The 72,089-nt window shown below is 39.1% G+C and overlaps 1 protein-coding gene across 2 annotated transcripts; it reads right to left on the reverse strand.

Moving 5' to 3' along the window:
- Positions 1-14,002: 14,002 nt before the first annotated feature.
- zgc:153383 (uncharacterized protein LOC751751 homolog) lies at positions 14,003-17,829 on the reverse strand. Of its 2 annotated transcripts, none has more exons than XM_051655267.1 (5): positions 17,701-17,829; positions 16,760-16,942; positions 16,581-16,611; positions 15,670-15,767; positions 14,003-15,261 (listed from the first exon to the last, which is right to left on the reverse strand). In XM_051655267.1, the coding sequence occupies exons 1-5, from the start codon at positions 17,767-17,769 to the stop codon at positions 15,064-15,066; spliced, it is 579 nt and encodes a 192-aa protein (XP_051511227.1). In that variant the 5' UTR covers positions 17,770-17,829; the 3' UTR covers positions 14,003-15,063. The 2 variants fall into 2 exon arrangements, with proteins under 2 accessions (XP_051511227.1, XP_051511226.1); XM_051655266.1 differs by having other exon boundaries at positions 14,007-15,261; positions 16,581-16,647.
- Between the last annotated feature and the right edge of the window lie 54,260 nt (positions 17,830-72,089).

Raw genomic sequence — 72,089 nt, forward strand, 5'->3', positions numbered from 1 at the left:
GATCGCTCAGTTTGGCCAGGCAACCAGCTCTAGGAAGAGTCCTGGTGGTTCCAAACTTCTTCCATTTACGGATGATGGAGGCCACTGTACTCATTGGGACCTTCAATGCTGCAGACATTTTTCTGTACCCTTCCCCAGATCTGTGCCTCGATACAATCCTGTCTCAGAGGTCTACAGACAATTCCTTGGACTTCATGGCTTGGTTTGTGCTCTGACATGCACTGTTAACTGTGGGACCTTATATAGACAGGTGTGTGCCTTTCCAAATCATGTCCAGTTAACTGAATTTACCACAGGTGGACTCCAATCAAGTTGTATAAACATCTCAAGGATGATCAGTGGAAACAGGATGCACCTGAGCTCAATTTTGAGTGTCATGGCAAAGGCTGTGAATACTTATGTACATGTGATTTTTTTCGTTTTTTATTTTTAATAAATTTGCAAATATTTCAAACAAACTTCTTTCATGTTGTCATTATGTGGTATTGTTTGTTGAATTTTGAGGAAAATAATGAATTTAATCCATTTTGGAATAAGGCTATAACATAACAAAATGTGGAAAAAGTGAAGCGCTGTGAATACTTTCCGGATGCACTGTATCTATCTGTATTAATGGTGCCCTCACAGATGTGCGAGTTAACCATGCCATGGGCACTGATGCACCCTTGGCCTATACAGACACTGGCTTTTGGACCTGAGGCTGATAACAGCTTGGATGGTCCTTTTCCGCTTTGGCCCGGAGAACACGACGGCTGTGTTTTTCAAAAACTATTTGAAATGTGGATTCATTGGACCAAAAACATGGTTCCACTGTTCTATTTTCCATCTAAGTTCAGACCGAGCTCAGAGAAGTCAGCAGCGCTTCTTGACTGTGTTGATGTAGGGCTTCTGCTTTGCATAGTAAAGTCTTAACTTGCATCTGTGGATACAGCGGCGAGTGGTGTTGACTAACAAAGGTTTACTAAAGTAATCCCAAGCCCCATTTCATGATATCCATTACAGATGAATGATGTTTTTTAAGACCGTGACATCTGAAGGATCAGAGATCACATGCATTCAGAAGTGGTTTTCGTGTTGCTCTTTACGCACCGAGATTTGACCATATTCCTTGAATCTTTTAACAATGTTGTGCACTGTAGAGGGTGAAATGCCCCAAATCCTTCCAATTTGTCTTTGGGGAACATTGTTCTCAAAGTGCTGGATTATTTGTTGAAGCATCTGTTGGCAGATTGACAAGTCTCGAATGATCCTTGCTCTTGAAGGACTAAGCTGTTTTTGGAGGCTCCTTATATACTATGACACAATTGCCTCACCTGCTTAACATCTCCTGTTTCACATCACTTTGTTATTTTAACTCGTCAGTTTGTTATTAGTCTTAAATTGCTCCTGTCTCAACATTTTTGGAGCATGTTGCAATCATTTGATTAGAAATGACTGTACATTTTCCAAAAAACAATGAAATTCACAAGGTGTAAATCATCATAAAATGTGTTGTTGTAGTGTTTTCAATATAGCAAAGGGTGAATATAATTTACATATCACTACTTTTTGTTTTTATTAGCATTTTTCACACTGTCCCAACTTTTTTGTAATTGGGGTTTAATTTATGACCAGTAATTAACCAAGGTCAAAAACTATTTGGTGACATTGAATGTGTTTGTGTTTTACCTAAGAACTTAAGCTTTTATTTGCACCTACTTGTGGAATCTTAATGTTTTTTCCAACAGAGATATTCAACAAAGTATGAAAAAATGTTTTGCCTTCACTAGTGTATTTTAAATGATTCTGCTGTGACAAAATAATGTATAATATATATATTGTCAACCACCCAAATGCACTTTGATTTTCATGTAAACAGCCTGTTGTTTGTTCATATATTTACTCCAGCCAGTAAATGTAACTGTTTTTTTCTGATAGTATAAAACAATAAACTGCAAAATTCTTTAAACAAAATGCTGTAATGTTTGAAATATGGATTAGTGAGATTATTCTTCAAATGATTTTTGGTTACATGTTAAAAAAAAAAAAGTATGTTGTTTTCTTCTTAAAACCAAACTAAAACAGTGATCAAATTATTTTATTTTCAGGTAAAACAAAATAAAGCCTAGATACTGCATTGTTTATGGTAAAATTGAAACAAAAATGGCAACATTTATTGAAAACTGCTATATTGTTTCATATACAGGTTAGAAAGTGGCATGATATGGATTTGGAAGTGGAGAAGGCAAGGACGTGGAAGGAGGTTTAAATTAGTTTTGCAATATCCATAAAATTGGATATGGAAGTGGAGGAGCGCGGGAGATGGAAGGAGTCTTAAATTAGTCTTACAATATCCATAAAATTGGATATGGATGTGGAGCAGGCTAGGAAGTGGAAAGAATCTTAACCCTTGTGCGACCTTAGGGACATTTTTGTCTTTTCAATCATTTTGACTGTGTTAATGCCAAAGGCATACATTTTGCCAAAGATGTGTATTTTTGGAGGAATTTTGATATTTCAACCTCAGTTTCTATAATACTTTTATAATACACTGTGTACACAAAATAGTTACACTCAGGACCTTCAGGACAAAAATGTCCCCATTGAAACCCATTAAAACTGCAATATTTGATCTCAGTTCCATTTAAGCATAAAATCATGAATTCTATGATATTATGCTTTCATTCTGGAGTCCTGGTTTCAAAAATGATTAATATATATATATATATATATATATATATATATATATATATATACACAGGTGCATCTCAATAAATTAGAATGTCGTGGAAAAGTTCATTTATTTCAGTAATTCAACTCAAATTGTGAAACTTGTGTATTAAATAAATTCAATGCACACAGACTGAAGTAGTTTAAGTCTTTGGTTCTTTTAATTGTGATGATTTTGGCTCACATTTAACAAAAACCCACCAATTCACTATCTCAAAAAATTAGAATATGGTGACATGCCAATCAGCTAATCAACTCAAAACACCTGCAAAGGTTTCCTGAGCCTTCAAAATGGTCTCTCAGTTTGGTTCACTAGGCTACACAATCATGGGGAAGACTGCTGATCTGACAGTTGTCCAGAAGACAATCATTGACACCCTTCACAAGGAGGGTAAACAACAAACATTCATTGCCAAAGAAGCTGGCTGTTCACAGAGTGCTGTATCCAAGCATGTTAACAGAAAGTTGAGTGGAAGGAAAAAGTGTGGAAGAAAAAGATGCACAACCAACCGAGAGAACCGCAGCCTTATGAGGATTGTCAAGCAAAATCGATTCAAGAAATTGGGTGAACTTCACAAGGAATGGACTGAGGCTGGGGTCAAGGCATCAAGAGCCACCACATACAGACGTGTCAAGGAATTTGGCTACAGTTGTCGTATTCCTCTTGTAAAGCCACTCCTGAACCACAGACAATGTCAGAGGCGTCTTACCTGGGCTAAGGAGAAGAGGAACTGGAGTTTGTATTTCATTTGGAAACCAAGGTCCTAGAGTCTGGAGGAAGGGTGGAGAAGCTCATAGCCCAAGTTGCTTGAAGTCCAGTGTTAAGTTTCCACAGTCTGTGATGATTTGGGGTGCAATGTCATCTGCTGGTGTTGGTCCATTGTGTTTTTTGAAAACCAAAGTCACTGCACCTGTTTACCAAGAAATTTTGGAGCACTTCATGCTTCCTTCTGCTGACCAGCTTTTTAAAGATGCTGATTTCATTTTCCAGCAGGATTTGGCACCTGCCCACACTGCCAAAAGCACCAAAAGTTGGTTAAATGACCATGGTGTTGGTGTGCTTGACTGGCCAGCAAACTCACCAGACCTGAACCCCATAGAGAATCTATGGGGTATTGTCAAGAGGAAAATGAGAAACAAGAGACCAAAAAATGCAGATGAGCTGAAGGCCACTGTCAAAGAAACCTGGGCTTCCATACCACCTCAGCAGTGCCACAAACTGATCACCTCCATGTCACGCCGAATTGAGGCAGTAATTAAAGCAAAAGGAGCCCCTACCAAGTATTGAGTACATATACAGTAAATGAACATACTTTCCAGAAGGCCAACAATTCACTAAAAATGTTTTTTTTTATTGGTCTTATGATGTATTTAAATTTTTTGAGATAGTGAATTGGTGGGTTTTTGTTAAATGTGAGCAAAATCATCACAATTAAAAGAACCAAAGACTTAAACTACTTCAGTCTGTGTGCATTGAATTTATTTAATACACAAGTTTCACAATTTGAGTTGAATTACTGAAATAAATGAACTTTTCCACGACATTCTAATTTATTGAGATGCACCTGTATGTATATATATATGTATATATATCATCATAAAATGTGCCATAATATTATTATTATTTTATTTTATTTTTTTCACCAGATGGTGCAATTTTTTTCATGTTTAGCCTATGGAGCAAATACATGCTTTTTTTCCTATTTTCTGTTTGCAGTATTATAGAGCACTGCAAGACAATTGAATAAATGATGCAGCTAAAATTGTGTGGGTGTGTTAGTATGGATGTCAGAGTGTGTTTTGTGTGTGTGTATTGAGAGGTGTGTGTGTGTGTGTGTATGCGGGTATTTAACACTTAGTGGGGACCAAATGTCCCCATAAGGTTAGTAAAACCCGAAATTTTTGATGTTGTTGGTCCCCATGAGGAAAACAGCTTATAAATCACACTGAACTATGCTTTTTTGAAAATGTAAAAATGCAAAAAGGTTTTTGTGAGGGTTAGGTTTAGGGGTAGGGTTAGGGGATAGAATCTATAGTTTGTACAACGTAAAAACCATTATGTCTATGTAAAGTCCCCATAAAACATGGAAACAAGTGTGTGTAAGTGTGTGTGTGTGTGTCTGTGAAAAACAACAGCGGCATTTTGTAAACATTTTAAAGGGTTAAAATCCTGAAAATGAATGAATATTTGGTAGTTATGATCAGGACTGATGTTGGTTAAAACATCTGTCAGTGAAAGTGGAAAATAATATTTATATATAATATTTTTATGGCAGTTTTTTGACATGGACATGTTTGTCCTCTAAGGTCCTGAGTGTGTTTTTTCTTTAATCTGACACTGCACAAAAAATAATAATGCAACAAAATCAATGTTGTTGCTAATCATTGACATATCCCAGACTGTGATAATCCCCCAAAATGTTTCCCCTTAGCATTTAGTATATGGAAAATAATATGACGCTGACATTTTTGTTCTCTAAGGACCTCTGAGTAACTTTTTTTTATTGATGCATTAATTAATATATTGTTTGATGTTTAGGTTAGAAAGTGGCATGAGGTGGATTTGGAAGTGGAGGAGCCCAGGGCATGGATGGAGGCTTAAATCAGTCTTGGAATGAATTTATTTTTCAGGTAAAAATATAGACATTGTGTTGTTTGTTGCAGTCTTGAAAAAACAAACAAACAAAACAAAACAAATGCAACCTTTATCGAAAATTACTACATTGTTTGGAGTACAGGCTAGAAAGTGGCATGACGTGGATTTGGAAGTGGAGGAGCCCAGGACATGGAAGCAGTCTTGGAATGAATTTATTTTCCATGTAATAACATAGACATTGCGTTGTTTGTTGCAGACATAAAAAAGGCAATGATTATCTAAAAGTGCTATATTGTTTGATGTTCAGGTTAGAAAGTGGCATGAGGTGGATTTGAAAGTGGAGGATGCCAGCCAGGATGTGAAATGAGGCTTAAATCAGTCTTGGAATTAATTTATTTTTCAGGTAAAAAATTAGACATTGTATTGTTTGTTGTAGACTTTAAAAGAAATTCAACATTTATCGAAAATTTCTGTATTGTTTGACGTTCAGGTTAGAAAGTGGTTGATATGGAAGTGGAGGAGCGCAGAAAGTTAAAGGAGTCTTAAATTAGTCTTGCAAGATCCATAAAATTAAATATGGAATTTGAGGAAGCGGGAAATGGAAGGAGGTTTAACTTAGTCTTGAAAAATACAGCAAAATGGATATGGAAGTAGAAGTAGGACAGGAGATGGAAGGAGTCTTAATAAGTCTTGGAATTATTTTCATTTTCTGGTGAAAATAAAGCCATATATAGCAATATAGGTGTTGTAGACATGAAACTAAAATGCAACATTTATAGAAAAGTGTTATATTGTTTGAAATACAGGTTAGAAAGTGGAATTAAGTGTTAATGGAAGTGAAGGTGGCCAGAAGGTTTAAGGAGGCTTAAATCAGTCTTGAAATTATTTTAATTTTAAAGTACATACAAATAATTTAACATAACACAATGTGCACACTATCTGCCCTAAATAGTATATGAGATAAGAATGAGTATGTTTCAAATGGTAGTATGTTTAGAAAAAGGATTCCAAAGTAGCCCGGATGGTCTATTATTTCAGGTAGAATTGCGAAGTGCATGCTTTTTTGACTAATACTGCCCACAATCCCTTGCTCAACGGAAGAGGAGTTTGATGGTTCGCTTCAGAACTACAGCTGTGAAACTTGAAAAACTACAAACATGGCAGTGACGATGGCGCTTCATCAGTTCTTAAATGTTTTCACATCTTAAGCGTCACGTAAGTTTAATGGTTAAACGCTGTGAAAAGAAACTGCTTTGACTCTGTAGGACGACGATGCTTCTCGTTAAATTGTGAACGATCGGCTGCTCCATTTACACAATGAACAAAAAATGATTTGAGTGATTAAAAATCATAATATTACCTACAAGCTTTTATGTCCATCTATTATATTTGTATTGCTTATGGATACACTTGTGTTTTTAAGAGCTTTCTTTCTTGAAAAGAATCATTAAGTAAAAGTGTCAGCACTATGTGGATTAAAAATGGAAACATTGATCAGATTAACACAATTGTATGGTCTCATTTTATTTTTCCCATTTATTGTATAACACTGAAATAGTGGAGATCAGATTCCCTTTCAATGGACTGTTGAATGATGTAAACGTGTGTGATGCTTCAAAAGACAAAAACAATGAATACATTTATCCAGCACAGTGTTATGCAATTATTCTGTCTTTCTGAATTGTTTATGACATTCAAGACATGTTAGATAAAAGTAATGGTAGTATGTTTTTTTTTTTAACTTTAGTTGATTATGAATAAGATCACATTAACTTGTTCAAAAATATTTAATTCATGTTTTACTTATTAGATTTAATCTGCAACACAATGTGAACTTCACACATTCAGTGGAGATAATGATAGCAAAATATATCATTTTGGCTTACAATAAACACACTTTATTACATATGCATCATACAGTATGTACTGTAAAACATCAGTGGATCTCCATAAGTTCCGCGATCTTCAACGCCACGCTGCTGCTTCTCTCCAATACAGTAGGAATCACTGTGGGGTAGTGTAAATGAAATGAAATGATGAATGAATGATAGTAAAAATGAAACGAGGAACGTGTATGTCATGACAACTGTGACAGGATGATTGACAGGTCGGAGTTAATAATTTGTGTTTTTGTGTATATGACTCTGTTATGTTGCATAAATAGGACAGATCTTTTTAAACGCATGGAACATGATTAACATCAAGATGGCGAGCCTCCCATAGAGCCACTATTGAAGATAAAGATTGAATCATCACATACGAACACCTACCACCTCAAACACTTTTCCCTGAAACTTTCAACTGATAAAACCATACAGACTGTGTTTTATATTCACTTCCCTTACAAAAATTCACTGCAAAGAGTTCACTGCAAATGTGCCGCAAATTCGCCACAGATAATATTCACATGCAATTGAGCTTTGTGGCAAACTTGTGGCAAATTGTCCACTTCACCACTAGCAGTGAAGAGCTGCAAACTTCTGGCATACATTTGCGGCAAATCACAAGCTCATTTGCATGTGACAATAATAAGCAGCAAGTTTGCGTCTAGTTTAGATTTTTTTAAGGGTTTACTGGAAACTGCAGTTGGATTTGCAGAAGAAAAAAGCTGATTGGATCAAAATTTGTTACTGTCGCATATTTTGAAGAGTGAAATCGAACAATTGATTTGTATTTTGTGTACATTTTAAATTGTGTATAACTGAGTTTTGGTGAAATTTGAATTAATCAAAAAAGGGGTAATCTTAAAACCAGACCACTAGTGAGAGACGAAAAGTGAAAGTAAACAAGAAACCAAAATCAAAATAAATGGCCCTAAATACAAAAAAAAAAAAAAAAAAAAAAAAAAAATTATCTAAATAGATTTAAGCTTAAAAGACCAACAAGTTAAATAAATTAGGCAGGGGGAGTTGTGTGACACCATGCAAGGTTTGGACGTGTGAACGGTGAGCTCTGCGCACTTTGCTAGTTTTTAATTATTTTTGTGTCATAAACCGGTATGATTTGATACACTCTGTTTCATAACTGTTCTATGAAGACAGTATGTCAAAGAATTCAAAATCCTCAGGCTCTGGAGACATTAAAAGACACTTACTTGCTAACTTGCAACTGGCGAGCATGTCTGTGATGCTGACGAAGGTCATTGCGGACTTGGAGGATCACTGCGTAGGAGGTGAAATTCTCTGAGTTGGTTAAAAGAATCGGGAACGTCGAGAAACGGATTGATTATCTGGAGTCATCGGAGAGGGAATTAGCTGCTAATCCGCTAGCGACCAAGGCAGATTTGCAATGCATCTGGGAAAAGTTGGAAGACTTTGAGAATTGTAATCGGCAAAACAATGTCCGAATTGTTGGAATTCCTGAGAACGGAAAGCAGAGATATGGTGAAATTCCTAGACAAGCTCTTCCCGAGTCTGCTCGACATAACAGGCCATAAACTGGAAAACGAGTGAGCTCACAGGGTCCCAGCTCAGAGATCGGCTGAGGGAGACAGGCCCTGATCAATTCTGGCCAAATTTCTGAGATCATCTGATAAAGATCTTGTGTTACGTGAGGCGAGGAGTAAAGAAAGGCTTTCTTGGAAGAACCACAGCAAGAGAGAAACGTGATCGATTCAAGGAATGCAAGAAACTCTTACATCAATGGAAGAACACTTTTGCACTGATGTTTCCGGACAAACTGAGAATAGATTCTAAGGATGGCCGTAAATTATTTACATGCCCACAACAAGCGATGTCTTTCATAAAATCAATGGAATGAGTAAGCCATTTGGTGATTTTCATGTTGTTCCCAAGTGAGCTTGACTCACTGAACATTCACTTGACTGTCCGAGGAAGCTGGGCACCTTTTTTGTTTCTTTTTGTGATGGTTCCGCCTAGCAGCTGGAGTTTGTTTTTTGGAAAAACACTTCTTTGGGACAGTTGTGGATGAATCTGCTCGTTCTTTGTGCTTATGCCTCCTATTGGATAGAGTTTGTTTTGAGGAATATTTTTTTGCAGGACATTGGAAGGATTAGGTCATCTGCTACACTTATGAAACAGCCGGCTCACTGAACATTCGTTTGACTGCTCGAGGAAACTGAAAGGTTTTTTAAATATATATATATATATATATATATATATATATATATATATATATATATATATATATATATATATTATGTGTTGGTTCCGCTAGAGGCTGGAGCTTGTTTTGGGGAGGAATACACCTTCAGGACAGTATGTGGATGAATCTACATGTTCTTTGTGTTTGTTCTGCCTATTGGCTAGAGTTTGTTTTATAGATTTTATTCTGTTATGTATTAGAAGCACCAGACTTGAGCAATCTGATGGCAAAGTTGTTGCGATTGTCTCTCTCCACGTGGAATGTGAATGGGTTGGGGCACCCCATAAAAAGAAGGAAAGTTATTTCTCTTCTTAAGCGTAAGAAATATGATACAGTGTTTCTTCAAGAAATGCATCTTTCCCTGCAGGAAGCTGAAAAATTTTTGGGGTGGACATATTTTCTTTAGTGCTGGCTCAAGTAATAGCAGGGGAGTCATTACATTGATAAATAAGCATCTACAATTCAAATGTCTCAAACAGATTAAAGATAAATTAGGAAGAGTCATTATTATTTTAGCAGAAATTCAGAGGCAAAGGTCGATTTTTTTTAATAATATTTACGCAACTAACGTTGATGATCAGGGCTTTTTTATAGATCTTGAAGGGATGTTGCAAGCCGCTGGCACCCCTCATGACATAATATTGGGAGGAGACTTTAATCTTTTGATGGACTCAGTCCTTTATCATAGTGAAGCAAAAGTGTAAAAAGCAAAAGCCCCCCAGAGCAACACTGATGCTTCACAGGATGAGTAAAAATCTTGGTCTTACAGATATTTGGAGACTTTTGAACCCATCTGGTAGGGACTATAAATTTTTTTCATCAGTCCATAGGATCTATTCTAAAATAGATTTTTTTTTTAAATATCTAAGTCCCTCATTTCATCTGTTGTGGATTGCTCAATTGGAAACATTTTAGTCTCAGATCACACCCTGGTGAATTTAGAGGTGTTGCCACATATGGAGAAAATGAAATCATGTAGTTGGCGCTTTAATGTATCCCTATTGCAAAATTTTGAATTCCAACAAATGTTAAAGGCTGAAAATAATGTGAATATGGAGACCAACTGGTCCTCAATATCCTCTGTGGGCATGGCTTGGGAGGCACTTAAAACGGTTCTTAGGGGTCGGATCATACAGTGTGCCTCATTCATCAAAAAGTCCAAAGCACGAGAACTTGTGGAGTTGGAAGGGAATATTAAAAGTGCAGAGGCAGAGCTGAAGCGCCGAATGTCATCTGATGGCCTCAGAGAATTAACCCGATTGAAATACAGATATAAATGAATATACTATTTTGTCATGAAAGGTGGAGTTTTGGCTATTCAGGGCAAGACAGTCATACTTTGAGTCGGGGGACAAAGCAGGGAAGCTTTTGGCTAGATATATAAAGCAGAGAGAGTCTTTATCTACCATTCCCTCAGTGAAATCTGCTAGTGGTGAAATTTTAACCTTGGCCATTGATATTAATAATGCTTTTAAAGAATTCTATTTTGAGCTTTATAGTTCCACATCTTCGTCTACTGATGAAGACATTAGAAACATTGTGGAACCATTAGAACTCCCTAAACTGACGACTGGGCAAAAAAATTCTCTTGATTCTGAGATAACCTTGGAGGAGCTTGGAGAGGTAATTAAGGCCTTGCCTACAGGCAAGGCTCCGGGGCCAGATGGCTTTGCCACTGAATTTTTTAGATCTTATGCTACAGAATTGGCTCCACTTTTGCTAGAAGTTTATGTGGAATCATTAAAGTATATAAAGCTTCCACCAACCATGACACAAGCCCGGATCAGTCTGATATTAAAAACAGACAAAGATCCAAGCAAGTGTAAGAGTTACCGTCCAATTTCCCTGAACCAGCTAGATGTTAAAATATTGTCAAAAATTCTGGCTATCTGATTGAGTAAAGTTATGACATCTCTTATACATATAGATCAGGTGGGGTTTATTCTGGGACGCAGCTCTTCTGATAACATTAGGCGTTTCATCAATATCATGTGGTCAGTGGTGAATGATCAGACTCTGTTCGCTGCCATCTCACTTGATGCCAAAAGGGTGTTTGATATGGTAGAATGGTATTATCTTTTTAAGATTTTGGAAATATACGGGTTCGGGAATACTTTTATTGGATGGATTAAGTTACTTTATAGACACTCGGTAGCAGCGGTACAAGGAAATGGATTAATTTCAGATTATTTTACTCTGGATAGGGGCACCCGGCAGGGTTGCCCTCTTTCCCCATTATTGTTCTGTCTTGCCCTGGAACCATTAGCAGCCGTGATAAGAAGGGAAGATGATTTTCCAGAGGTGGTGGCGGGAGGTGTGGCACATAAGCTTTTGCTTTATGCTGATGATATTTTATTATTATTCGTCTCTGACCCCACTAGATCTATGCCTTGCCTCCACAGAATTATTGATTCCTTTTCTAAGTTCTCAGGATACAGAGTCAATTGGTGTAAATCCGAAACTTTGGCTCTGACAGCATAATGCCCAGTAACAGCTTTTCAGCCAGGTGCCTTTCAGTGGTCCAAATGGGGCATTAAGTATTTGGGCATTTTATTCCCAGCAAATTTGTCTGATTTAGTTAAGAGTTAATTTTGACCCCTTAATAAAAAGTTTTTCAAGCGATGTGAGCAGGTAGGCTTCATTACATTTATCTATGATTGGGAAAGTTAATGTTATTAAAGTGAATTGTATTCCAAAATTTAACTACCTGTTACAATCTCTCTCTGTAGATGTCCCCCTCTCTTATTTCAAGCAATTTGATACCATTGCGAAGTCCTTCATTTGGAATGGTAAACATCCCAGATTACATTTCAATAAGTTACATAGGCCGAATGAAAAAGGTGGGCTAGGCCTACCCAAGATTTTGTTTTATTATTATGCATTCAGTCTCAGACATTTGGCTCATTGGTCTCTTCCACCTGAGAGAGCCCCTGCCTGGTTCTGTATAGTACACTAGTCAGGGCTTCCTGCAACATGTAAACTGTCCCTACATTTATGCAAAATAACGTGGGAGTCAGTCCTACTCAAATGTGTGGATGGATATACTGTATGTGTCAGCACGGTAATGCCAAGAGAGATGCTCACCTGTGTCAGGGATGTTCACCTGTGTCTGCTTGACTTAGCTCCCTGTCCTGATAACATGTCCTCTGCATTTAGTTCAGCTTCGACTGTCTCTGCAATGGTATCAGTTGGCCAATGTTTTTTACAAGTTGTGGTGGTGAGAAACAATGAAGACAGTGGTAATTACAATAAACAGTGATGGTTCATTCATTCTGTATTATCCACAAGGAAAGAAGGATTAGACACTTGTGCACATACGGCGAGGCCAAGTCCACAACAAACACAAGGCCAACAGACAACACCATTGTGAATGGCACAGGAGCAAACTCCTTAATAGTCCTAGGTAAGTGATGTCATCTGGGTAAGTGATGTCATTTGGGCTCCACCTGTTAGTCGCCGTCCCTAACCATGTTACTAAACCACTTCCTAACAGTAAAGCTGTTTTTGTGCTGGCTTGGCTATCTTTAAAATAGCAAAAGTGCATGTGTCTTACTGACTTAAAGAACTTTCTGTCCTGAAGAAGGTAGATTAAACCAAGATGAGGGTGGTATGCAATGTGACTACTACAGAATTGATCAGAGTATGAGCCAAGTATGAAACCAGCAAAACAGAACACCTTTTAAAGCAGGGTTTCTCAATAGGGTTCACAAACCATCAAGGGATTTATGATGTAACTGAAGGTTTGAGAGTTTGATGTGAAATTGTGAAATGCCAATGCAAAACTGTGAGGGTCAAAAATTACCTGGGCATCCATTTATATGAATATACAGTATATATAACCTTTTTCCAAAACTCTTAACTTAAATTCGGCAATTTATACCATGTTAGCATATAGAAAGCACCAATATTCAAAAGCTTCATTCACATCGCTACTCACATGTGACGCAGATCTGTTAATTGGATGACCTCGTGGACAGCCAAAGTGCTTTGAATCAGACTTTTTCCAAATCCAGTCTGTGCCACTTTCATATGAGGAAATAAATCGGATGCTTATCTGTGCCTTCAGTTTGAACAGCCAGGTCAGATTTAATGTGATTTTTACATCAATCTAACTCAACATTCGTCATTTATGCACTTGATTTTCGGCATTTATAGGCCTGTTATGGTTAAAAACTTGTAATTGCGAGTCGTATCAACTCTAGTTAATGCATTTATTTATTTTTTAAGGAAAGGAAATAAAATTAAAGGCTCAACAGTTGAGTTCAGCAAATCATTTTGACTGGATGTAGTAAAATATGCTTATGAAAAGAGATGCAATATTGATTTGCGTTGAAATTATGTAATTTGAGAAGAAATTGCTGAACAGCTGTAATCAACCTCCGGTTTGCGTCAGAGTTCTGTAGGTGTTTATTTTGTGAAAATGACCGTCTGACTCCTCATTATTCAGCCTATTACAAGACTACTTGCCAAATTAAATAAATGCACATGAAACATTGATTTGAGTTTAAATAATTTTATTAGCTTACTTGTAGAGATTGCACAGTGAGCTGAGATGCAGGAGAGACAGCTCTCAGAACCTGGATGAGCGGTGTGATATGTCATAATCCCTGGATGTGCGGTGGATACAGAGTAATATCTGACTGCTGGATGGCACCATTGGCCAATCAGAATAGAGTATTCCAGAGAGCCGTGTAATTAATATATATATATGAAATGTTGTGACATTACTTTTAATATAAATAAGGTAAATCATAAGGGTTCAATGGTCAAAGAGAAGGTTGGGAACCCCCTTGAAATCATCCCTACCACAGTAAACTCATGACAGACCTAGAGGTTTCTTCCAAGAGGTGATTTTATATTCTACATCATCTAGTGCGATTTTGGAACACAACATAATGAATGCTTCTGTCTAGATGAAAACAACCATACTCATATAAGCAGGGTTACACTGAGGACAAGCTCAACTGTCCTTTAGTACCACACAGACATTGAGACCTTTGTTGCAAAAGACAAAACAGCATCTACAAGGGGGAGAGCACACTAGCACAGAATCAACCCACACAAGACAACTGAAAGCAACTCAACTTAACACAGAGACATTTAACTATTAGTATTTTATTAATTCAAAACACAAAATAGTAAAAAATAACAATTCCAACTGAAAACATTTAAATGATTCAGTACAGTGACAAGACATAAATATCAAGCATTAACATTACAGCATATTAAATACAAAAGAATTCAATACAAGTGTGAGGCCCATTTTTAGACAGGTTTGTAGATCTGTATTGATGGAGGGTATATCCATCAAATGCTACATAAATTGCAAAGCAAATAAATAATAATAAATAGTTGACAAAGTCAATAAAAAAACAAACAAACAGATATTGTAATCATTGTAATGTAGTGGCATTTTGAGCCATTTAACTTTTGGTCTGTGGGTGAGGAAATGGCACATCTCCTCATTAGCACCATGATCAGTATCATTTTACTGGCATTGGATAAGTATATTAAGGCAATCAGAAAACAAACAAGTTAACAGAGATATACAAAATGTATAACAGAGTCTGATTAAATCCCTGACGTAAGTGCTTTAAATGATAGAGACTTGCTTTTTACCCTCAATTAAATGACCAAAAACCTACTTTTAGTTGTTAAGGGCTAGTAACGAGTGCAGGAATGTGGACTGTATTGGGCACCAAGGAAGAGTGAAGGTCCAGCTCATTGGTCACATTTCTTTGAGTGCTCTTGGTCTTGGGCTGGTTGGTCTTCGGCTCCTCATCTTCTTCATTCTGCTCCACAAACAGGTGCTCGGCCTCCTCAGAGAGTTGCGTATCTTCATCTTTATCCTCCTGTGAAAGAGAGAAACAATGAAAATAAGTTATAGAGTAAATGATGAGAGAATTTTCATTTTTGGGTGAACTATTCCTTTAAAAGAAGTAGCTAACTACACTCAGCATTATTTTCTGACTCAACAATAATGAGGGTTTTTGAACAAATTAATCTTGACAGGCCCGGCTCCACAGTGGACCCACCACCTATCGGGCTTCATCAGAAAGACCATGCTGGTCAACCAGCTTCACCACCCTGGTTTTGTTTGTAAAGAGCATCGACCAGCCTAGACCAGCATGGAAATTGCATGCTGGTTAAGCTGGTCTTTTCAGCAGAGAAAAGCTACACTATTATCAAAATAGCTGGAATGATATTTAGTTAGTAGCTCCCCAGTATTCACGTACAATTAATATTATGGATTGTCATACCTCCTTCTTTGCCCTGCTGTATTCATCAATGGCATACTGGTACTTAGCTGTGGTGATGCCAAAAAGTGATGCCATTCGTTCTCCGAGGTAGTCACAAGCTGAAAGATGAGAAGGGCAGAATTTGGCATGGTTATGAGACTAGTGTAAAGATAATCCAGAAAATTAATGGTTGACACACTGACTGTCCTAAATGTGCCATAACAAAGAGTTAAATTATATTTTTTGTTTGTTTGTTTGTTTTTGCTTTACTCTTAATGGATTATTATTATTTTTTTAAATTTCTTAATCTGATTCACAAGGAGGCGTACTTACCCCCAATTTCTGGTCTAAAAATCATATACTGTGCTGCTTTAAGAAACAAGAACAAAATAAACTAGAAAGTAAACAAAAATAATGATGTATTCCCAACTTGAAAATGTTTCTCCTGATTTGCATATTTGAATAAAACATCAAAACCACTTTGTCATAAACATTCATCATCATCCACAGTGGCCTGAGGATGATTCTTTCATTTCTAATCACATGGACTTCAATGATAAAACCATTTTTAATACCCTGGCATGGTTACTTGTCCAAATTCCTGTCATTTTGCCTGTACATAAAATATCAATTAGATTTGCTATGGTTTATGTACTGTTTAAGACATATTATGCATACACTTGATGAATGATTTCTTAATTCTTTGTGTGACTAAAGAATGTGTAGCATGAGTAAACAAAACATTTACATGTCCAGTTTCAATCTTCTTAATCTGGAACACTTTACAAAATTACTCCAATTCCATAGATCAGATCCAATTTAATTGAAAGATTAATGGGTTAACACATGAACACAAGCTCATCAGCACAAAAGTAAATCTGTAAATCCAATTCTGTAGCCTGTAAATGATTTTTTTTCTGTCTCTGACTTACCAGACATAGTGGATGCAGCTGCTTTCCACATCTGAAACCAGACATATGGGCCCCAAGTCAGCTTGGACTTCAAAACAAGGATACAAATACATTTTTTTCCTTCATTATCTTCCTATTTAATTCAGAAAATGTTAACAGAACTTCTTCATTACAAACTCACAACTGGTCAACACACATACTGTGTCTTTGGAGGACAGAAGGTCTTTCTTTGTGTTTTCTTTTTTGTTCTCCTCCTCATCATCTGTGCTGTACTCTTCCATGATTTCACCACTGGAGAAATGAATAATTCGCCGTGGGGTCTTCTCTTTTCTCTCTAGATCACCAAGTTCCACGCACTCATATTCCTTCTCTTTCCCAGAGCTCTGTCCACAAACATAGATCAAAACGAGTTGCTTGTGTAAACCTTAAGATGTGATGGGGATGTAATTAGATATGGGGAGAAACTGTCCTGCCCTCTCAAAGCAATAATAAAATGAAATACATATACCATGGTAAACATAACTTCTGCCAAACTGTCATAGTTTCTGCAGTTATTGTTACTGTAAAACCAGAACAGACGAATGTGGGATTTTAACAGTGTAAGTTTCCAATATCTTTTGTCATTTTGTATGATTTCTAAATTTAATTTCTGAACTAATAATACAAGTTAACAGTTTTCCACTAGGGACATTCACTGTATCTTTTTATTGGTGGAAACTATACTGCAGTACATTTTTAGGGTATTTTGTAAATACCTAAAATCAGACAGGCTTTCATTTCTCTGCACATCTTTATCACAAAGAACAGACAGGCTTTTAGGAGTTTAGATCTAAACTTTAATTTGCTTGCATTTTATAGCGTTATTGGGCTGTTCATGTGGTTATAGGGATGTGAGATAATGATCTCATTCCCTGGTACAGTGGGGATGCATACATTAAACCATGTATTTATTCGTCAGACAAGTATAGATAATTCATCACCAACACCATTCATCAAGAATAGTGCAATAAAACTGAGTAAACTTTCATCCAAAGTTAAACCTTATTTTCATTGGGATTTAGAATAACTAAATAACGGTTTGTAGCCCTTTTAGTCGTGATCTAAAGTTACGAGTTAAATTCACAAAACATTTTTAAATTACCTTTTCAGTGTCCATATCATGTGAGACAGTGATATTGACGCTGGCGACATAAATAGATATTCCTGCCATCGTTTGTGTTGTACAGAGCCAGATTATAAACTCCGTTTTTCAGTCATTTCCTGCAGGATTCCACTACAAAATTAAAGTCCTGTGTGATGACGTAAGTGAGGTAAGTGTAATATTCTGTTACAGATACAAAAAAGGGTTAGGTTAGGGTTACTGTATCATAACATAATAAATTAGCATGTCAGAATACATACTAAATAAGATTTTATAAAAAATAAGATTGGCCACAGATTTTAATAATATAATATAATATAATATAATATAATATACAATAGTTAATTCCGGTCCTCGAATCTGATTGGACGAGAGACATTTCATGAGTACTGATGGTCTCACACCATCAGCACTCGGACGCTTCATTGTTTGTATCACTCCGCTTGTGTTCGTGCTGTTCTAAACTAAAGTGTAAGAGCAGTGCAGATGTGTTGAGAGCCATCTGTCTGGGGGCCTGGTTAGCTCAGTGAGTATTGACGCTGACTACCACCCCTGGAGTCACGAGTTTGAATCCAGGGCGTGCTGAGTGACTCCAGCCAGGTCTCCTAAGCAACCAAATTGGCCTGGTTGCTAGGGAGGGTAGAGTCACATGGGGTAACCTCCTCGTGGTCACTATAATGTGGTGCAATCTCAGTGGGGCACGTGGTGAGTTGTACGTGGATGCCGCGGAGAATAGCGTGAAGCCTCCACACGCACTACGTCTCCACAGTAATGCTCAACAAGCCATGTGATAAGATGCACGGATTGACGGTCTCAGATGTGGAGGCAACTGAGATTTATCTTCCGCCACCCAGATTGAGGCGAGTCACTACGCCACCATGAGGACTTAGAGTGCATTGGGAATTGGGCATTCCAAATTTGGGAGAAAAGGTGAGAGAGAAAAAAAAAAGAGCCATCTGTCTCTTTATACTTTATATTGTGACATTACATATTTTAGCCAGCAGGTAGAGGCAAAAGACAATTTTTGTGTGTAATATGAGCTAGATGGTGATGTGAAGTGAGTCAGCATCACTCAGTGTTTATATTCAACAGCATTCTGTGATCGCTCATATTACTACTACACTACTAAAGCTAGGAAATAGCTTTAAATGGCATTAACAACTTCAGCATAAAGGCTTATCACAGCTGAGAGACACAACAGACTGATTAATTACACAAACTAAAGGCGCTTACCTCTTACCAGAGTTTCCACATTGGAGAGGACAAAATGGCAGAGGACACTGCGGTTTCTATAGTGAAAGACTCGTGCGCACCGGCTACCGTGAAATAGAGAGGAATACCCCCGCTTGGACGGCTATTTTTCCACTGAGAAAATAGGATGCATTTCACCAAAAGCTGACTAACAGACAACAGCATCATCAACAGGCGATCACACATGCTTCAGATCTCTCTCTCTCTCTCTCTCTCTCTCTCTCTCTCTCTCTCTCTCTCTCTCTCTCTCTCTCTCTCTCTCTCTCACACACACACACACACACACATCCTAGTCTCTCCAGTAACATGTTAAAACAGCCCAGCTGTGATTTTAGTTCTAAAGTGACATTTTTTAATTACTAACGAAGGCTTGGATGCATCATTTGGTTTGAAATAGCAACGGCAGATTCTGATCCATAATAGACCATTACTGCCCATCAATAAAACCAATTTAGAAAAAATAAATACAATTAAAATTAAAATTTAAGATGCATAAATCAAAATGTATATGACTTTTTACATATTTGTTTCACTATATAAACCTTAGATTGCCTTGAACAACTCCACATAACAAGGCATCTTGGTGTGATTTCTTGAGCAGCAATGAACTGTGTTAGCTGTCATGAAATCCTTTAACAACATCACCTTCATGTTCACAGTAGGGGCCAATGACTCAAAAATTAGCGTAAAGCAGGCCGACTTCTGAACTACCCAGAAAAAGAGTTTAGACACAGATCTTTCAGCTGGATCACTGTTGGCAGATATAGCAGGTGTTTACTCTGAAATTGTTCCTGCTGTTCAAGTGTCAATGTACATGGACGGCTGCTGTTTAGTGATATGTGTGGACCATTCAGGGTGGTGACTGAATTTATTAATACTCTTGTGTTGTGGGTAAGTACATTTTATGTAAAAAATGACTCGTCTCTCATTCCTATTGATTTTTGTGTTAAATTTTCTTCTCACAAATAGCTTTTTATTGATTATGTATTGTACAATAACACCTCACTGATTAACTTTGTACTGAGATCACATTAAATTGAGTTGTTCTGTTTAATTAAAGTGTTGATTTGGTTTAGTGGAGAGTGACAGAATAATGTAGGAACATGGCAACATACTTTGCTTATTTAGTCTGTTATAGAAAAATCATGAAAATTGGAGTAGCAGGACATACAGCCATCAGTTTTACTAACAATAATCCTTATCCACATTCATTGTTTTAAAAATGAAAATGGCACTTCCTCAAGATGTCACTGTAATTCCATCTAACAGTCACATAGCGTTAGCCTGATATGCTGCTAAGTCTTAAACTGTCAGCTTCAAATGTATGCAATTTCAAACTGTACATTGGTTTGACTGTTTAAAATAACCACATGATTATGTTAATTGCTGGATGAACATTGTATTCCTAAACAAAGGTCACAGACTGTCCAGCAAACACAGAACGTTCCCCTAACGTTAGCGTATGGTTGCCGTTTGGTTATATTTTGTGGGAACCAATTCCTTATGTTCTAGGAATGTTCTTTTTAGGGTTTATTTTTTATGACTGTAAACTAATGTTCCCAGAACGTCACAAATAATAAGCTACTCAGTATGGATGCCTTAACCTCATGAATATTCATGTGAGTGAAGGCCTGTGGGCACTGAGGCATTCTTGGAGATGGAAACATCAAGTTGTTAAAGCATAACCCGCCTTTTCTTTACAGCCATTTGAATAAGCTAAATAGAGAACTGTGCAAGGAAAGAAAACAGAATCACTGCTAGCTCTTCTTTATGCTAAGACTAAGCTAGGAATTGAAAAAACTAAATACACAAATGCATTAACAAATAGGGTAACATGTTACAATAAGGTTCCATTAGTTAACATTGGTTAGAAACATTAGTTTCAATTAACTAACAATAAAACACCTTTTCAGCATTTTATTAATCTAGGTTCATGTTAATTTCAACATATACATTTTTTTTTTATCAAAAGTTGTATATGTTAACATTAGTTAATGCACTATGAACTATCATGAACTAACTATGAACAATTGTATGTTTATTAACATTATTAACATTAATGAAGATTTATAAATGATGTAAAATATATATACAGTAATGTTAAATTTTAGTTCATGATACCTAATGCGTTATGTTAACAAATGGAACCTTACTGTAGAGTGTTACCACAAATAGACACAGTTTATAAACTCATATTTTCTGATGGCTCAAATTTGATCAAATTATCACTCTTGCATGCACAAGTTTAAAATATATGTAATAAATAATACAAAAGTAAAAAAAAACACAAAAAAACAAAAACAAACTAGATGCTCCTTTCTTGTCAAGGGGAAAGACGTTTCGAGATCAGAGGAATTTTCAAGTCATAAAAGATATTCATGACGACTGATTCATGCAGTTATCTCAGCTTAGAAACTCTGATGCACTGGCTGCTGTCTTCTTTGCCCTTGGCTGCCAAAAATAAGGATGAAGCACAAATTTAAAATACTTTTATTCCTCCTGTGACAGTAAAATTAATGCCAGGGGGTTTATTAAGAAGAGTTTGCAAAAGGTGTCAACGAGACCTCCCGCTGTTTCATCCTGTTCCCCAAGAACAAAAGAGAAGTTCCAAAAAGTCAAAAGAACAGGAGTAGAATGCTGATGACTATTTAAAAAAGTGTCTACCGTTCACCTCATGACCTGATTTTCAAACTAGTTGGTGGTACCAGAATTGTTTGAAAATGGATTTTTCTGACTAAACAGTATATACAGTACTGTGCAAAAGTTTTAGGCACTTAGGAAAAATGTTGCATAGTGAGGATGTCTTCAAACATAATGCCATAAATAGTTTTCATTTATCAATTAACGTCATACAAAGTCTAGTAAACATACAAAAAGCTAAATAAATATTTGGTGTGACCACCTTTACCTTCAAAACAGCACCAATTCTCCTAGGTCCACCTGGATACAGTTTTTCTTGACTGTTGGCAGATAGGATGTTCCAAGTTTCTTGAAGATTTCGCTACAGTTCTATTTATTTAGGCTGTCTCAATTGCTTCTGTCTCTTCTTGTAATCCCAGAATGACTCAACCTTCAGTGGGGGGCTCTGTGGGTACCATGCCATCTGTTGCAGGGCTCCCTGTTCTTCAATTCTATTCTATTCTATTTGCAAAATAAATGTTTGGGAGTCTAAAATGTATATTTCCTATTGACACACTAAAACTGAACATATAAATAACCATCTTAAGACAAATGTTTTTGTGAGGAATCTTATGTGCCTATGACTTTTGCAAAAAAATAAATCGCTGAACAGCTGAAATCTGCCTCCAGTTTGCGCTGGAGTTCTGTTGGTGCTTTTATTATGAAAATGACCATCTGACTCCTCATTATCAAGTCAAATATAAGACTACTTGCCAAATAAATAAATTAAAAGTACTGCAAAAATTTAAATAAAAAAAGACAGTGAGTCAGTGTTTTCTCTTATATTATTTTTAATATTATGCATCCTATTTTATACTATAGCCTGCTGTTATTATTAATGTACATTATTCCACGTGAATTTATATCACTGTACCTTGTGTTATATTATCCAGGCATTAGTCCAGACATAAAAGAGAATATGGTTCGGGAGTCCATTTTCATAGCGAAATACATATGCAAATAAATATGCAACAGTGCTCTTTACTTATCTCACTCGCATAAAAAACACAGATTATATACTCCTCCAAATGCATCAACACCATGGAAAGTACATAATGAAACAGTTATGCCAAATTAGGTAAATAAATGCTTTAACAGCGTTCAATATATTAATCGCTAACACCTGAAGGTGTGGGCTGGTGACCAGTATAAATGTTTAGAGAACAGCAACAGCACCGCCTACTGTACAGTGTTGAAATAGTTTTTAGTTTCATTTCTTACAGACTCGATGTGAACAAACTTTTGGTCACAGGTTCCTCTCGCAAAATCGTCATGGATTTGGCGTGAACAGGCCTTATACTTTTTTATACAAAGTATACTTTGGTCAAATGCGAACGTGTACAGTAGGGGTGTGCAGCGAAGCCATTGTCTGTACCTGTATTTATATTTGTTCATATGACAAAATTATCTATATCTGTATTTGGATAGAATCGGGTGTGAGCGGGGCTTAAACCGGAAGTGCGTTAAAACTAAATGAAAGGCATATTTTTAAATGTTACTCTTATGTTTACAGTTTCTATAAATAAAATGTGCCTTGTGTATGCCTTTTCATACTAATAGCTTAATTATTATTATTATTATTTTACAATTATTATTTAATTAAATTATAATTAAGTTATTTTTTTCTTACCAGATGAAGCTGAATTTGTTGGCCACATTAACTGTGGAATAAGTTGTTCCCTATCTGTCACTCACTCGACGTTGTGTCAATGTATGACACTAGGGGTCGCCCTTGGGAGCCCCAAACACCTCTGATCTTTGAGAAAAGGCCAATGGGAATTGGTGAGTGGAATTTGCATGCAACTCCCCCAGATATATGGGTCTAAAAGGAGCTGGCTCGCAACCACTCATTCAGATTTTTTTCTTCGGAGCCGAGCGGTTGTGTTCAGGGAAGTGGACGTCCGCATCCTCAACTGTCTTGACGACTGGCTGGCTCTTGCTCACTCTCGAGACTTGTTGTGTGCACACAGGGACCTGGTGCTCAGGCACCTCAGCCGGTTAGGGCTTCGGGTCAACTGGGGAAAGAGCAGCTCTCCCCGGTACAGAGCATCTCTTTTCTCGGGTTGGAGTTAAACTCAGTCTCTGTGATGGCGTGCCTCACGAGTGAGCACGGCGGTCCCACTGAAGCATTTTCAGAGGCTTCTGGGGCATATGGTGTTCTCGACGGTGGTCACGCCGCTCGGGTAGATGCATATGAGACCGCTTCAGCACTGGCGTCAGACTCGAGTCACGAGGTGGGCATGGCACCGCGGCACACATCGCATGGTCATCACGCCGATCTGCCGCTACCTGTTCAGCCCTTGGACGGGCCTTGCATTCCTGCGGGCAGGAGTCCCCTTAGTGCAAGTACCCCAGGCACGTCGTGGTAACGACAGATGCCTCTGAGCGTGGCTAGGGCGCCATGTGCAACGGGCATGCAGCCACGGGCTCTGGGACAGGCCCGTGACTGTGTTGGCATATCAACTGCCTCGAGTTGCTCGCAATGTTGCTCGCCCTGCGGAGGCTTCGGCCGTTGATCCAGGGCAAGCACATGTTGGTCCAGATGGACAACACGCCGATGGTAGCATACAGTAGCCACCAAGGCGGCTTGCACTCGCATCGCATGTCGCAACTCACCGCCGCCTCATCCTCTGGAGTCAGCAGTGACTCAAGTCATTGCAAGCCACTCACATCCTGCGTGACCTCGACAGCGTGACAGGTCACGCTCAGGGGAGAGTGGAGACTCCACCTCAAGGGGTCCAGCTGGTTTGGAGTCGATTTGGTCAAGCACAGGTAAGCCTGTTCGCTTCCCGGGAATCCTCCCACTGCCTGCTCTGGTATGCCCTGACCGAGGCTTCCCTCTGCACAGATGCACTGGCACACAGCTGACCCCGGGGGCCACACTAGTATGTGTTCCCCCAAGTGAGCCTACTTGCACAAACCCTGTGCAAGGTCAGGGAGGATGAGGAGCAGGTCATCCTAGTGGCACCCTATTGGCCCACCCAGACTTGAGTCTCGGACCTCACACTCCTCGCGACAGCCCCTCCCTGGCGAATTCCCCTGAGGAGTGTTCTCCTCTCTCAGGGACAGGGCATCATCTGGAAACCGCGACCAGACCTCTGGAATGTTCATGTCTGGCCCTTGGATGGGACGCAGAAGACCTAAGTGGCCTACCACCCGCGGTGGTAGACACGATCACTCAGGCGAGGGCTCGCTCTACGAGGCGCCTGTATGCCTTGCAGTGGCATCTGTTCGCTAAGTGGTGTTCTTCCCGACGCGAAGACCCCCAGAGATGTGCAGTCGGGTCGGTGCTTTCCTTCCTGCAGGAGAGGCTGGTGGGGTGGCTGCCCCCCCCCCACCTTGAGGGTGTATGTGGCCACTATGGCGGCGCAACACAATGCAGTTGACGGTAAGTATTTAAGGAAACACGACCTGATCATCAGGTTCCTTAGAGGCGCAAGGAGGTTGAATCCTCCCAGACCGCGCCTCATTCTCTCATGGGATTTCCCTGTTGGTAAACCCGCATCTTCCTTGGGCAGAGTTTCCCTCTGCCACCAGTCGCCATGTTTGTAGAGCCCCATCCCCTCTGGGTAGGACCTACCACGAGGACTTCTCCACATGCGACACTGCCGACAAGACTCGGTAACACCATGTGACGTATTTCCACACAATTGCCTCCCCTTCAGGCAGGATGTGGTCTCTGCAGTGTCTTCTCCTTGGGAATGGACACCACCCCCCGACGTGGACATTTATGACCCCCAGCTGAACGATTTCTATTCTTTTTTGGGGAGAATAAAAGAAGAGAAGAGGCCATGACTGGGGCGGCCTGTCCCCATTTTGGGCAGTCGACTTGTCCCCAAGGTGCGGGGGACCGTACTACGCTCATAGGAGCGTTTGGGGAGGTTATGTGATGGCCAGGTGTGCTGGCTACGAGGAACACAATGGTTTGCCCATCTCGCACCGCCAGTCCACGTAACACAGTTCAGCTAGTTGTGGCGTTTCGTATAGGGACCCCTAGTGTCACTACATCGACACAACGTTGAGTGAGTGACACATAGGGAATGTCCTGGTTACTTTCGTAACCGCCGTTCCCTGATGGAGGGAACGAGACATTGTGTCCCTCCTGCCACAACTCTGTACTACCCGCTGAAATGGCCAGGACCCTATCTCGGCTCCCCAGCACAAAACCTGAATGAGTGGTTGTGAGCCAGCTCCTTTTATACCCGTATGTCCAGGGGAGTGGCATGCAAATTCCACTCGCCAATTCCCGTTGGCCTTTTCTCAAAGATCAGAGGTGTTTGGTGCTCCCAAGGGTGACCCCTAGTGACACTACATTGACACAACGTCTCGTTCCCTCCATCAGGGAACGGAGGTTACGAAAGTAACCAGGACATTAACTTTGGTTTCTCCTGGTATTTCTGATATTAATATCTGCCTGAAACAACATTTTCATTCGTCTGTTCATGTATAACATTTTCCTGGAGGCAGGAGGTGTCAAGCAAAATGTGAAATGTCCAGCACACATTTTGCAGTGAATAATAAATACAAATTCAAGCATTAAATGAAATACAATAAATCAATATAGCCTACAAACAGGTGAAAGTCCCATAACTCTATCAGGAATTTTTACGATAGGACACCATTATTTATTTAAATAATAATAATAATAATAATAATAATAATAATAATAATGTTAAATTTATACAGCACCTTTTCAGAGCTTAAGAACACTTAACATTCTCAAATTTAGCACAGTTTAAAGAAGAACAAGAAGAAATAAGTGTATAGAATGCGTGCCACAAATCTCGTTATCAGCAAAGTGCTCGGGCAGTGAACGCAAGCAGCCCAATTTTTTTAATCACACGTCTTTGAATGTGCAGAATGCACATGTGCATGGAATTATTTGCAGGAATTAATGGATACACAAGTTGGCAATACTCACATTTGAGAGGTTGCTGTCACGAAGAAACACTAGAAGAAGACGTAATTGCCGATAAATAACAGGAGGCGAAGGTAAAAACAAGTAGATATGCACATCAACAGCACGTGTGTGAAGAGGTCAAGAGATACTTGTATTTGTAGAACTCAAGTCTGAAGTAATATAAAGACATTTTTATGGGTCTATACTTTTGAATAGAAATTGACCAGCATCTCATAGCAGTTACAGTGCGCATGCGCCAACCGCCTGTGTATGCACGGACTGTCAAATGGAGTATACATTGACAGGCGCAAACGCTGAGCATTAGCGTCAAAATCGATGAATCGCTTAAGTGTGGTTTGTTGTCTGTACAGCTGCATGTTGCCTATACAGCTGGAGTTTCGCTTACTATCCCCCTGCTGAAAGCATGTGGTACTTCAAGCTTAAATTGATTGCACTGTATTACATGTTTAACAGCCTTATTTATTAACTTACTTGTAGAGATCGCACAGTGATCCGAGAAGCAGGAAAGATGACTCACAATACCCAGATGACCTATCTGATACATCTTAATCCCAGATGTGTGATTGTCACTCAGAGATTTAAGGGCCCGTCCTGGCACAGAATTTCTTAGAGCAAGTTTTAGTAAGGAAATCTTAATGTAAGAGTAAGACGGAGTTGACCTTGTTGCTATGATGATATCACATTTTATGAGTGCGCTCTTTTAAATCGCCCAAAGTAATTGGTAGACAGGGAAGCACTATTTGTCAGCAAATTCTTTATAGACAGATAATGGGATATATATAAAACAAATATAATATTTATAGATAGGCGATTCTGCTGACGGATGACAGAAATTCCCAATTCATCCGTGCTACACAGTTTATTTTTGCCTGTGGCTAGGGAGCACAGAGTTGTCAAAACAATCTCCAGTGTAATTGGGTTGCTTCGATTTGTGGGAGAGTTAACTGCATCTCTAACTACCTTTGCAATAATGAAAACACCCTTGCATTTCAGACGATACCTTATTAAAAGGTCAATGTCATGATAATATTCTAAAACTTTGTTTTTAATGTGTATTGACGACAGCAGACATGCTTCAGATTATTTTTGAGTCACTCTTAGGGATTTAGAAGTCGGATGACTTCTAAGCTGTTGTGGGTTTAGGAGCTACTTTTAGCGTTAAAATCATTCATGAATCACTCTTAGATAAAAATGTAAGGAGTCCTAAAATTAGGAGTGACTCTCCCTTAATTTTTAAGAGATGTTCCTAAAATCAGGAGCTACTTTTAGCTTTAAGATTTTTTAATACGGGCCCAAACCGCTAGATGGCACCAGTGACCAATCAGAATCGAGTATTCCAGAGTGCCATGTAGCCTAATAATAAAGAATATTTAATCCCTATCATTATTGAATCCTTTTTTGTGTGTGTGTTTTTAGTTAAAAAATGTTATTGTGTGAAGTGAATAGGTCTACCACTGTAGTATTTACGGTTTACTTGAGTTGTCCACTGAAGCTGTAGATTGTAATTTAAAAGTAATTAAAGGTCTTCCATTGAACTTGTATCAGCCGTGTTACGAGTTTCATCTCTTAAATTTGGGATATATGTAGTGCAATACAAACATTAATGTGTCGTGTATGACACACTTGAATACTTATATCAAAATATGTAAATAAGAGTGTTGTTTATCATCATCAATGCAAGTAATATCTCCATTATAAATATTAAATTTTCCATTATATAATGTATGATCGAACATAATACCAAGGTGAAAAGTCATGACTCCAGCTCTTAGGTGAATGTGTCCAAGTGATCACAGGCAAAGTCCAGGTAACCTCAAATCATCTCCATAGAGCATCAAACCTCATCTGTTTGGGAGAATATTTAACTCAATTTTAGCGCCACACTGGGGACATTTCACGATATGTATAATGCAACACTCTCTCACAGCAAAATATATTAATATCAGACAGCCTCTCCCTCCATCCTCAGGGGCACCAGCTAAGGAGTTTCACCTTAACAGTATAAAAAACCATTCAATAAATCAGAAATATGTAAATTGGAGGGAGTTGGTCATCTGAATAATCTGAAGGATTTGTGAGATTCAGCCTAACTCTTTAGAGCTCTTCTGCATCATCAACACAAGGAACACACAGCTGTAATAAAATAATTTAATTTTACAAAAAGATAAACAAGAGTAACTAACAAAAACTACAAAATGGTGCTAATATGCTAAAAATAAATGAATTGTTAAATAAAAGTGCATAGGATGGAAGATGCAAGTGGTTGAATTGGATGTAGCAATGGCAAACTATGACTATTTTCTTATGAAAATAAGTTGCTGTTTCTCTGTTAATTAATAAGGTGAAAACCTTATTTCTATTTAAACAAATAACTCAAAGATTATTTGCTAGACATTTGATACACAAATTGTGCAATCTAAGGAACATTAGTTAATCATAAACCGATAGTACACACTAATGCCAAGGTCTCTGGAAAGAACATTGGGGAAGGAGCTAGATTCCATTTCAGCAGCCTTGGACATGAAGGAGCTGAGGGATGCTGATCTCCTGGAAGCACCAAGAAGGTTTTTGCTATCTGGAACAAGCAGATATGCAGCCCTTATGTTGGCACAAGTTTCTATATCTGAAACACGCAGATGCATGAAACTTGAAGAGAAGGTTTGCTCGCCAGAGTTAAGGCTTGTCGCTGTAGTTATCTGCCTGGTATAGGGATTCCGAAATTGCCGTTGCTATAGTCTCTTGTAGTGGGACTTGGTACTTGATCAATCTTCTACTACTGTCTCTCTGATGGAGACTAAGAACACTGGAAGATCTGTTATCCTCCTCTCTCTCTCTCTCTGAGAATCGGAGACTTAGCACAAAAAATGTTTTGCATTCTGATGACGTCTCTCCCTCATGGAGCGAGACCAGAACGTTGTATCTGTCATTGCCTGTGATGTTGCATATTCTGTTATTGCCTCCTGGATCTCCGGCTGGAAACACAGAATGTTGATTATTATTCTGTTATTGCCTCTCTCTCGTGGAGTGAGACCAGAATGGAGATGTGTTATAGAACTGTATCCTTTTTATGACCCTCTGGACGGAGACTAAGGACAAAGGTTTTTTTTTAAAGTACATAGTTAGAACAGTGTCTTTAACGTTTTATCTATGCATTGTTCCCTTTACAAACCTCTTTAAAAATACTCTTGGCATTTTTCTGAAGATAGAGAGACCAAACATGATATAGAAAGATTAAATATTACACATTCTTTCATATATACCTTAACAGTTCAATTTCTGTGAACTATTGTTAATCAAACAACTGCAATTTATATAAATGGAATGGATGTGTTGCAGATGGTCACCATGTTAGGGTAAAATTCTGTACATTTCTGTCTTTCTTTGTGGCTTCTTTGTTCAGCTTGCCACATGGCAAGTTAATGTTGCCTCTGGAGTTTCAGGAATTTTTATCATCCTTCGTACCTCTGGTCTCAGGGCAACCCTTGGGATGGGGATTTGAGATGTTGCTAAGAAACCACTCGTGGACCAATGAGAAGTCCTTTCCAATGTGATGTAAAGTCGAGGGCCTTCTTTGTGAAGTATCTGGTAGTTGTCCGAGCAGCTTATCTGAAGGTCGCGCTTGGCATATGTTTATGCTGGTCCTGCCACGATTCAATCAAACTGAAGCCACTCCTCTTTGCCTTGACAGTTAGGGAGGTGCTCTGCCATAAACTGGCTCCTGGAATGTCATCTGGTCCGATTTTTCAGCACACAACTGTCACACACATCTTCCTATCATGTTTACACACTCTACTGATCGGTTAGGTTTAGATGAGGGGTTTGGGTAGGGGCATAATATTAATAAGCATGTCCTCGATGCCTCACGCTTACTTCCGCATTACACATCTGAGCATTTGCACGTGACCAAATCATATAAATTCATATCTACAACATCATACGATTTAGCCAACTTGTAAAATATGTATGACTTAATATGAGATCAGGTTTTATAATGTCATTTTGCAAAAATGTCACCATAGTCACGTAAATTTCATGAGATCAGGCTGTGTATTTACAAGTAGAGAAACTCTGATTTCTTCATGACACCCTAGTTGCATATATTTGATGTTGGTAGGGGCGTGCCAACTTGAAAGATGGTGGAAAGCAACAAGTATTTCAGTGCTGTACGAGTATTTCAATAATATTAATTTGTTATCGGAGTGCCTAATTGCACTAGGTGCAAATAAAATCTTCCACACAAGGTGGCTATTTGTACTGAAATAATCTGGTAAAAACAATTAAATTAAAGACAAACTGCAAAAGTGTTGCTTCAATGGTGTGGTGTGTAAAGACGCTGTGGATGTGTTTTTTTCTTATAGACGAGGGTTTGATTCCCCCTTTTGGAAAACATTTCAAGTTTTTCCCATCATGTCTCCACTCTTAATAGTTCCTTTAATACTCTTTTAATACCACTACTATTAGTAATACTACTAATAAATACAATTTAAATAAAAGGTTGATTTCCTTGCAGTAATATGGTCACTGTAAAGGTCTGGAGTTTAGAGAAAGTTTTGATCCGGGTAAAATTAACCATGGTTTTACTATACCAATATTGTAGTAACCATGTTTTTTTGGCGGAACTCATAGTTTTAATCTAATAAACCATGGTGTTACTATAGTAATATGTTGTTAATATAGTAACCATGCTTTAATTTTTTGGTTACTCTGATAATACTAAAAATACTATGGTTACTGTAGTAAAACATGGTTTGTAAGGAAAGGTTAAAGTGTTAGGTTTAGGGGTAGGGGTTGGTGTAGGATGTCTGTGTAGTGATGCCCTATACTGTATGTTTATATAAGATGTGCAAATAGTGTCTGCCACTATCTGCACTGGGGTGCAAATAGCATCTAACATTATTTACACTTAACATTTAACATCTTAACATCTATAATTTGTTACATATGACAGAGTTTACAGTAAACTAATGTTGACAGAGTTTACAGTGAACTAATGTTAAGCCCTTTGCAGCTCGCTTTATGCAAATTAATTTATGATTTATTTGATACACTGCATAAATAAATCATTGCATTGAAGTGATGCAGGTGTATTCATGTGTATACTTATCCACTGGCACAACAACAACAAAGCTTTTGCATTTTTTATGCTTTTTTTCCCTTCTTAACTAAATAATAATAACAACTGCTTTGTACAGACACAGGAGCTTCACAAGTGCACCTGAAGGCAGCACAACCGCCCTACACAGCTTGACCTCACTTCCTCCCAAATGAGAACAGTACAGCCCTTTTTCGTTTGGCACTCACCCATCGACACATTTGTTTGTGCGTATGTGTTTGTGCACATTTTCTTGTTATATAAAAGCCTTTCAAAAGCCTGTCACTACAAAACCCCCACTGTGTCCATCTTCACTCCATGTCACACAAATTTGTATGAAAATATAAAAGATAAAATAAATAAATAAATAAATAAAAATCATTAGTTACCTTAGAGCCATCTAGCTGAAAAGCCAAAACAGTCCAGCACTGTCATCTAGAGATTTTAATTTTTTTTTTTTTTTTTTTTTTTATGATTGCCTCTGAGCCATTTAAAACCACTTCTATGGTCACTTCTATATATTCTATACAAGTATATATAGAGGTAGTTAAAACACTTTTTTGATGTATTGACTACCATGGAAAAAAACTTGACACAGTAAGAACATTTTTAATGCTCTGATCATATGCTGAAGTACAAAGCAATAAGTCAGTGCCCAAAATAAGTGATAAATAAATAATCTTGAATTAAAAAAATAAAATAAAAAAAATACCTTTACAATTTGTCCACTTCAGAGGATTTTTTTTGTTTTGTTATCATGGCTTTTTACTCTTTGAATGTTTGGTCTTGCCTGTGCAGTGAAGATAGAGCCTTGCATGTTACTGTCACAGTTTACAGTACAGTAAATCTGTGATTCTTTTCTCATTGACCTCTGACCACAGCAATTTATCAACAACAGATTAACAACTTATTCTTTTTGGCAACCTTCACATATTCCATCACTTGATGAATTAGTGGTCAGAATGCAAACTAAACAAAGTCTTTTTTTATTTTTATTTCTTCAGAAATCACTTATAGTGCACTTACAGTATAGTTTACTTATGGTGCAGTCTAGTGATGTCCAGTTTGTGAACGAATCATTCTTTTTAACAGGTTCTTTTTAGTGAATATGTTGAACCAGCTCACCAAATCAGACTGAATCGTTTGAAACAGTTTGCTTCTCGAGTCAGCACTGATACACAAGTTATTCTACAGTATCTTAACCTGTCTCTCGGACGTGCATGACACTCTGACTCTAAATGAGCTGATAACCAGGAGTAATATGATCCTAGAACTGGTGATATCTCCTTTTCCTAACTCTTCTTTGCAATGAACCGCTCCAACTAGTTCACAATTCAGACTGAACGCTCAGGTCACAACAGATCTTGAGTCAACAGTACAATGAGTCGCTCACAGCAGTACTCCAGTCAACAGTACCCTGAACTGAGAATCGGCTCTTTCGGTTGTGTTCGACATACTGAGATCCGATGAGCTGCTGACATTGAGCATGCGTGTGATTAAGGGGCCAAATGTATGTTTCTGGTGTATTTTGCTGAACGGCAGAAAGTATTAAAAAAAAAAAAAAAAACATACTGGAAATATGTTTATGACTTGATTGTATTACCATTTTATCAACGTATGATGATGATCCAGTCGCAACAGTTCTCGAGTCAACAGTACACTGAACCGGGGACAGCAGTACTCGAGTTAACAGTACACTCACCAGAGTATGTGAGTGGAGTGAAGCGGCAACAATTTCCCCTCCATGCTCAAAGCATTCTTTAATCACTCCATTCCAGCTCCACTCCGGGTTGTCCATTTCTCGCTCACTCTGCGCTCCTAGAATAGAGAAACACCGCTCCGTGTTCGCTCCATGGCAAAATTAGCGCCTAACTACCCCTCCACTTTAAAGTTATTTCAGTATGCTTTTTAATATCACAACCTTCTATGCAGAAGGTGTATTAAATGAAAAATAAATACACAATACTAGAAGAAAAGCTACAATGTGCTTTATTAGAACACTAACATTAGCCCAAGACTAAATTAAATAATTTTTATAGCTTACTTTTGAAACATATAGGCAGCATTCTCTGGGTTTGATCAATTAAATAAATTGCTAGATGCAAAAAAAAAAAAAAAAAAAAAAAAACAAACAAACAAAACAAAACAAAAAAAAATTAAATTAAATTAAAAAATTAATTACCAAACAATTTTTTTTAATAATTTACCATAACAAAAACAAAACATTAAATTAAATCAAATTAAGAAATTACCAAACAAACAAACAAACAAACAAAAAAAAAACAAACATTATTAGGCCTATATATTATTGCCTAATTATTGCCTATTATTTTCTATTATTGCACTTCTTTTAATTAACCTTGCCCTATAATTCTGTGAACGAAAAAAAAAAAACATTCTCAGAATGTTCTACCCTTTTTTAATCAAAAATAGATAAGACTGTCAAAACTATATGTCTAATGCAGAGTTCATTTTAGAAATACTAGCGTTTGAATTTTTTACGATTTTAAATCTTCCTCTGTTTGCATTTGCTGAGCTTCTTCATCTGTAAATGTATAATGCATAAATTAGCTTAAGGCACTAAAATAAATTTAGATGGCAATCGATTAAAGTAAAACTACACAATATTAACATGTTGATTAGTTCAGTTGGTGTTTAACGTTGTTAAAAGTTCAATTCTACTTAATGCGGGACATAATAGCCTACAGTTAAGATTGAGATGCATTAGATTAGAATGTTGATATCATTATTCAAAATATTTAATAGGGGATATATGTATTACTGACCTTTAGATTTGCTCTCCACATGTGAACGGATTATCATCGTGTATTTTGGACACGTCTTTTAGAATTTCACAACAAACCTTAGATCGTGGCAATCACCTCCCCACTCGTGTTCTCCTTCGTCATCCCATCATTAATTTTCACTATATGCCAGTTGACGTAAGAATAAAGAGACGAGACACAAGCATGTAGTTAAGTCAAGCTTTTTACCGCATGCTTAACTCAATAATAGTGAGCGTGAAAACAGAAAGCGAAAGTAATCTTCGTGCTGGAAGATGAACATTACCAAGTGCCGCTAGATTTAAATTAGTATTTTTTTTTTTATCACATTCTTTCTGGTTATAACAGAAATTCCATCTTTCCTCCATGCCAATAGTGTTTAACGCTGCTTAACTAATTATTGCATTAAGGTCTGTTAACAGGTGTTTTGCCCGTGATGGAGCATTAGTGGAGCACTCTTGGGGTGAGAGAAAACAATGACGCTCCAATTTTTTAAAAACCTGCTCCTCGCTCCAGGCAAAATCATGCCGCTCCACTCCTCGCTCCGCTCCCACTCCGCTCCGCTCACATACTCTGACACTCACTGATCCAGGGACGGCTCTTGAGTCAATAGTACATTGAGTCTCTCACAGCAGTTCTCGAGTCAACAGTATGTAGATCCCGGGATGGCAGCTCTCAAGTCAACAGTACACTGATCCGAGGACAGCAGTTTTCAAGTCAACAGTACACTCACTGATCCCGGGACAGCAGCTCTTGAGTCAACAGTACATTGAGTCGCTCACAGCTGTTCTCGTGTCAACAGTACACTGAACTGAGAATTGCCTTTCGGAGGTGTTCGCCATACTGAGAACTGATGAGCTGCTCACTTTGAGCATGCGTGTGATTAAGGGGCAAAATGTATGTTTCAGGTGTATTTTGCTGAACAGCTGAAAGTATAACAAATAAAACATACTAGAAATATGTTTATGACATGATTGTATTACCATTATTACCACATGTATTACCACATGTATTAGCAGTTCTCGAATCAACACCACACTGAACCGGGGACAGCAGCTCTCACGTCAGCTGTACACTGGGTCGAGCGCAATTGTTTGTGATTCACCAGTACACTGAACTAAGTATTGCCTCTTTCGGACATAAGACTGGGAACTGTTGATCAGTGAGCTGCTGATGAGCATGCATGAACCGAGGACTTGAATGAGGTGGCGAAACGTTTCAATTGAGAGATGTAAATTAATTTTACTACTGAGAATTGTGCATGCAGATTATATTTGTTGTTATGAGCTGGATCATGGTTTTTGTAAAAAAAAGGGTGAGTTGATTAAGACTAGTTTAATCATTTTATATGCTTTAGAAATGTAGAATATCTGCATTTGTATATCAGTGTCAGTATGGGTGCTTTAGGTGCAAGACTTTAATGTAGGATGTATTGTAAGATCACTGAATGAAACACTGATGACAATAAACACCCTTATTACTATAACTTAATTAAATAAAATGTAATAATCAGCAATATGCGCTTACAAATGGCTTTTTTGAATGTGTTTGAGCATGTATTCTACGATGCCGGCGTATTAGCATTATGTACAGTGACGTCATTACGTGATGACGTAAATCAGGGGTTCTCAACGGGGACGTTCAAAGGATGGCAGGGGGCACTGAGAGCAAATTAGTAGAGAGGAGGGTGTTAGGTTACAAATAGGGGGTGTTTATCACTCATTATAATCAAATATATTGTCAAGTTCCTCTTTGCATTAAAACGTTTATCTAGACTTGGAGTATATCAGTTGGTTCTCAGTTATACAGCTTGGTACGCATTTGTACCATGGTTCATATGATTTTGAAATCTAGCGATGCATCTGAAGTATCTGGTTTAGCAGCGTCATATACACAGGCAGAGGCACAACCTCCGCTAATGCACCTGTATGGCTCTGTAGATGGATACGGCTCAACGGACAGAGCAGCGTGAGGCAAAGAAGGTGTGTTTTTTACTCGCAGACCGGTCTCGAGCTCCTGAACACGCAGCTCTGCAAAAATCAGTGAGAAGCAAAGCGAAAGAAGCGGAAACCATTTGAATTCGGCACAGAATTCTACATCACCGCCCTTGAATTTACTATAGTAACACTAACTTTACTTTAGGGAGAAATAGATTGATAATAAATATTATCATATCACTACTTCAGCTCTATTAAATTTTTCAAAGGCTACAGTAGGGGAGTGAGGGAATATAGTTAATTTTTGTTACAACTTATAAATATTTATATTTTGTATTCATTGTTACATGTGTTTAGAGTAGGTCTACTGTTTATAATTTAAAAAATGCCATAGTTTGTTTTATAGTAATCATGTTATATCTAACCATGGTAGTGAAGAAGATCCACGCTTCCATGTGCTTGCTTACTATGGTCTTGTTACAAATACCATTGTTAAAACTATAAAAAATAAATAATTAATGAATAAATTAAAAATTTCAAAAGGGCAAATGCAAAATACACTTTTAAAGATAAAATAGAAATAATAAATAGGCTTAAATATTTTTCTTTGAGTGTAAGGTAGGGGGGCGTTCATCAAAAATAAGGTTGTGAACCACTGACTAAATTGTTCATTGAAACGAACATCCAAAAGAACTGGATCGTGGAAAAGAATCGGACTTCCCATCACTAGTGCGGTCCTTCAAGAATTTAATTTTGAAATGTTATAGTTAATATTTCCTCTTATAAAATAACCCCACATTTTTGTGATCGTGCTTTTATACCCAACATTGTGTAATGTTCTTCCAATATTTCTTCAGCCATCCAATTCAGGTAACTGTAATGAAGTAATATTATAAAAATGTTATGGCACAATTCACACACACAAGTCCCCATCTGATGCATCCTCGATATTCATCCTGATCAAAAACACATCCGGGTAATTTTATGCATTCTCACTACTTGTGTTCTTGAGAATTGGAATTGAACTATGCCAGTGGCTGATGACATTGAACAATTCCATGAGAACATTAGCACACATATGAACACACATTAAGAAACAGCCCTTGTGCTGTCTGCTGTCAATTTGTTGCTTGTACAGCTGCGCAATACCTGTACAATTTGAGTTGCTGACCCTGCATTGCAAAAACATTTTGGTTGGACTTCAAGCTTGAATTGCTCCAATGGTAGGAATAGTACATCAGAGTTGATGTCAGGATGAAATACGTGAGGGAATATTTGAAATTTCTGAGGGGGCCACATTTTGAGAATGCAACCTCCAACCAATGCCACATATAATATTGATTACCACAAAAATTAATTTTGACTTGACCATCCTTTTCTTTAAAAAAAGCACAAATCTGGGGTACAATGAGGCACTTACAATGGAAGTGAATGGGGGCCAATTTCTGACCATTAAAATACTCACTGTTTCAAAAGTTTAGCCACAAGACATAAAATATATGCATGTAAACATGATTTTAGTGTGATAAAATAGCATACTAACCTTTTTTATGTAAAGTTATAGCCAATTTTACAGCTTCATTGCCATGATGATGAAATAACAACAAACCTCAAAACGACTGTAAAATGACAATATAAACAACTTTACAGCTCAAATATAAAATGAGTTTTAACAGAAGAATTAATCTGAGTGCTTTTATAAAATTATAAGCTTCACATTTCTGCCTTGAAACCCTCCAAAAATAGGCCACATTCACATCCATTGTAAGTGCCTCAATTTAATCCAGATTTTTGCTCTTTTTTTAAAATTTATTTTTATTTATTTTTTTTAAGAAAATTATTTTTTGTGGTAATCAACATTATGCCACAGATGCTATTGATTGAGCTTAACTTGTATTGAACCCTGAAAAGACATTGTACCGGAAGACTCTGAGAAGTGGTGGGTCACAAGAAAAACGTCATGGTTACTTGTGTAACCTCCATTCCTTGATGGAGGGAACGAGACGTTGTGTCGATGTAGTGGCACTAGGGGTCACTCTTGGGAGCCCGAGACACCTCTGGTCTTTGATAAAAGGCCAATGAAAATTGGCGAGTGGTATTTGCATGCCACTCCCCCGGACATACGGGTATAAAAGGAGCTTGTATGCAACCACTCATTCAGGTTTTATGCTGAGGAGCCGATATAAGTTCCGGCATTTCAGCGGGTAGTTCAGCGTTGTGGCAGTTCCCTCCATCAGAGAACGGAGGTTACACAAGTAACCATGACGTTCCCTATCTGTCACTCACTCGACGTTGTGTCGATGTAGTGACACTAGGGGTCCCTATACGAAACGCCACAATTGGCTGAACTGTGTTACATGAACTGACGGTGTGTGGTGGGCAGACTACTGTGTGCCTCATAGCCAGCACACCAGGTCGACACGTAACCTCCCCCAACATATTTATGAGTGTCGAATGGCCCTATTTGAGGACAAGTCGACTACTCAAAAGATAGAGAGACAGGCTTAACCCAGTCATGGCCTCTTTTCCCCTTTTTTTCCACTCCCTAAAAAAGAAGGGGTTTATCCGACTGGGCCACCAGGCCTAGTCGGGGGGTGTCCCTCCCAAGGGGAAGACACCGCGGAAACCACACCTCGCCCAAAGCGATAAGTAGACGGGGTGCGGGATCTTGAGCCACGATGGGGCAGGATATGCCGGCTAGCATCCGTCTACTGCTCCACCATCGAAAACTGCTGGGCAAAGTCCTCGACGGTGTCGCCAAATAGGGGCAGCAAGGAATCATGTCTTGACGGCCTCGCCCATCTCGACCAGGTTGAGCCAAAGGTGGCGCTCCTGGACCACTAGTGTGGCCATCATCCACCCGAGAGACCGCGGCATGACCTCCGTCACTCGGAGAGTGAGGTCAGTCACCTTGTGCGGTTCCTGCATCAATCCCGGGGCGGAAATACCCTCGTGCGGTTCCTTTAGCGCCTTGGCGGACTTGCAGGAGAGCCATGGCATGCAGGGCAGAGGCGGCTTGTCCAGCGGCAATGTAGGCCTTGGCCATCAGAGACGATGTAAACCTACAGGCCTTGGACGGGGGCTTTGGGCACCCGTGCCAGGTGGCGGCGCTCTGCAGGCATAGGTGCACCGCGTGCGCCTTTATCCACCGGGGGATTGCCGAATAGCCCTTCCATCGAGGGTAGTGAGTGTGGGGAAGCTGAAAAGATCAGGACCGGGCAGTAAAAAGTGCCTCCCGCGACCTTATCAGCTCTTCATGCACTTCCGGGAAGAAAGGAACGGGGGCGGGGCATGGCTTTGAGTAGCGCTGCGAGCCCAGGAACCAATCACCGAGCCGCGAGGTTTCAGGGAAGAGCAGTGAGTTCCACTCTAGCCGACGCTCGCGGCTGCAGGGAAAGCATGTTGTCATCTCCGCGTCAGCCTGTGACTGGGCAGTTGTCCCCGAAGGGAGGAGCCCAGCTGAGGCTTCCAACTGGACGAGCCCGCTCTCCGATGCTGCGCTCGAGAGTTCATCACTTTCGCGGGCTCCGAATAAGAGGTCGAACTCGCCGTGAGACGAGCCGGCGGACTCATCCGGAAGCCCGATCGGGGCAGACGAGCGTGCTGGGGAATGGGAGGTCCGCAGGGGGTTACCCGGTGGAGGCGGTCCCATTGGGGTCCCCAAATCGCTCCCAGTGCTAGCCGCGCTGTCCTCATACCCGTGGGTAAAAGGACCGAGGCAGGGAGCCTCTGGGGTGGCTTGCTTTCTTACGAAGCCGAGCCGCGACCGCAACATTGCCATGGACATATCCTCGCAATGAGAACATGACCATCCACGAACGCTGTCTCCACGTGAGCAGTGCCCAGACACGAAAGACAGTGATCATGACCGTCAGAAGGCGAGAGATAACGAGCGCAGCCAGGAATAACACACAATCGGAAAAGCATCTTTAGAAAGACGCGTCTTTAAAAAGACGTTCCTTGTGTGCCGCTCTTTTAGAGAAATATACTCTTTTAAAGAAATATACTCTTTTATTTCTGCCGAAGCGCCCAGGGGCATTCTCTGCATTGCACCAGTGCAGAGGGGGAAGAAGCCGCTGAAATGTGCTGTCAGATCCAGCAGAGGTGAATGAACAGTAGTATTCAGCTCAGTAAGCATGACCGTTCGGCTCCGAAGAGAAAATCTAAATGAGTGGTTGCATACCAGCAACTTTTATACCCATATGTCCGGGGGAGTGGCATGCAAATACCACTCGCCAATTTTTATTGGCATTTTATCAAAGACCAGAGGCGTCTCGGGCTCCCAAGTGTGACCCCTAGTGTCACTACATTGACCCAACGTCGAGTGAGTGACAAATAGAGAACTGTCGGTACTCTGAAGACTAAATTATAGAAGTGCAGGTACCGCATACCCACTTCAAGCACTGAATTTAAATATTGTTTGAGTATTTTTATCGTCTGTTGTATGTGGGACATTTAAATTTCTAATTGGTTTTATTTGTCATATTTGTATGCATGAAGTTAGACTCTGCTTAAACAGTTTGCATGCTGAAGTTAGAGTGTTGCCTAATACTGCTATTTTCCTAATATTTTTCAGAAAATAAACAATTAAATATGTAGCCCCCTTTGTGAGACAATGTCTATAATACATGCTGGCCCAGCATTGCTGGGAAGTGCTACAATTGCATTATTGTTTTATATATAATTAATCACACTGAATTAACAAGTTAAATCAACAGCCCAAGTTCCTATACATGGCTATTCTGTTTCTCCTTTTCTCTCTGTCTTTCTGAGTGGAGCATTATATATACTGTATTTTGAGCATAACTTGTTTTGTAATATACTGTGTTCAGTCTGATCACTACTTTGTTCAATTCAACATGACACTCCCATATACATTAAAACAGACTCCACCATTTGTTTCCTTTCGCTGTAACCTCCGTTCCCTCTCACCTTCTCGCCTTTCCACTGCTGTCTCTACATCTCTTCCTACACAAAATATATTTACCACGCTTAATGTAAACACTGCCACAGACACACTAAGCTCTACTTTAACACCCTGTCTAGACAACATCTGTCCTATCTCCACTAGGCCAGCACGTGCTACACCACCCAGCCCCTGGCTGTCTGACGTCCTTCGTGAACATCGGACTGACCTCAGGGCAGCTGAGAGGAGATGGCGGAAATCTAAAGATCCAGCAGATCTAGGTAAATATCAGTCCCTGCTTGCAACTTTTTCAGATAATGTCAAATCTGCAAAAACCTCATATTACCAGAACAAGATCAACAGCACCACAGACACTAGTAGCTTGTTTAGAACATTCAACACACTTCTCTGCCCTCCCCCTCCACCGCCTGACACATCACTGACAGCAGATGTCTTCGCCACATTTTTTACTAATAAGGTTGCAGCCATCAGCAATACATTCTCAGCACCACACCTTGTCAAACACCTGTCTCCTGTATGCAACTGTTCTGTCTCCATGTTCTCTCCTCTGACTGACACTGAGGTCTCTAAACTCCTCCTCTCCAACCACACCACCACCTGTTCCCTTGACCCCATTCCTTCCCACCTTCTCCAGGCCATTTCTCCGTCCATCCTACCTGCACTCACACACATAATTAACACATCTCTACTTACAGGCACTTTTCCCACTACATTTAAGCAGGCTCGAGTAACCCCGCTGCTGAAGAAACCCGCACTTAATCCCACACAAATAGAACACTACAGACCAGTCTCTCTCATACCATTCATGGCAAAAACACTTGAAAGGGCAGTTTTCAATCAAATATCTGCCTATCTCTCACAGAACAAGCTGCTGGATGACAATCAGTCAGGCTTTAAAAGTGGACACTCCACCGAGACCACCCTGCTGTCTGTCACCGAGTCGCTGAAACGGGCGAAAGCTGAATCCAGATCATCAGTCCTGATTCTGCTGGACCTTTCTGCAGCCTTTGACACAGTCAACCATCAGATATTACTCTCTACCCTTTCCTCGCTGGGCATCACAGGAACTGTGCTTGACTGGTTTAATTCCTAACTCTCAGGTAGGTCCTTCAAGGTAGCCTGGAGAGGTGAGGTATCCAAGTCACATCAGCTACTTACTGGGGTACCTCAGGGATCAGTGCTTGGGCCACTTCTCTTCTCTATATACACAACATCACTGGGACCCATCATTCAAGCACATGGTTTCTCTTACTACTGTTACGCTGATGACACGCAACTCTACTTGTCTTTCCAGCCCAACGACACCACAGTGACTGCTCGAATTTCTGCCTGCCTGGCGGACATCTCGGCCTGGGTGAAGGAGCACCACCTGCAACTCAACCCAGCCAAGACTGAACTCCTTGTCTTTCCAGCCAACCCTGATGTTGAACACAACATCACCACGCAGCTGGGTGCAACTACAGTAACGCCTTCCAAATCGGTCAGAAATCTAGGGGTAACCATCGACAACAGACTAAATTTCACAGACCACATCTCAAAGACCGCAAGATCATGTAGATTTACACTCTACAATATCAGGAAGATAAGACCCTTCCTCTCTGAACATGCCACACAAATGCTTGTCCAGTCACTTGTCATAACTAGACTGGACTACTGTAATGCTCTCATTGCAGGCCTCCCTGCATGTGCAACTAGACCCCTCCAAATGATCCAGAATGCAGCAGCACGTCTGGTCTTTAATGAACCAAAGAGAGCACATGTTACACCACTCCTTGTATCTCTCCACTGGCTACCGGTTGATGCACGTATCAAATTCAAGGCTCTGATGCTGGCATACAGAACAGTCACTGGGTCTGCTCCAGCATACCTAAAATAATTTATGCAGAGCTACGCGCCCACTAGAAGTCTGCGGTCGGCTAAGGAACGTCGCCTTGTTGTACCAACACAAAGAGCCACCAAAACACTTTCCCGGACTTTCAGCTTCATCATACCACGTTGGTGGAACGACCTTCCCAACTCCATCCGTGAAGCTGACTCACTCTCTGTCTTCAAAAAACGACTAAAAACACATCTTTTCCATGAGCACTTAACCAATCATTAAAAAAAAAAATAAAAAAAAAAAATTCTGTTGCACTTTATTCTATTTTGAATACTATTATGATGCTAGTGATACTTTGTAATACAGCACTTTTCATACCACTGTCTCCTAAGATGATTCGCTTATGTTTTCCTCTCTTGTAAGTCGCTTTGGATAAAAGCATCTGCCAAATGAATAAATGTAAATATAAATTTACATTAACCTCAGTGAAACCTTTGGAGAAATAAATTAAAAATGCCTCAGCATTGTGACAGAGCTTCACCACTCTCTCTTTCTCTCTCTCTCTACACCCCTCTATTATTTCAGCATTAGTGAAGAGGCTCTAATTGCGTCCATCACCCTTGAGCTCTGGACCCAATTAAGCTTAATTATTTTTGTTTTTATTTGTATCTTGTCAATTGCAAGGCAGGCTGTTAAGTGTATCATTATGAATTAAAACTCTTAATTGGATTTGCCAAGAGTTCCATGTAATTTGTGTGTAGAAAAAGCATCTGGATTTGATTAGGAGTGTAACTGCAAAGGATGTGTAAGTTATTCTCTGCAACAATGGACAATTATTGGCTAATACACAATTATTGCAAGGGCAGTAATTTTCTATGTAATTTTTCCATGTTTTTTATTTCCAGTGAAATGCAGTGTCTTTCTTGACAACCCCACCTAAAAAAAAGCTAAAATAAAAAAGATAATAAGGCATTAAAATTACTATTAATTCAAATGGTATTACATTAAATACACAAAGAATTGGCAAACGTTTATTTTGTCCTCACAATATTCTTGATTAGAAGTAAAGTTTTAAGGGACAAGCTGTGAACAAAGTTGCGTATTGTCAGAGTATGTACTGCATTTGATGAAGAATGCACTTCTCTGCCGGTATGAAACAGTACATTCTTTAGGTATGCAGGTGATCAGTTTGAATACATTCCGGACATACTTCATACGGGAATGTGGGCATTGTCCCGTGAGTCGAATATATGACATAATAACAATGAAAATAATTTACTCTGGTTTTTGTAAACAATTCAATTTAGCACAAGGAACAGCTCTCTTGGTATATATATATATATATATATATATAGCACTTACAGTTAAAAAGAGTTGCCACCTTTTTTTTTTTTTTTTTTCTGATATGGACATTAAGACACTTTAAGGAATAAATAACCTGCCTAATATTGTGTAGGTCCCCCTCGCGCTGCCAAATTCTGAGATGCTATTCTTCTCCCCACAATTGTACAGAGCTGTTATCTGAGTTACCGTAGACTTTGTCAGATCCAACCAGTCTTGCCATTCTCTGTTGACCTCTCTCATCAACAAGGCATTTCCATTCGCAGAACTGCCACTTACTGGATGTTTTTTGTTTTCTAGAGACTGTTGTGTGTGAAAATCCCAGGAGATCAGCAGTTACAGAAATATTCAAACCAGCCCATCTGGCACCAACAATCATGCCACGGTCCAAATCACTGAGATCACATTTTTTCCCCATTCTGATGGTTGATGTGAACATTAACTAAAGCTCCTGACCCGTATCTGAATGATTTTATGCACTGCACTGCTGCCATACGATTGGCTGATTAGATAATCACATGGATGATTGTTGGTGCCAGACAGGCTTTTGAGTATTTCTGTAACTGCTGATCTCCTGGGATTTTCATGCACAACAGTACAACACACTTCATAATGAAAGTTTAAATGTTACTGTGTGTAAGGTGTCATTTATATCGAAAATCTATACTGTAACTAAAACTAATGGGGCTTTTCCACTACACGGTACAGCTCGACTCGACTCGACTCTCCTAGCTTTTTGGGGGTTTTCCACTGTGGATAGTACCTGGTACCTGGTACTTTTTTTAGTACCACCTCGGTCGAGGATCCAAGCGAGCCAAGCCGATACTAAATGTGATGTCAAAACCCTGCAGATCACTGATTGGTCAGAAAGAATCGTCACTACCAGCGTCACTGGATTTGCGACATGGGACATAAACCCGCTAGTTTTAAAGTTAGCAACAGCGATAGCAGTATCATTTGTATCAAAAGAAATGGCTGTGCGCAAATCCACACCGTGGTCAATAAATGAGGTGCAGACGTTCCTCTCGTTAGTAGCTGAGGGAAGGATCCAACGAGAGCTGGATGAGGTGACGCAACTATGACGATCAGCCTATAATTCGTTGCACCCACTTTCGTTATCGACCACCCACGTTGTGGCTGAACCGAACTGCAGTGGAAAAGCAAGCTCAGAAAAGTAAAGCGAGCAGAGTCGAGTCGAGTCAAACCATAACGTGCAGTGGAAAAGTGCTATAAAAGGTCCCAGAATCTTTTGTGTCAGCCTCAGATACGCTCAAAGATAAGAAGTTTCATGCTTTTAACACCATGTACTTTAAAACGCGGTTTAAAAAAATTTCCCTTTTGGCTTTCTGTAGTTCAACACAGATTGTTGACAATTTTATAGCCTATTATCGATTCGTTGGGTGTTTTAAGTTATCTTAGAACAGGGGTTTTGAAACTTTTTAAGCTGAGAACCCAAAAGTTAATTCTGTTACCAAACCAGGACCCCAGAAAATAAGAACTACTAAATGCAAGGACACATTTTTATAAAATGGCACCAGATAGTCGACAGCATTGCCATATAAGCAACTATATAGACTAGAGAAGTAGTGGACAAACAAACATCTCCATGTACTAAAACTCAGGAAGTTCCTTGTACATTTCATTCATGTTTCTCACTTCACACATGAACATTATTCAGAAGGTGAAAAAAGCAAATATATACTGCAGCTTCTTTCTTCTGGCCATCATAATTTGATGACCACGTCCACTTGTGTCCTTCAATGGTCTCTGATGGCTGAACAGTCCGATCCTAGTGCCACACATTTTGTTAAAAGTGGGGCATGTATAATCATTAAGGACTGTAACAACCTCCATAGATGTGTTCCTCTTGGCTCACTTTTTTTGTCTGGCCTCAATACTTATGCAGTTGCTCTTTGCAAGTATGTCAGTATGAGGTACACGATCATGCCAGGTGAGGCCCAGAATACGCTGTAGCCATCCTATGTGGAACCGTTCAAGAGACTTCATATGGCGACAGTAGGTGACCCAAGTTTCACAGCTGTAGAGCAGATTGGATATGCACATAGCTTGGTATACGGCAACCATTGTATGGAGGTAGATTCTTGTTTTAGAAGACCCGGCAACTGAGTCTCCCAAAGGAGGCTGATGCAAGTTTGATCCGCTTTTGTATTTCATGGTCAGTGGTGCAATCCTCTAAGAGGATACTGCCCATATATTTGAAATATGGAACTACTGAGCTGATCATTGTTGATTTTAAAGACCAGAAGTGTCTGTGGTGTTCCAGAGCTCCACTAGCAAACCACCTCTGTTTTAGTAGTGTTAATAGCCAGTCCCACCCTGCCATAGGCCTTAACAACCACAGCAAGGACAGACTGAAAGCCTTGTGGAGAATGAGCCACAAGAGCACAGTCATCAGCATACTGAAGCTCTAGGACCTGTTCTCTAGTTAACTTGGTGACTGCCTGGAACCTCCTGATATTGAATAAATTCCCATCCAGTCTGAAGTCCACTGCAACACCACTGCTGTCCTCCAGCTCTTTATGGAGAAGATGCGTGCACATACTGTAAGAGAAAGATGTTGAAGAGGACAGGGGCCAAAACACAACCCTGTCTTACACCATTGTGTACAGGAAAAGGATCGTCCTCCTGTCCGCCAATGGTCACAGGAGCCATTAAGGAAAGATTGAATAATGTTGACACATTTGGTTGGACAATCAAATTTAGCTAGCACATTCCAAAGGAGCTCCCTGTTCACAGTAGAGATTGGCAATACCACTTATTTTCTTTTTGATCCGATACTGATAATTTCAAGTCCAGTATCGTCGATATTGATACCAATACTGATACTTCTATTCAACTGATTATTATTATTATTTTTTTTTTTGCGATTTCTTGGGATAAAATGGATAATTTAAAATATTATTAACATAATTCAAGTCATTTACATTTTTTATATATATATTTGTGAGCCTAAACAGAAAATTATTAGACTTCTGTTTTGTTTACCCCTACAAAATTTAATCATGGTTTCACTATGCTATAGTTTAACCATAGTATTTAGTTAAACCATAGTTACCACACAATTAACCATGATTACTACTACAATATTACTGTAGTAAAACTATGGTTTCATCCCAAACAAAAAAAAAAAACAAACAAAAAAACATGGTTACTACAATATTACTTTAGTAAAACCATGGTTAACTATTTTATTTAATTATTAACAACAATTACCCACAAACACATAAGAAAAGTCACCTTTAGATACAGTGCATCCGGAAAGTATTCACAGCGCTTAACTTTTTCCACATTTTGTTATGTTACAGCCTTATTCCAAAATTGATTAAATTCATTATTTTCCTCAAAATTCTACAAACAATACCCCATAATGACAACGTGAAAGAAGTTTCTTTGAAATCTTTGAAAATTTATTAAAAATAAAAAACGAAAAAAATCACATGTCATAAGTATTCACAGCCTTTGCCATGACACTCAAAATTGAGCTCAGGTGCATCCTGTTTCCACTGATCATCCTTGAGATGTTTCTACAACTTTATTGGATCCCACCTGTGGTAAATTCAGTTGATTGGACATGATTTGGAAAGGCACACACCTGTCTATATAAGGTCCCACAGTTAACAGTGCATGTCAGAGCACAAACCAAGCCATGAAGTCCAAGGAATTGTCTGTAGACCTCTGAGACAGGATTGTATCAAGGCACAGATCTGGGGAAGAGTACAGAAAAATTTCTGCAGCATTGAAGGTCCCAATGAGCACAGTGGCCTCCATCATCTGTAAATGGAAGAAGTTTGGAACCACCAGGACTCTTCCTAGAGCTGGCCGCCTGGCCAAACTGAGCGATCGGGGGAGAAGGGCCTTAGTCAGGGAGGTGACCAAGAACCCGATGGTCACTCTGACAGAGCTCCAGCATTTCTCTGTGGAGAGAGGAGAACCTTCCAGAAGAACAACCATCTCTGCAGCACTCCACCAATCAGGCCTGTATGGTAGAGTGGCCAGACGGAAGCCACTCCTCAGTAAAAGGCACATGACAGCCCACCTGGAGTTTGCCAAAAGGCACCTGAAGGACTCTCAGACCATGAGAAACAAATATTGAACTCTTTGGCCTGAATGGCAAGTGTCATGTCTGGAGGAAACCAGGCACCGCTCATCACCTGGCCAATACCATCCCTACAGTGAAGCATGGTGGTGGCAGCATCATGCTGTGGGGATGTTTTTCAGCTGCAGGAACTGGGAGACTAGTCAGGATCGAGGGAAAGATGAATGCAGCAATGTACAGAGATATCCTTGATGAAAACCTGCTCCAGAGCGCTCTGGACCTCAGACTGGGGTGAAGGTTCATCTTCCAATAGGACAATGATCCTAAGCACACAGCCAAGATAACAAAGGAGTGGCTCTGGGACAACTCTGTGAATGTCCTTGAGTGGCCCAGCCAGATCCCAGACTTGAACCCGATTGAACATCTCTGGAGAGATCTGAAAATGGCTGTGCACCGACGCTCCCCATCCAACCTGATGGAGCTTGAGAGGTCCTGCAAAGAAGAATGGGAGAAACTGCCCAAAAATAGGTGTGTCAAGCTTGTAGCATCATACTCAAAAAGACTTGAGGCTGTGATTGGTGCCAAAGATGCTTCAACAAAGTATTGAGCAAAGGCTGTGAATACTTATGTACATGTGATTTTTTTCGTTTTTTATTTTTAATAAATTTGCAAAGATTTCAAAAACTTCTTTCACGTTGTTATTATGGGGTATTGTTTGTAGAATTTTGAGGAAAATAATGAATTTAATCCATTTTGGAATAAGGCTGTAACATAACAAAATGTGGAAAAAGTGAAGCGCTGTGAATATTTTGCGGATGCACTGTATGTTTTTATTTTAGCATGAATTTACTCCAGAAGCAGTTTCTCTGATTTTCTATCATTACCTCTACAAAGCACTTATCCCTTTTGTTTGAATGAGCCTTGTGACAGTGCAAGTGCTTGTCTGCTTGTGTCTTTCAGCATTCATGCATATTTAAATGAGCGGAAGAAGAAATTAGTTCGCATCCTGCACAAATATTTGCTAAAATAGCCTACTCCTTTTTATTTCACTTTGAAGCACTTTGAAGATTATTGTTCTTGTTCATGGTAACCAAATAATATCCCTAGTTTAAAAAAAAAAATAAAAAAAATGTTAGAATCAAAATTTTTGTGTGAGGATCAATATTTTTGATACAACATCAGTATCGGAAGTATCGATACTTTAGGATCGATCATTCATCCCTAATTAACAGTGTCAAATGCTTTAGAGAGGTCAATGAAGGCCATAAAAAGGTCCTGATGTTGTTCATGGCACTTTGACTCTGGGAGCAGTAATTCAGTGATATTGTTGATCAGCCTCAGTAGCAGAACCTTGAATAGGAATTTCCTGCAACAGCAAGGAAAGATATTCCCCTACTGTTGCTGCAGATGGATTTATCACCCTTATTCTTATAGATGGTGATGATGTTAGTGTCCTTCCATTGCTGGGGGATGTCTTCATTTTCCCATGCCTCAGCCAAGGTTACTTGTATATTTCATGCATGTTTCTCACATAAACATTAATCAGAACATAAGAAAAGCAAACATATCTTCAATATTCAATAACAATTTGATAGATAAGCTCTGTGTCACTGTCATTCCATGTGAATGATAGATTTGTCAAATAAGTCATTGATAAGGTCATTTTGACCAAGTTAACTTCAATGAGAGGTGTGTGTCTATCCTAGGCTCTGTTTTTGACAGAGCAACCCTAAGATCATTCTCAACATTGAGTCAGTTTCTGTATTTGTTATTTAAACAGGCAAGATTTGAAAATCAAGATTCACACAAAATGTTGCCCCAAACTGAATTAGAATGTGAACTGCTTTATTTGCCAAGCAGTAGTATTCTTCTTCCTTCAGGAGTGACACCAAAAGCCAAGCAAGGAAGGTTGCTTGAAAGAGTATTTTGTTACCACTTCTCACTTGGAGAGAAACCAGTCCTTCCATCTCCTCCTGTCAAAGTCTGAAATCTTATGATGGGACAGCTCCAAAGGTATATCTCACCCCCTGATACTTTGATGAATGGTGCAGGTAAATGAAGCATTGTACAAAGATTTTTTTGGAGAACAGTCAGATGTTCAGCCATGTCCAGTTTTACAGACTCACAGAGAGGAACAGCCATCTGCTAAAGAAAAGAGGACAGAACAGGAAACATTGTATGCACACCAGTTTCTAGCTGTAACTGCCACAATCCAGGATGTACAGCAAACCCCCTTATGCTGTCTTCCAGTTCCAAAATGATATCTGCCTTTCCTTGAAGGCTCGAGTTCAACTCATTGAGCTTTCTGAATATATCTATAATGTAGCCAGCCTTGCAAGCCACAAGTTGTCAGAAAAGAGTTTAGCCAAAGATGGGTCCTCTATGTCCAAACAGATGCTAATCTCATCTCTCAACTCCCACAATCTATCAAGGACTTTACCCCTGGAAGCCACCTCATCACACATTGGTAGAGCAGGTGATTAAGCTCTGCCTCCATTTCCTGCTAAAGAAAAGAGGACAGAACAGGAAACATTGTGTGCACACCAGCATCTAGCTGTAACTGCCACAATCCAAGATGTGCAACAAACCCCCCTTAAGCGTTCTTCCAGTTCCAAAATTGGACCTGCCTTTCCTTGAAGGCTCGTGTTCAACTCATTGAGCTTTCTGAATATATCTAAAATGTAGGCCAGCTTTGCAAGCCACAAGTGTTCAGAAAAGAGTTTAGCCAAAGATGGGTCCACTATGTCCAAACTGATGCTAATCTCATCTCTCAACTCCAACAAACTTTCCTGGACTTTACTCCTGGAAAGCAACCTCATCTCACATTGGTAGAGCAGGTGCTCATTCTCTGCCTCCATTTCCTGGCACAGCTCTTTGAATATCCTTGTTTCAAGAGGTCCCTATTTGATTAAGTTGACCACTTTGACAGCCGAGTCAAAACATATCTCCAAGATTGGCTTGAAATGCTTTGCTGGCCAAAGCCTCTCCATGCAAAATACAATGTGTGATTCTTACATTGGGAATCACTGCATGCACATAAGAAACAAATCTTGACTTGGGCCACTATGGGCCACATCAGTGCAAGTCCCCACACAATTTCGCCAGATTAGTTTGAACTGTTTTAATTGAGTATCAGCTGCATTGCCCTTACAAAAAATAACTGCAGTACAAGTGTAGTAATTTGGACACAGTATTACTGCAGTACCAGAGACTATTTAGCAGAGACAGAGCACTTCTATTTAAATAAATGGGAGAAACTGGAAGACCTAGCAGCCAGTGGATGTTGAAAAGGAAGTCCTGCCTCACAGGTAAAAAAGCTAATCAGCTTTGGATAGAAAGATCACCCGTCAATCAATGTACGTATGTCATTAGCCAAACCTGTCTGAAAATAAGCATTTTTTAGTGTAATCTGAGCAAAAGAAGCACAATTAATGATACCACTTTTGTCAGATTATACTGCTGATTTGATATATTGTCTTGATAATATTGACCAACCGTCTTGGAGATTTCAGTCTTTCCCCATTGAAGTAGATAGGAGCTGCACTTTCAAAGATGGTCACCAAGTGGACTGACTTTCCCTGAAAAAAGACTTTGAAAACTGCAGTAATACTGCAACAAAATTACCATACTTGTACTGCAGTAAAGAAAATTACAATAATATGTTGTCCAAATTACCACACTTGTACTGCAGTATAGAGAATTGCAATAAAATGTTGTCCAAATTACCACACTTGTACTGCAGTATAGGAAGCTGCAGTAATACTCCGTCCACATTACCACACTTGTACTACCGTTATTTTTTGTAAGGGTGAAAATGTCCTCTCCCTTTATTGTTGTTTGCAATTGTCCACAAAAGCGAAATTCCTCTTGGATTTCACCTTCATGTATGTCGAACCTATGGCGTACGCTCCGCGAAGTGGCCAATGCGTTGGTTTGTATTTATAGTTCTGCGTTGGTGTGTCTGTATCATTTTGTGAGTACACAGCCAAAATGCTATTGTTTTAAGACAAATATGCCTTAATTTCTGAAATTAATGTACATTTAATAAATAAACAAAGGCAATGCAATGGTATTCGTAGATTCAAAAGTACTGCACGTGAGTTTCTCCTGTACTGACAGATCTCCCAGCGTGACTTCTTTAATGCTCGCTGTAATTAAAAAAATCTTACCTTACAATTCACAGCAGATGCACTGGAGGACAGATTATATATCACAGCGGGTGCACTGAAGGTCAGATTATATATTATCAAACATATAATGTGGTTTTTAGATGTTTGTAATGATTGATTATGATAGATAAGATGTGATCGCGAATGCGTTTGCCGGCTATGCGCACCACCATATTTTCGTTGCAATGCAAGATGGGATTCTGAGTTTGTATCATCATAGAAGCATACGAAAGGAGGAGCATAGAAGGTTCTAAAAATCTAGCACTTCCTCTCGCCCAGCCCCGGAAGTGGTTGTGGCGGATGGAATGGGAGAAGGCTTGAGTGGACTGACTAGTTTGTATATTCTTTGACATCAGAAATCATGGCCGCAATGCTGCATTAAAACAGAGCGCTCCGATGGTAACGGCTTTATACTTTTATTTAGTGATTGTTTAAAAATAAAGATATTGTGATGTTGAAAAGACTATTTGAGCAGCTGTTTCATTATGACAACCTCTTCAGTCATTATGACAACTGATTTTGCTGGTAAACAGCAGCATGAATGCAGATCACACCGGTTTGATCGTACGTGCGAAAAGATTAAATTAATGAGGCATTAAAAAACTAGTTCATCAAAGTATATTTTAGGTTTATTTAAGTAAATATGATTTATTATACATGCTGCCTGCCATGAAGAGAGACAATAAATCAGTCCTGGACTGTATTCTTGCTTTTGAGTCGCTTAATAAATATTGTGGCATACTTTGATGCTCTGTGCTGAAAATCAATAATAATCAATAACTGCTCGCTTGACCAGCACACAGTGGGTGTCGTTCTAAAGCTTAAAATCTTTACTATGCATTTAGGAAAAATAACTTAACAAGTGCTTTTTAATCTGCTGACAAACTAGTTTTCATAACTTATGAAATATGATTATTTACTTCACACCATACAGTCAAACATAGGAAACATTGTGTGCACACCAGCATCTAGCTGTAACTGCCACAATCCAAGATGTGCAACAAACCCCCCTTAAGCGTTCTTCCAGTTCCAAAATTGGACCTGCCTTACCTTGAAGGCTCATGTTCAACCCCCCCCCCCAAAAAAAGCACTGAGTTTATTAGTTGTAAACAGATGTGTTTCCTGTCACGTTTTCACTTGTTCTTATAAAACAGAATATAAAACAGCAGATGCTCACAAAAAACTAAACGGGTCCAAACACAATGTGACATGATCACTGATATGGATATAGATGCATAGATAAAAAAATCTTGAAGAAAATGTAATGAGACACAACCTCTGATAATTTATTTTCATGCTGGGGGCAGTCTCTGGTAACACAGCAGACCAATCACAGCTGTTGACGTCTGCATCGACGCAAAGTTACAATTTTGAAGAAGTGTCATCAGGCTATGCCGTAGCCATAGCTACGCATAGCCTATGGCGTAGGTTCAACGAAGAAGTATAAATCGGCCTTTACTCGTCCACTGTCAAAGCACTGTTTCCTGAACATTTCTGCCTTGTCTGGAAAAACTCCCTCGAGTTTCGTCTCGAGCCGTGGATCCCTTGATTCAAGATGCTGTTTAAGTTTATTAGATTTTAGGCTTTCATTGCTAAGGATGTCCCCACACAAAACACACTGTGGTCGCTCTTCAATTTTTCTAATGGCTTTGAAACCCAGACAACCCAGGTCTTTATATAGACAATTTCAAGGATACAAACTATAACAAAGGTATGAGAACACTACTGGCCTGGGAGCACTTCCAGTATTATTACCGGATCCTTTAAATAAGGCTTTGAGTTAACATACTGTATTTTCTAAAAGAACATCAAACGTTTACCTGATGTGACTTATCCAGATGTATTGTTGATCCTGTGCATGTACGCTAGGGAGGTGATGAAATTTTATCATAGTTTAGATGCTAACAATTATTTCCTCAGCGGAGAGCTCGGGAATATTGGATCGCTCCTCTTATAAACAATGAAGCTGTTCAATGAATATGTCTGCATGCAGTGCTGGGTAGTAACGGATTACATGCAATCTGTATTATGTAATCAGATTACAAAAATCAAGTACTTGAAATTGGATTAAATTACATTTTAAAATACTCTTAACCAGAATACAGTTATTTTTTTATAATTACATGATAACATATTAACAAGGCAATGGCAGTAAATTGTTAATAATTTACTGATCATCCTAATTCTCTTTTTTCAATCTTTTACATTTTTCGTTCTAAATCAGCACATCACTGATATACGTTTGGTAAATCTATGAGTGTTTTCGGAAGTGAGGGGGAGGGTTGTCTGTATTGCACTCAGAACTGAAACTCGCTATTAGCCAGGCAGGTGAAGATGGAGCAGTCTACTTCAGCAAACCACTGGATCTATAGAGATCATTTTATTTTTAAAAATGAAATTACACTAGGAGTCATGTGACGCCATGCAAAGTTTGGACATGTGAACGGCGAGCTCTGCGCACTTTGTTAGTTTTAACACTATTAATGTCATAAACTGGTGATATTCAATACACTCTGTTCCATAACTGTTCTAGGAGGACAATATGTCAAAGAATTCAAAATCCTCAGGCTCTGGGGACATTAAAAGACACTTACATGCTCACGCTGACACCCCCATGGAGGCCCCAAGCCCGGTAGTCGATTTGGTTGGAGAAATGAGGGAAATTCGGCGAGAAATGTTGAACATGTCGGCAATGCTGATGAAGGTCATTGCTGACTTGGAGGATCTTGCTGTAATACGTCAAACGATCAATGCCATGGAGACGAGGTGGTCACAAGAGTGGGGGATGTCGAGAAACGGATCGATTATCTGGAGTCTTCGGATAGGGAATTATCTGCTAATCTGCTAGCGACCAAGGTAGATTTGGAGCATGTCTGGGAGAAGTTGGAGGACTTAGAGAACCATAGCGTATAGCAATATGGTTCTCCATATTATAACATCCGTATTGTTGGAATTCCTGAGGCCGTAGAGGGTCAGGATATGGTGAAATTCCTGGACGGGCTCTTTCCGAGTCTGCTCGACATAACGGGCCATAAGCTGGAAATCGAGCAGGCTCACAGGGTTCCGGCTCGGTGGTCCGCTGAGGGAGACAGGCCCAGATCAATTCTGGCCAAATTTCTGAGATCATCTGATAAAGATCTCATGTTACGCAAGGCAAGGAGTAAAGGAAGGCTTTCTTGGAAGAACCACAGCATTTTCTTGTTACCAGACTTTGCAAATTCGACAAGAGAGAAACGTTATCGATTCAAGGAATTCAAGAATATCTTACATCAACGGAAGGTCGCTTTTGCACTGTTGTTCCCGGCCAAATTGAGAATAGGTGATAAGGATGGCCGTAAAACATTCACATGTCCCCAGCAAGCGATGTCCTTCATAAGTCAATGGAGTGAGTAAAATATTTTGTGGTACTCTAATTGCAGCCAAGTGGACCGACTCACTGAGCATTCACTTGACTGTCGCCTTTTTTGTTTCTTTTTGTGATGGTTCCGCCTAGTGGCTGGAGTTTGTTTTGTGGAGTAACAATCCTTCAGGACATTTTTGTGGATGAATCTGCACATTCTTTGTGCTTATGCCTCCTATTGGCTGGAGTTTGTTTTGTGGAGTATTTCTTGCAAGTCATTGGAGTGATTAGGTCATTTGTTGCACACATTTAGCAGCTGAATGGGCCGGCTTACTGAATATTCATTTGACTGTCCGAGGAAATTGAGCACCCCCCTTTTTTCTTTTGTTTGTGCTGGTTCCGCCTAGCATCTGGAGTTTGTTTTGTGGAAGAATACACCTTCATGACAGTTATGTGGATGAATCTACATGTTCTTTGTGTTTATTCCACCTATTGGCTGGAGTTTGTTTTATAATTATCTTTTGTTGTGTAATTCTGTCTCACAAAATTTTTATAGAAACACCGGACTTGAGCAATCATGGCAAAGTTGTCTCGGGGGCTCTCATAGGTGTACATGGAATGTTTGAGTTTAGAGGGATGGATGCCAGTTGGCGCTGTCGTGTGTGGGGTTAATCCTTAATCCTTTCCTTTTTTCTGTTTGTTTGGTTCTAGGGGAAGTTTGATGTTTGATTGTTGCACTAATGCTGGAATGTGTGTTTTTGACACACAATCTATTTTTTCTTTTAGGTCAAAATGTCAAATGTTAATATGATTGTCTCTCTCCACGTGGAATGTGAATGGGTTGGGACACCCCATAAAAAGAAGGAAAGTTATTTCTCTTCTTAAGTGTAAGAAATATGATATAGTGTTTCTTCAAGAAACGCATCTTTCCCCACAGGAAGCTGAAAAATTTGCGAAGATATGGGGTGGAGTCATTACACTGATAAGTAAGCATCTACAATTCAAATGTCTCAAACAGATTAAAGATAAATTAGGAAGAGTCATTATTGTTTTAGCAGAAATTCAGGGGCAAAGTCTTATTTTGGCCAATATTTACACACCTAACGTTGATGCTTTATTCAGGGCTTTTTTATAGCTCTTGAAGGGATGTTGCATGCCGCTGGCACCCCTCATGATATAATATTGGGAGGAGACTTTAATCTATTAATGGACTCAGTCCTTGATCATAGTGAAGCAAAAGTGTGTAAGCCCCCTAGAGCAACATTGACACTTCACAGGATGTGTAAAAATCTTGGTCTTACAGATATCTGGAGACTTTTGAACCCATCTGGTAGGGACTATACATGTTTTTCATCAGTCCATAAGATTTATTCTAGAATAGAAGTACCTCATTTAATCAGTTGTTGATTGCTCAGTTGGAAAATTTTAGTCTCAGATCATGCCCTTGTGAGTTTAGAGGTGTTGCCACATATTGAGAAAAGGAAATAATATAGTTGGCGCTTTAATGTATCCCTTTTGCAAAATCCTGAATCCCAACAAATGTTAAAGGCTGAAATCAATGTTTATATGGAGACCAACTGGTCCTCAGTATCCTCTGTGGTCATGGTTTGGGAGACACTTAAGGCAGTTCTTAGGGGCTGTACTATACAGTATGCCTCATTCACCAAAAAATCCATAGCACGAGAACTTGTGGAGATGGAAGGGAATATTAAAAGTGCCGAGGCAGAGCTGAAGCACGAAATGTTGTCTGATGGCCTCAGAGAATCGACGTGATTGAAATAGTGAACTATTTTGTCGCGGAAGGTGACGTTTTGGCTATTCAGGGCAAGACAGTCATACTTTGAGTCGGGGGACAAGGAAGGAAAACTTCTGGCTAGAAATATAAAACAGAGAGAGTCGTTTTCTACCATTCCCTCAGTGAAATCTGCTGGTGGTGAAATAATTACCTCAGCCATTGATATTAATAATGCTTTTAAAGATTTTGATCTCTATAGTTCCACGTGTTCCTAACTTCTTAAACTGACGGCTGAGCAAAACAATTCTCTTGATTCTGAGATAAATTTGGAGGAGTCTGGCAAGGAAATTAAGGCCTTGCCTACAGGCAAGTCTCCAGGGCCAGATGGCTTTTCCGCTGAGTTTTTTAGATCTAATTGCTACAGAATTGGCTCCACTTTTGCTAGAATTTTATACAGAATCATTAAAGAATGGAAAGCTTCCACCAACCATGACGCAAGTCCGGATCAGTCTGATTCTTAAAAAGGACAAAGATCCAAGCGAGTGTAAGAGTTACCGTCCAATTTCCCTGATCCAGCTAGACGTTAAAATATTGTCAAAACTTTTGGCTAACCAATTAAGTAAAGTTATGACATCTCTTATACATATAGATCAGGTGGGGTTTATTTCTGGGCCATAGCTCTTCTGATAACATTAGGCGTTTCATCAGTATCATGTGGTCAGTGGCGAATGATCAGAATCCGGTCGCTGCCATCTCACTTGATGCCGAAAAGGCATTTGATATGGTAGAATGGGATTATTTTTTTAAGATTTTGGAAATATACAGGTTCGGGAATACTTTTATTGGTTGGATTAAGTTACTTTATAGACACCCGGTAGCGGCAGACAAATGAATGGATTAATTTCAGATTATTTTATCTGGATAGGGGCACCAGGCAGGGTTGCCCTCTTTCCCCATTATTGTTCTGTCTTGACCTGGAACCATTAACAGCCGCGATAAGAAAGGAGGATGATTTTCCAGGGGTGGTGGCGGGAGGTGTGGCACATAAGCTTTTGCTTCATGCAGATGGTATTTTATTATTCATTTCCGACCCTACTAGATCTATGCCTTGCCTCCACAGAATTATTAATCCCTTTTCTAAATTCTCAAGTTACAGAGTTAATTGATCTAAATCCGAAGCTTTGACTCTGACAGCGTACTGCCCAGTAACAGCTTTCCAGCCGGGTGCCTTCCAGTGGCCCAAACAGGGCATTAAGTATTTGGGTGTTTTATTCCCAGCAAATTTGTCTGATTTATTTAGAGTAAAATTTTTCGAGCGATGTGGGCAGGTGGGCTTCATTACATTTATCTATGATTGGGAAGGTTAATGTTATTAATATTAATTGTATTCCAAAATTCAACTACCTGCTACAGTCTCTCCCTATAGATGTCCCCCTCTCTTATTTCAAGCAATTTGATAGCATAGCGAAGTCCTTCATCAACTGCATTGCCAAGAACCCCTCTGTCAAGCTCCTGAAGTTTGCAGACAACACCACTGTCATCAGCCTCATCTGAGATGACGATGAGTCTGCATACAGAAGGGAGGTTAAACAGCTGGCTGTTTGGTTCAGTCAAAATAACCTGGAGCTGAACACGCTCAAAACGGTGGAGATGATTGTGGACACCCCAACACTATCCACCCTCACCATTCTAAACAGCACTGTGGCAGCAGTGGAGTCATTCAGGTTCCTGGGCACTACCATCTCACAGGACCTGAAGTGGGATACCTGCATTGACTCCATTGCGAAAAAGGCCCAGCAGAGGTTGTACTTCCTTTGCCAGTTGAGGAAATTCAACCTGCCACAGGCACTGCTGATACAATTCTACACAGCAGTCATTGAATCTGTCCTCTGCACTTTCATTTACATTTATTCATTTGGCAGACACTTTTATCCAAAGCGACTTACAAAAGAGGAAAACATAAGCAAATCATCTTAGGAGACAGTGGTATGAAAAGTGCTGTATTACAAAGTATCACTAGCATCATAATAGTATTCAAAACAGAATAAAGTGCAACAGGATTATTATTATTATTATTATTTTTTTAATGACTGGTTAAGTGCTCATGGAAAAGATGTGTTTTTAGTAATTTTTTGAAGACAGAGAGTGAGTCGGCTTCACGGATGGAGGTGGGAAGGTCATTCCACCAATGTGGTACGATGAAGCTGAAAGTCCGGGAAAGTGTTTTGGTGCCTCTTTGTGTCGGTACAACAAGGTGACGTTCCTTAGACAACTGCAGGCTTCTAGTGGGCACATAGCTCTGCGTAAATGATTTTAGGTATGCTGGAGCAGACCCAGTGACTGTTCTGTATGCCAGCATCAGAGCCTTGAATTTGATACGTGCATCAACCGGCAGCCAGTGGAGAGAGATGAGGAGTGGTATAACATGTACTCTCTTTGGTTCATTAAAGACCAGACGTGCTGCTGCATTCTGGATCATTTGCAGGGGTCTAATTGCACATGCAGGGAGGCCTGCAATGAGAGCGTTACAGTAGTCCAGTCTAGTTATGACAAGTGACTGGACAAGCAGTTGTGTGGCATGTTCAGAGAGGAAGGGTCTTATCTTCCTGATATTGTAGAGTTTAAATCTACATGATCTTGCGGTCTTTGAGATGTGATCTGTGAAATTTAGTCTGTTGTTGATGGTTACCCCTAGATTTCTGACCGATTTGGAAGGCGTTACTGAAGTTGCACCCAGCTGCACGGTGATGTTGTGTTCAACAGCAGGGTTGGCTGGAAAGACAAGGAGTTCAGTCTTGGCTGGGTTGAGTTGCAGGTGGTGCTCCTTCATCCAGGCCGAGATGTCTGCCAGGCAGGCAGAAATTCGAGCAGTCACTGTGTTGTCGTTGGGCTGGAAAGACAAGTAGAGTTGTGTGTCATCAGCGTAGCAGTGGTAAGAGAAACCATGTGCCTGAATGATGGGTCCCAGTGATGTTGTGTATATAGAGAAGAGAAGTGGCCCAAGCACTGATCCCTGAGGTACCCCAGTAAGTAGCTGATGTGGCTTGGATACCTCACCTCTCCAGGCTACCTTGAAAGACCTAGGAATTAAACCAGTCAAGCACAGTTCCTGTGATGCCCAGCGTGGAGAGGGTAGAGATGCACTTCTATAACTGTCTGGTTTGGTTCAGCTACGAAATCGGATATCAGAAGACTACAAAGGACAGTTCGGACTGCTGAGAGGATTATTGGTTGCCCCTGCCCTCACTTCAAGAACTATACACTTCCAGAGTGAGGAAAAAGGCTGGAAAAATCACTCTGGACCCCACTCACCCTGCCCACTACCTTTTTGAACTGGCCGACGCTTCAGAGCTCTGAGCACCAGAACCGTCAGGCACAGGAACAGTTTGTTCCCCCAGGCTATCCATCTCATGAACAGTTAAAACTGCCCCATTGAGCAATAATTAATGTGCATGTAACAGCTCACAAACAGAAGGGAGGGAGAACACAGGGAAGCAGGTTTTTCCAGGCTCAGGTAGGACTTTTAATTGGCCACTTCAATGTTTTACAATTTCACAAACTTGTCAGCTTCACAGGCATGTAGACTTAAACTCACTAGCATCACAGGCACTAGTAACTTAAACACATCAGCTTCACAAACATAACAGATTAAACGTAGCAGCTTCAGGAGCACCGTGGCCTTCCTTGTGCCAGACTCACTCACTCTCTCTCTCTCTCTCTCTCTCTCTCTCTTTCTCTCTCTCTGCTGGTGGTGTGGCTGCTTATATGCCGCTCTCCCCATGCTCACTGGAATTAGAAACAGGTGTTACACATAATCTAGCTCAGGTGCAAGCGCCCTTACCACTTTCTCTCTCTCCAGACGGACGCTTGACCATGCCCCTGCTGCCACAGTGCAATACACAGCTTAGTCTTTTTATATTATCCAACACATACAACCTCTTCTGCCATTACATTCCCTTGCACTGTATATAACCGATTTGTATTTAGATTTGCACTTTGTATGTGTATGTGTGTATGTATGTATGTGTGTGTATGTGTATATATATATATATATATATATATAATGTATGTGTGTATATGTATGTATGTATGTACTTATGTGTGTATGTGTGTATATATATATATATATATATATATGTGTGTGTGTGTGTGTTTATATATATATATATAGTCTATTGTGTATTCTATATATACTTTTTTCTTTTCAAAGTTTATTTATTTTTTATTCAATTTTTTATCATTTTTTAAAAATCTTGTTGCTGTTTTGTATTGTTGTGTACTGAAAGCTCCTGTCACCAAGACAAATTCCTTGTATGTGTAAGCATACTTGGTAATAAAGCTCATTCTGATTCTGATTTGGAATGGAAAACATCCCAGATTACATTTCAGTAAATTGCATAGGCCGATTGACAAAGGTGGGCTAGGCCTAACCAAGGTTTTGTTTTATTATTACGCATTCGGTCTCAGACATTTGGCTCATTGGTCACTTTCACCTGAGAGAGCCCCTCCCTGGTTTTGTATTGAACAGGAAGTTCTTGCCCCTATTTTGCCATTGCAAAGCCTTTCTATCAAATTAATTGGAGAAGTCAAGTTACACCCCGTTATCTCGCATTTGCACTTGGTATGGACTAAAGTGTCCAGAGTGTTTAATCTGGACATTTATTTAAATTTTGCCTTGAGCATATGGCTGAACCCAAAATTATGTATTTATAAGTCCCCTTTCTGCTGGTCAGGGTGGATTGTGAGGGAGGTTAATACACTCTGTGACATATATAGTGGAGTGTTGAGATCCTTTAAAATTTAGTTCAACATTTTGGGATTCCCAGATCTCAGTTCTTTAGTTATTTACAGCTGTGCCACCTGCTTTGTACTATTTTTGGGAGTAGCATACACCCCCCTAGTGCGGCAGATACTCTTGGAGTGGTGATTACCACTTCTGGAAAAGGTCATGAGGCATCAGTGTATTACTCCCTGCTAATTCAGAGTCTGGGGGACAGAGCTTCAAATTCTCTCAAGAAATTATGGGAGAAAGATTTAAACTTGGTATTGGAGGAAGGAGTGTGGGCTAGGATTCTAAAAAATGTCAAGTCTGCATCTAGAGATGCAAGGGTGCGCCTTATGCAATTCAAGATTTTACATCGATTCTATTGGACCCCCTCTAGATTGTATAGGCTTGGTCTTAAAGATACACCCACCTGCTGGCAATGCCAATCAGAAGATGGAGACACAACCCATGTTTTTTGGTGGTGTGTTAAGATCCAAGGAATTTGGATGAAGGTTCAGAGTTTTGTGTGTGATGTATTGGGCACTCAAATTTCATTTTGCCCCAGACTCTGTATTTTAGGCGATGGGGCGGTCATTGATGTAGGGGATAAATGCATGAAGAATTGGGTCCTGGCCGGTGTTATGATAGGCAGATAGGTCATCCTTAGGGGATGAAGTCGGTTGGAGCACCCTCATTTCGTGAGTGGTATGCAGAGATGGGCAGGGTGGTGGCATTTGAGGAGTTGTCACATAGAAGGCTGGGCAACATAGATTTGTTCATCAGGAAATGGGGCAGCTATTTAGCCTTTTTGGAAGGCAATCAATGAAGGGCAGTGGAGAGAGACTTGTTGTTTTGAATGTGTGTGTTGCAATCTTTTTGTTTTTGAATGTATACTTTTTTATGTTTTTTTATGTTTCTAAATATTTTCTATTGTGATATTGTCAGTTGGCATTTGACCACTGGGGTGCCTGTTTGTGTCGGGTGGGGGGTTAATGTTCGGGGGGAAGGGTTGTAAATGTATATAATTTGATTCCAAATATTCTGTTGTTTTTTTTTTTTTTTTTTTTTTTTTTATTTGTTATATGGAATCAATACAAATTGTTAATTAAAAAAAAAAAAAAAAAAAAAGAATTAATTTACACCAATGGGGTGCAGCTCACACACTGAACTTAATTGCTTCAAAGGATCTAGTGGATGCCATCTCTAAGGGTCCTGCTCGCAGGGTACACAATAGTTCAACTGCAAAATGTGCCGCAATATGGAACAAAGTCCATCGCTATACTGTTGCTGCTGATGCAGTTGAGTGCATGAAACTTGACATAAAACTTGACACAATTGTTCCTTGTGTGACACATTGGAACTCTGCGTTTATATATATATATATATATATATATATATATATATATATATATATATATATATATATATATTCTGCTCTTTTAGAATATTCTTGCTGTTCAAAAGATAATATCTTGCACCTCAGCTTTGGAATAGTTGATTGACTATCAGTAAGCAGTAAGGGTTAAATGGATAGTTCACCCAAAAATGAAAATTATCCCATGATTTACTCACCCTCATGCCATCCCAGATGTGGATGACTTTCTTTACTCTGCAGAACACAAATTCATATTTTTAGAAGAATATTTTATTTTGGTCCATACAATGCAAGTGAATGGGTGCCAAAATTTGGACGCTCAAATATCCACATAAAGAGAGCATAAAAGTAATCCATATGACTCCAGTGGTTAAATCCATATTTTCAGACACAACATGATAGGTCTGGGTGAGAAACAGATACATTTTACAAGTCATTTTTTATCATAAATTCTCCTCCCTTTATATATTTTTCTGGTTAATGTTTTGTTTGTTTCCTCTCCCCCATGAGAGTTTTGTTTTGTTTGTTTGTTTTCTGTTTAATAAAATCATTTATTTTTCACTCATTCCTGCATTTGGGTTCTCATTCCTGCTAAATGTGACACTTAAAATGAACTTCATGTCTCCGTGTTTTGAATTATAAACTTTGGCCATGCACTGCCATTGCTGTCAGATTTAATTAATGTAATGTTTAATGCACTTTTTAAAAATATCACAAGGAGCTCTTTTTGTGAGGCTTTTTTGTTGTTGTTGTTGTTATAATAAGGAATGGAATGTTTTCTTCCTCTTTGTGCTTTTATGTAAAAAGAACTATCCTACTCAAATGCATGTCACATAAAATCCAAAAGTAATCTGATTATATTACTCAATGTAATCTGAGATTACGTTACTGATTGCATTTTTTGTCATGTAATTTGTAGTCCGTACCTGATTCATCCAGAACTCCGCCCAGCACTGTCTGCAATAGGGATGGGTGATACCACTTGTTTTCTTTTTGATCTGATACCAATAATTTCAAGTCCAATATCGTCGATACTGATACTTCTATTAAATAGATTTTTTCTACGATGGGTAATTTGAAATATTATTTTTAGTCATAATTCAAGTCATAATATTTTTTTTTACATTTGTGAGCCTAAACAGAAAATGATTAGACTTCTGTTTTGTTTACCCCTACAAAAATTAAGAACTTAACTTTGGTTACTACTACAATATTACTGTAGTAAAAAACATGGCTTCAGCCCCCCCCCCCAAAAAAAACATGGTTACTACGATATTACTGTACTTTAATAAAACCATGGTTAACTTTATTTATTTCTTATTAACAACAATTACACAAAGTTATAAGAAATAAGAAATGTCACCTTTAGATATGTTATTTTAGTGTGAATTTACTCCAGAAGTGGTTTCTCTGATTTTCTATCATTACCTCTACAAGGCACTGATCCCTCTTGTTTTAATGAGACTTGTGATGGTGCAAGCGCTTGTCTTGTGTCTTTCAGAAGTTATGCATGTTAAGATGAGCAGAAGAAGAAATATTTCCCATTCTGCACAAGTATTTTCTAATATAGCCTAATCCTTTTTATTTCACTTTGAAGCTTATGATTATTGTTCATGGTAACCAAATAATATCCCTAGTTAAATTTTTTTTTTAGAATCAGTATTTTTGTGAGGATTGATATTTTTGATACAACATCAGTATTGGAAGTATCGATACTGTAGGATCATTCCGCCCATCCCTTGTCTGTATGACCAGCGGCAGGTTCGGACTGGGAAGAAAATTCGTCCCGGGATTTTACATAAAAACTGGCCCAAAAGTTGAGCGGGGTGGGGGTTGCTGTCCTTTTCTGCATATCGCTGCCCCCTTCTGCATATCACGGCTCCATTTTGTGGCACGTTCTGCATAACGTGGTGGCCCACGCTGTCCCATTTTGCAGCCGGCCCACCGGGAAATGTCCCCGTTCTTCCAATGGCCAGTCCGTCACTGACCAGCAGACAAGGTAAGGAATTTTTGTGTTCCTAATTTGTAAGTCATTCTGGATAAAAGCATCTGCCAAATGACTAAATATAATAGTAAATTACTTGCACAGCTTTATTAATTATAATGGGAGCGATCTATAGTTACTTTTAGAGCTCTACTTCTCTAACTTATTTGTTGCCGTAAATTTAATTCGCCTACCAGAAATAGGGTCATGGCAGTTTGTCTGAAAGAATACAACGCCTTTGGATGTCTTAAACATGATTTACACATGGTCGGGAGAAAGTGTACATTTTGTTCGTACCCACTAAGGCTTTGAAAACATGAATCCAAACATTTACATCAGACCAGCTTTACAAATGATTCTCTCTCTCTCTCTCTCTCTCTCTCACACACTTCTGCTTGTTGTAACCTTGGTGTCTGGAGTGGAAGAGAGGAGACACTGGAGTAGAATCTTTTAATTATACACACTGGAGTAGACCGTTCACTGGCACAGAAACAAACAATAAATCTTAACATCAAACTTAACTCAACCTAACACTTCAAGGACTGACAAAGGAGTGGGTAAAACTAGAGGATATTTATACAAAAGGAACTAATGAGTGAATGGAATACAGGTGAGGATAATAAGAAACAGATGGAAGCGATCAGGGCAGTGCACTATGGGAAATGAAGTCCGGGGGAAAACTTCAAAATAAGAGTCCTTGAAGAAGCTGATGGAGACAGACTGTGACACTCGTGTTTCATGAATGAGGTCCATTAATTATAACAATGTTGGGAAGAAATATGCAAGTAGGCATCTTAAATGGGTATCACCATATATAGGAATAAACTTAATGTAAAGTGCATTTAAACCAAGTCAAGTGGTGTAAGATGTAAAAAAAAAAAAAAAAAAAAGGCACACTGCCCTAAAGATCTATGCACATTGTACAGTATGTTTCACAGCAGGGGCATTTGTAGGCTTTCATCATTACTGGGGAGTCTGGGGCCCATAAAGTGCACAATCTGTTGTACCATAACGTTGAAGAGGGGTCTAAAATGATTTGATTATTTTATTTATTTATTTACCAAAACATTCTTTTCTGGTGATTTTAGGAGCACATTTGAATATTTTCTTTATTAGCCTATATACAGTATATTGAGTAGCATTAATGAAACTATGGACTGAATACATATTGATACCTTTTCACATTACACAGCACAAGATGAAGTTTATCAAAGTGACCTTTCTCAAATCATGGTACAGTGATGGTACAATATGTTAAAACCTTGGTATTTTTATAATATATTATGGTATTTATATGGTAGGCTACAGTACTCCAAGGAACATGTCAAATAAACATGGTATTGGCTTGGTAATTTTTGGTACTTTTAAGTGCTTTTATGTAACATTAGTATTTTGATACACTTTTGTTTACCTGCACAAGACAATTGCTCACAGGCTGCACATGCATTCGCACGTTAGAGGGAAAAGTGGAACCTCCAAATCATGCTCATCATTGATTATTCAAACCTGGTTACTGTCTGGCTTTGAACTCTAGTCTCCCACACAGCTGATGCAATGCGCTGCCAATTATGCCAGGTGGAAAGGTAAATACATTGAAACCACTGCAAACATGTCTGATAAGTATGCTGCATGTCAGCATGTCGGCATACAGTCGGCGATCCTGGGGTACCGAAACTATCGGAAACATCATGCCGACCACATGTGATCATGTTGTTATTTCACGAATCGCTCCGATTCACGAGCCTCGCACTCTTGAATCTATGGTCATGTTCACAATGGCATACCATCCATACTTCTCTCACTGTTTTTACCAAGAACAGATATAACAGAAACAGCAAGAGTAGTATAGTATTAAGGCATTTAGTACGCAGTCTATATGTTCCATGGGGGGTGCCAGAACAATACGTTCTCGGAATGCACAGAGCGCATTTTGTTCGACACAGACTGGACACATGCTAAAATTGGCCTGGTAGATCGGCGCCCCTGCCCTAGACAGTCGCCTATATCGGTAATAGATTGACCGGCCCTGACCACAGTCTTACCTAATGCAGAAAAATGGGTTGAACTGGAAATCATAAGCCATATTATATGCATTCCCTGCCAATGCTGTCAGAGCAAACTTTAAAAGTTTTTGGAAGTTACAAAAAAATCAGTGATTTTTTTCACAAGTTCAAGCGATATGTCTAATGATGTTTCTTCAGTCATCTCAGTGTAGGCTAGTTTCACGCTGATAACTGTAAATGGCTGTCAATCAGGGGTTGCGTTAACCGAAAATTCTCCATCATTTACCAATTTTTTGAAAGACTGATGGAAAATTTCAAATGCTGTCTGTCATTTTGACAGATAAAAAATAAGAAAGAATGTTCAACTAGTGCATCAGTTTTGACTTCACTGTCTCTCTCACACACTCCCGCTGCGTGTGTGTGTGTGTGTGCCCTGTTTATTGCCTGATATTAAGATGCGTATTAACAGGCATCATCACCATTCACACCTGGTAGTATGCGTCTATTTTGACCAATTGTGTTCGGATTTCGAGGAGAGGTCTGAATAATTGACTGCATATCAGTTATTACGTTAGAGTGTTACTGCATGATCAGGGTGTCACTTTATTAATAAAGCACAAAAAAGTATAGTAACAAAATGAAAGCGTGAATAAGATGCACATCGTTTCAGCCAATTACTCGCATTCAATCTAAGTGCAAACATTAGCCTATGTTTAGAGCACAATTGTCAGTTATTATAGATAGAGTCAGTTATAATATCTGCATTAGAGCTTTAGAGATGTGTGTGCTTCTGATCTGTGACTTTCTTGTTATAGGCTATCAGGCACATTGAATAAGTTCCGTGAACCTGTGCATTTTACGATCTGACAGTTATTTCATTTAAAAGCCGCACGTGCCTATAAAGTTTAAAAGTCTTGTTTTAGCACAGTGGTTGATTGACAGGTATCTACTTTCACCCAAGAATTCCTTGGTTTCACCAGACTTGTGCTTGGGGAGTCAAAAATATCATTAAGCCTATCCACTGTAATTTATATGCCATTACAATGAATGCTACGCCCCTGAATGTAGTACTTATAAAATTAAAACAAGTATGATGGATAAAAATAGACCAGGACATTTTACAACTTAGTCCGTCAAAGTGACGGATAAATATTTTTTCTAGCGCAACCTCTGCCGTCAAAGTAAACTTAACGCTACTTAATTTTATTTTTTATTTTTTATAATTTAATAACTTTTGTGTTTAAAAGTGCCATTGTTTTAAAAAAAATTAAACAACAGGCATCAAACGACGTAGAACGTAGCTACTTGCTCACGTCCACTAATCTAGAGTCAGCTTTTACCATCCCACTAATAGTTGAGGTTTGGATTTTGGTAGGTGAAACTGATCCTAGACCAGTAGTTACAGACAGCTTTATCAAGGAGTAGCATTTGGATGCAAAAGAGATTGAGAGAGCAGTTAAAGGGAAATCTTTCCATTAATTTACAACTCAGAGAGGTATGCCGTCATTTTTTAAATTTGTTTAAAAAAATGTATATACAATTGCCTCACAGACAGGCAAGCCAACAAAGACTCACCCGTGACCCAATTTGGGTTGCAACCCATAGTTTAAGAAACGCTGGTTATGAAGATAGTAGACTGTATTTTATAATTTTTTTTTTTTTTTTTTTTTTGATAGATTTGCCAAAATTTGCGAGGTTTATGGCATTTTGTCTTAATAAAATAGTTTTTTTGGATGGAATAACTCAACACAGTTTCCAATATCTTACCAAGACAAGCATTTTGACTGTTCACACATGGCTTCAATCACGAGCACTCACATACAGTATGTGCATATATGCATGAGTTCTGGAAAGCGGCCACCAACACATGTGTGGGTACTGAAATTAGTTGGTACAAGTATTATCGATACTGTAGAAAGACATTTATCATTAATCGAATCAAGTAGTTTAATATATATCTTCTAAAGCGATATGATCGGTTTTGAATGAGAAACATAGGTTGGGAACAACATGAGGGGGAATGAATAATGGCAGAACTTTAATTTTTAGGTGGACAATTCCTTTAAAATATCTCTATAGTTTGACTTTCCCTTTGATTTAGATTTATGAGATGATACTGCAGCCTTAAGCTCCAGATGTCAAAGAGAAGAGCATCAGCCTGGAGTTTCACTCTAAAACCCAATGCTAGGTTTACACTATATTCTGCTTGTCAAGGGCTCAGGACTGCACAGGGATGTCTCAGTGTCTTAAAGTGACAGGGAGACAGACTAGACTTAATGGATTTCACAGCTCCCCTGAGATCTTGTTCTCCAGTTGTTATCCTTCCATTACCCTTGTTCTAGTGATTCTGGGAAACACATTTGCCTTAATGTTTGTTATGTGTCTGTTACATATGCATGACAGTACACATTAAGCATCTATTTTAACTTGGGAAGGGTGAGTAATGGGACGATTTTTATCAGGCTTTTATTTGATGATGTGAAGTCTTTTTGCTGTCTAACAAATCAGATATAAACCCCCTAATTTCCCATATAAAATCTAAACAAAACACCTTTTGATACACTGGAAAAGAATTATATTAAATTTGATTGCATAGTAATATTTGGTGTGGGGAAATCAAAAGTATCGCCTCCATGGAGGGTCAGTGGAGATCCACAAGAACATGCTGTCTGAACAATCATTTCAACAAGAAGAGTGTGCCTGTCATTTCAGAAGTCTTCTCACACATGCAGTTCTCCATCTGTCTGGGTTTTACAGATCAGGGCCTCTGAAATAATGCCTTAATAGAAACTAGTCAGAGATGGGCCATTTAGTCTCTGACATTAAACGTGTTTGGAAGTTTCCAAGATTTCTTTCTAAATGCAGATTGGTGTGATATGACACCAGAAGGGAAATGATTTTGAAAATGATTCCTTTCCCATGCTAAGCTCTTTACCAGTGATCTAACCAACAGATGGACATTGAAAATTACCTGGTTTAATTTTCATAAAGCTCTTCTGATATGCAATATTAATTTGGAATCAGGATTTTACATTAGTCGTTTGTTGCAAACTAAATGGACTGCAGTGCACCTTAGAATTGTGTTTAAAAGAATAATCGGTCTGTGACCATGGTACTGAAAGCATGTAATGTAGACACATTTAGGAAAAAAAAAAAACCTTTGTGGTAAACCAAATACATCTGTATCTTTCAGTAACACAGTAACACAATAGATGCATATTATTTTTTGATCAAGGTCCATATTCTGGTTAATTCTGGTTTATTCCATAAAAGATGTTTGCATACCTCACTGCTATTTGAGTACTCCTGTATACATGCAATCAGCATATCCTAAATAAACTAAGACATGCATGTATGTACGGTCACCCATCAGTATATAGATTTATGTTCATTTAATGTTTGTAAAAAGGAATCTGCCTCCTCCTCCCTCTAAAAAACATGTTTCTTTGATAGCTTGACTACCTGTGTCTGTTTAGGATGCCTAATTAAAGGGTTAGTTCACACATTATTTACCCACCCTCAAGCCATCTAAGATGTATATGACTTTCTTTCTTCTGAAGAACACAGATTAAGATTTTTAGAAGAACATCTCAGCTCTGTGGGTCCATTCAATGCAAGTAAATGGTGGCCAGGCCTTTGAAGCTCCAAAACGCAGATCAAGTCAGCCTAAACATAATCCATCAAACTCCAATTGTTAAATCAATGGTTTCTGAAGTGATCCAGCTGGTTTTGGGTAAGAACAGACCAAAACGTAACTCCTTTTTACTGTACATATTGACAGCAGTCTCCTTGGCGATCACGATTTCAAGCTTGATTACTCTTCCCATGCTCTGTGTATGCGTCAAGCACTAGTAAGTTTAATCGAGCTTGAAATCATGATCGTGCCTAGAGACTGCAATGGCAAGATGTACAGTGAAAAAATTTGATACATTTTGGTCTGTTCTCACCAAAAAACAACTGGATCACTTCAGAAGACATTGATTGTTAAACCATTGGAGCTTCAAAGGTCTGGCCACCATTCACTTGCATTGAAATGACCTACAGTGGCTGACATATTCTTCTAAAAATCTTTGTTTGTGTTCTGCAGGAGAAAGAAAGTACAGCATGAGGGTGAGTAAATAATGAGAGAATTTTCATTTTGGACTGAACTATCTCTATAATTTTTTTTGGACATGCACAAATATAAATGAACAGTGGATATCCAGAATTAC

This window comes from Myxocyprinus asiaticus, chromosome 25 (assembly GCF_019703515.2).
Source record: "Myxocyprinus asiaticus isolate MX2 ecotype Aquarium Trade chromosome 25, UBuf_Myxa_2, whole genome shotgun sequence".
NCBI classification, from domain to species: Eukaryota; Metazoa; Chordata; class Actinopteri; order Cypriniformes; family Catostomidae; genus Myxocyprinus; species Myxocyprinus asiaticus.

What these genes read in the sequence shown, in the direction of transcription:
- zgc:153383 (XM_051655266.1), bottom strand. Translation starts at nt 17,769, where the DNA reads ATGGCAGGAATATCTATTTATGTCGCCAGCGTCAATATCACTGTCTCA. An exon ending in ATGATATGGACACTGAAAAG is followed by an intron (nt 16,943 to 17,700) that starts GTAATTTAAAAA and finishes GTTTGTGGACAG; the next exon opens with AGCTCTGGGAAAGAGAAGGA. An exon ending in AGCTGCATCCACTATGTCTG is followed by an intron (nt 15,768 to 16,580) that starts GTAAGTCAGAGA and finishes CTCATCTTTCAG; the next exon opens with CTTGTGACTACCTCGGAGAA.